Here is a 72089-nt window from a genome sequence, read left to right as displayed (position 1 = left end):
TATACTTTCTAAGCACCCGTGTATCAAGCACCATACACAACTAGAGTATCCAATAACTCCCTTCTCTTTAAATATTCAAGTGTGTCCTTTTGGGAAATGGTGGGAGGAGAGTTGTCAACTAGGATATTATGATAGTTTTGCACCATTAAAAATGATGGCTACTTTTAACAATACACATGCCATTATGCTTGGATGTCCAAATGGCCCACCACGTGAGATGAAGCATAATCCAAAATGTCAATTATTGTTGCTCAAATTTGTTCGAGCCTATTTCACCTCCTATAAGCTGTTGGGTACTTACAATTTAATGGAGAATAAGGAGTCGCTTGAGGCCCCGGTTGTGGCCGGAGACCCTCCGATGCCCAAGTCAGGCGTATAGACTCACAGTAGGCATAGTAGAATCATGATAGTTATGCGTACCTTTTCGTTGAAGAGAATGATGTATTTATAGGTGCTCTTAGGTGATTCCTGTATCTGAATGTGAATCTATAAGATACGCTGGAGGGTCCCGTGTTAGAATCAGAATTTGTTCTTGAATATTTCTCTGATTATGCCTTGATTGGTGTGATCTTCAACTGAGACTTCATTGGGAGTCCCTCCTATATACGGTGCAAGATTCTCTCTAGAGGTTTCTGTTCCGAGGTCGAGGTCAAGGTCGGTATTCAACCTTAAGGTCGGCATCAAAGGTCGAGGTCATCGTCTAAGGTCATGGTTGTCGTCTGAAGTCAAGATCGAGGTCGGTAGATCTATTGATGAGTCTTGTTTTCAAACTAGTCAAACTATTTTAACTTGGTAACTGAGCTTCCTTACTTGGCTTACCTTCCCCAGTGTTCTGATAGTCTTGTTGCTACTTGTCTCATAAATTAGTTAAGCTCGATTTTACCCATAATAGTTGCTCCCTACTTCTGAGTTTCGTGTTTATGAGCTTAGGAAGTAAGCAAATTAGAGCTAATGTATGAGCGGGAAGTTTTGATTTTCTAACTTGAGTAGGTTGCAGATGGGCATGTCACAGCTTGGCCAGGTTTGAATTTTTCGAGAACCATTCGACAACCTGGCCTGCCTTATTCTACAATGCAACTGGGCCTTGGACACTTTTTCTCTATTCATTTAAATCCAAGAAATTATCAAATACAGTCATTGTATCATAACTTACAATACATTCATCTTTTCCAACCTACATGTCACATGCGCAGAATATCCAATCCGTGAAGAAAGTGGGCACACCATGATGATCAAATGGTATGAAAATCAGGCCAATATACAGTTTGATTGGGGCAAAATGTCAAAATTAATGAATAAATGGCTTAGTGTACTCGTGTGGTCTACATAACAAGTAAAACATCCTGATTATTATTTGGAGTATTACTCATAGCGAGGCCCACCTTTTTTATGGATTGAATTTCCTACAAGTTCGACATTTTAACGGATAAGAAGTATCTGTATCATAACTTCTGATACAACTACTATATATGGGATAACTTCCCTTTAATTAAGAGAAAATACTTTAATACTCTGATAGAAAATGATGGATGATACACATTCCATTAGAAATCATGGAGCAGTTGTATGCTCCACCTGTATGTAATTTAAACGAAACAGTCCAAATTATATATACCATTTAAGACGTATTACGAAATAAAATTTACTTTTATATCTGGCTACTAGATTGCTGGGCATTTATTGGGGGGTAAAAAATGAAAAAAAAATCCAATGGTCTTATTTTAAAAAATAATCTTCCACAAATCAAAAGTTAGAATTGTTCAACCAATTTGGATTTCGAAGTGTAACTTAGAAACACGTGGTTCAACATTTTAGTCGGTTTAATTTAAGTTGATATATTCCATGTATACCCGTTCTAAGTGTCTGTGTATCAAGCATCATACACGACTAGAGCATCCAATAACTCCCTTCTCTTTAAATATTCAAGATGTCCTTCTTTTGGGAAATGGTGGGAGGAGAGTTGTCAACTAGGCTATTATGATATTTTATACCATTAAAAATGATTGCTACTTTTAATCGTACACATGTCATTACGCTTGGACCGTCCAAATGGCCCACCGCCTTAGATGAAGCATAATCCAAAATGTTAACTGTTGTCGCTCGAATCTGTTCAAGCCTATTTCACCACCTATGAGCAGCTGAGTACCTGCAATTTAATAGAGAATAAGGAGACACTAGGAGCCCCGGTTGCGGCCAGGGTCCTCCAATGCCTAAGTCAGGCATATAGACTCACAGTATGAGTATTAGAATCGAGATAATTGTGTGTGTCTTTCCCTTGAAGATGATGATGTATTTATAGGTGTTCTTAGGAGATTCCCGTATCTGAGTAGATTTGTAGGATACGTTGAAGGGGCCCTTATTGGAATCAGAATCTATTCTCAAATATTTCTTTGATTATGCCTTGATTGACATGATCTTCAACTGTGACTTCATTGGGAGTCCCGTGTATATACAGTGCAAGATTCTCTCTGGTTGTTTTCGTTTCGAGTTTAAGGTCGGCGTCCGACCTCAAGGTCAGTACCCGACCTTGAGGTTGGCATCGGAGGTCGAGGTCATCATCTAAGGTTGAGATCGTTATTTGAGGTCAAAGACGAGGTTAGTAGGTCTTTTGATGAGTCTTGTTTCTAAACTGGTTAAACTATTTTAGCTCGATAATTGAGCCTCCTTGCTTGGCTTACCTTCCCTAGTGTTCTGACAATCTTGTAGGTCACACATCGGCATGTCACAGCTCGGCCAGGTTTGAATTTTTCAAGAACCATCCGACAACTTGGCCTGCCATATTCTACGATGCAACTGAGCCTTAGACACTTTTTCTCTATTCATTTAAATCAAAGAAATTATCAAATACAGTCATTGTATCATAATTTACGATATATCCATCTTATCTAGCCTACATGTCACATGCACAGAATATCCAATCCGTGAAGAAAGTGGGCACACCGTGATGATAAGAAGGTATGAAAATCAGGCCAATATACAGTTTGATCGGGACAAAATGTCAAAATTAGTGAATAAATGGCTTGGTGTACTCGTGTGGTCCACATAACAAGTAAAATATCCTGATTATCATTTGGAGTTTTCCTCATAGTGAAGACCACCTTTTTTAAGGATTGAATTTCCTATAAGTTCGACATTTTGCCGGGAAAGAAGTATCTGTATCATAACTTCGGATACAACTACTATATATGGGATAACTTCCCTTTAAGAGAAAAATTCTTTCATACTCTGACAAAGAATGATGGATGATACGCAGTCCATTAGAAATCACAGAGGAACTGTATGCTCCGCATCTATGTAATTCAAATGAAATGGACCAGATTATATGTACCATTTTAAATGTATCAAGAACTAAAATTTACTTTTATATCTGGCTACTAGATTGCTGGGCATTTATTAAAGGATTAAAAATATGAAAAAAAAAAAAAAAATCCAGTTGTCTTATTTCAAAAAATAATCTTCTACATATTATAGGTTAGAATTGTTCAACCAATCTGGATTTCGAAGTGTAACTTAGAAACACGTAGTTCAACATTTTAGTTGGTTTAATTTAAGTTGATATATTCCACGTATACCCTTTCTAAGCACTTGTGTATCAAGCATCATACACAACTAGAGTATGCAATAACTCCATTCACATTAAATATTTAAGCGTGTCCTTCTTTTGGGAAATGGTGGGAGAAGAGCTGTCAACTAGGCTATTATGATAGTTTTGCACCATTAAAAGTGATGGCTACTTTTAACCGTACACATGTCATTATACTCGAATAGTCCAAATGGCCCACCACGTCAGATGAAGCATAATCCAAAATGTTAATAGTTGTTGCTAAAATCCGTTCGAGCCTATTTCACCTCCTGTGAGCCGCCGAGTGTAACGCCCCGAACATTTCAATACCCGAGTATTGAAAGTTCTCAAGCATTACCAAGAAGTAACTTAATATGTCCATGTGTACGATACCAATCAAACTATCCCAAGCGTACACCTATTCCCTAACATGAATCCAACCGTGGGGAATGATCTCCATTCAATAGATCAAGCCATCTGACCGTTGATTTGTAAGACAAGACCACCCATCATGTGGTTTGAAATATATACACTCCCTTAATTAATTTAGTGGATAGTTCTTCATCCATAATGAGTTAGACATAAGATCTTTTATAAGAATTACTTAGAAACGTGCCTACAACCATGTAGAATCATTAGATTTCACAAAACTCTTAAATCAGCAATAATTATGAAAATGCCACTAACCTAGACCTTGAATTCTAGATCACATGGTTCCCACTATCCAATTAATGTGAAATTTATACCATGCATATGTATCATAAATTAGGCATACATGTCAAATTTCAGCCCTTAGATCATTGAAAAAGTGACCTAATTGACAAATTATCCTATAACCGTTGATCTTGATGTCCATCAAGGGAAGCAACCTCGTAGGTAATCGTAGTTAAACAATCCCCTTCAGATGAATGGAGTAGATTCACTTGCGAACATCACAGTGGACCACACTTACAGCGCATATGCACCGCTCATGTTCACCAGTGGTGCACAGAACTAAGAGTTTTGTTTGACCCGACGAAATTTTAATAGGGAGGGAATCCTCCCGTGTTCATTTAAGAAACGAATAGCCGTCCATTTTCAATGCCCATGGTCCAAGATCATCATCTACAAGGATGATCTAAACCAACCAAAGTTTTCGGGTGGCGAATCTGACTAGAGTCCTATAAATTCCACCGTCAATCAAAACCCAAAAACAACTCCAGGAAGATCGAAAACGTTCCGCGCCAGAAGTTTAAATGGACAGCGTCCGTTTGGAGGCGCAATGGCCCACTTTGATGATCAGATGGATGATCAACACCATTCATCATAATCGGGGGGAAATCGACCAAACCCTGGCCCTTTTACGTCTAATTTAAAACAGGAAGAAAAACAAACCTCTCCTATAAGACCTATACCCCATATGTACCGTTTCATAGGCTTTCGCGGTCCTTCCGATCGAATTCTGGCAACCCTCGACCTGTATTCGATGTTTGCGCGCAATCCTGAGCCGAGTCCTGGATAACAAAGTCGGCTCGAACTAAAACTTATACCCTAGCGACCGCGCCGTCGTCACGGTTATAACGCCGCGACTCGTGCACCGATCCGATACGCGGGCTAGAAGAGGCGGGCCTGCATTCTTTCTAAAGAAATGCGGCATGTTGCGAATCTCGAGAGAATCTCTACAACGTGTCCCATAATCAATCAATCAACCAAGTCAAGTACACACCATATCCTAAGTACAAACATCCCATCCCTCTTTTTTCACAAGTCAACCCTCTCTCCTCTAACCATCCCTCTTTTTACAAAAATTCAAACTCACCCATGCCTCCCCATCCTCTCTCCTTACAACCACCATTCCACCCATCCCTTTATCCTTTATTTTCTTCTCTCTCTCTCATTCCATCTCCTCACACCCAATAACTAAAAATTTCATACGTCCAAGCCTCCCCATGCTCTCAAAATCAACAAGTGTAGCCCACCCTCTCATCTCTCATCCCCACCATCAAAACTCCATCAACCACCATCAAAAGTCGAGGCAAGGAGCGTAGGAATCCAAGGGAGCAAGAAGGAGACTAATAGGTGAGTGATCTACTGTTGTTTTCAATTTTAAGGGCCCACTTGTTGTGGGACCTACTTGATGTATGCATTGTACAAGGGAGGGCCCAATAGTGGCGGGGTCCCTCCCCTTCACGTTTCTCTCTCTCTTTCTCCACCCCTTTTATTAATGGCCCACCTTGGTGATGGAAGTACTCTATCCGCACCGTCCACCACGTGTGAACCCACCTAACGATCCATTTGGACGGGTTTGATTAAAGGAAAACTCATATATCAGCTTGATAAGTGGAATGACCCACTCGTGTGGACCCCACCATTTATACGTGCAGGAGTACCGTCCAAGCAACACACCACATCAAAAATTCTGGTGGGCCACACCATGTGGACCCTACCAGCGTCTAGACTCTCTAGACGTTGGGAGCTTCCAAGTTCTTAATATAATATTATACTATATTATATTATATTATATATATATATATAATATTATATAATATAATACATTATAGGATGCATTTGGGTGGGCCACGCCTATGTGGGACCCACCATGATGCTTATGTTGTTCCCACATCGTCCAGCGTCCAGGGACGCTAGGCATACATACAGTGAGGAGTGAACTGACGTGGGAGGTGGCTAATAGTGAAGTGGGGGCTGCTCATGTAGGCCCCACCTTGATATATGGCCTAAATCCACACCATTTATCACGTTCCCCAACCCATTTTAGGTGTTGAGTCGAAAAATGACACTAATCTGACTTTCTGGCGGGCCATAGCATAGAGAATAGTATTATTACCATTGAAATACATCCTGATGTTTCTGTACACCAAAACCCATCGAATATTGGGCTTGATGGGTTTGTGTCGAGCCATGGAAACCAATGGCTGGGTCGGATTCCCCTGATGCGGGCCCCACCTAGAAAAATCCTTGGAAAGTTTTTAAAAAAAAAAAGCAAACATACAGCGCCTGCTGCTACAGCGTCAGCAGTGCAGGACGCTATTGCCTGCTGATGACGGGTAAGAGAGGTAGGGACCCTGGGTCCCAGCTGTGAGCCCCACCATGCTGTGTGTGAACATCAGCACCGTGCATTTGATAAGTCCCTTAGGACAGTGGGCCCTTGCCAAAGACCAGCCATCGTGTGAGGCTCAAGTGGCCCACACGGCAGGAAATAGTGTGATTGAACGTCTGCCATTGAAACCCTTTTTGGGTAACAGGAGTTTTGGTTCATTATAAAAAAAATTTTCCTTTTCATCCGGTCTGTATGACCTTCTCAACAGATTGGGTGGAAAATCAACATTATGGTGGTTCCCACCTGGGACCCACTGATGTATGTTTTGTATCTACACCTTTTATCAATGTGGACCCCCACCTTGAGGTATATGCTTTATTTATGCTGTCTATCCCTATGGGACCCACCATGATGCATGTGCTACATCCAAACAGTCCAACCATTTTGAAAGCTCATTTTGAGACTTGAGATAAGAAAATGAGACAGATCCAGTTGTCAGGTGGACCACACTACAGAAACAGTGGAGTGAATGCCTACCATTGAAACCCCTTTTGGGTTACAAAAGCTTTGGATCAATATGATATTTGTTCCTCCCCATGTCTTTGTGACCATGGGAATAGTCTGGATGGAAATTAAATGTTGTGGTGGGTCCACTGGAATTTGAAAGAGGGAAATTAATATCACCACTGTTGGTTGTAGTATGGTCCAGATGATCTTTGGGTATGATTCATTTTATTTATTTATTTATTTATTTAATGCTCTATAATGATCTCTATTGATGGATGATTGGTGCGGCCCATATAATGTGGCCCATGTAACGTGGGCCACTTGCCTTATGAGGGCCCATTTGATGTATTTGTAGCCGTCCGTTGAGGCCCATCTTAATGTATTTATGGCCCGTTGTTGAGACCCACCTTAATTTAATGTATTGCATCCGCACCTCCAATCCGTGGACGGTGGATGCAGATTGGCTGGAGTACCTCACACCAACTTGATAGCTGAGATATTGACGTTAGCAAGTTTCGTGGGGCCCACTTGAATTATGTAGTGTATTCCACGCCACCCACCTGTTTTGCATCCATGACGACCATCTGCGAGACCTGCCGTGATGTATGTATCATATATCTATGTCATCCATCTAGTTTTCCAGATCATTTTAAGACGGGCTCACCTTGATTGCATGTATTCTATAGCCACATCATCTATCCATTTTGATGGACGTATGACCCACCTTAATACGTGTGTTTTAGCCACGTCGTCTTGTCCAGCTAGGACGTGGACCCCACCACTATGATGCATATGGTTTATATCTGTACCATCCGTCTATTTTGGCAGCATATGGGGCCCACCATGTTGTACATAATTTATCCATGCCGTCTACTTGTGCAGCCCACCTTGATGAGTGTATGCAAGCACACTGTCCATCTGTTGGGGCTCATTAGACATGTGTGCAAGGCCCACCTGTTATGTATATTAGACCCATGTGTAGGCCCCACGTATTGTGTATTTGAAGCCCATTATGATGTATTTCTGACCCATATGATGAGGCACATTATTATGTATTCGAGGCCCATATGATGAGGCCCATTGTGATGTATTTTTGGCCCATATAATGACGCCCATTGTGATGTATTCAAGGCTCATGGTTGAGGACCAATGTGATGTATGTATGAATTGTTACGTTGTATATAAATCCCTTGTATGGTCCACTTCTTGGGAGCAATGTTAGTTAAATGTCCACATTGATGGGCAATGATGGTTGAAAGTCCTGATTGTGACCTTCCCTTAGGCCCTTTGTTAAGCCGATTATTGATATTGACTGTCGATGTTGGTTACCGATACCGATTATGAGTATGTGACAGTATAACATCATGATACATGCCCATACACATCATCTGCATGTTTAATATGAGATGCGATTGACCATTGCATATATTATTGAGCAGGTTGTTATGAGACTCCTTGATAGACGGAGGTTATCTCACATGAGCATACAGTATGTGAAGGATTGATGCATGACTGGATTGTATGACTCATGCATCTTACATTATGATTACTATATGTCCTAGCGACATTAGGGCCATAGCCTCCACAGGCATATCGTGGATAGCCAGATGGGATACCAGAAATATGTTATTAGCATCAGGTTGTCATAGATGACCCTGGGTGAAAATTCCTAAATCCTCTTGGTACTAGTGGACACCCCAACGTCGAGACCGAGTGGATATGTATGAGCACATGAGGGCCGTATACTAGTAGGTCTCGTCTCCCACTGTGTCGTGGTCGGTTGGGAGGGGGTTTGGCCTTACCCGCCTGAGGGAGTAGGCATAGCTAGGCTGAGTTTGACCAACTCGTGAATGAATCCGCTATTGACATGCTGAGTAGATATTGGCTGACTACTAGCCAGGTAGATAGTGTGGTCTCTTCCACTTACCCAGTTGTACGTTGATGGGGCGGCAAGCTGGTGTAGAGTGTACTAGACCCCGGTGATGATTCCAAAGATGAACTACACTGATATGTGAACTTATTGAGCAGGAGTTGCATACTCATTCATTCATTCATTTACTATCCACTCGGGCTGGTGGTGTGCAACTATATGTTACATGTGCCTTCGTAATGGCTAGGATTTCAGTTGGGGCACGCGACTAACCTGAAATCAGGAGTTTACCACATTGAGTTTAACTATTCAAATTAAGTATGAGATTAATTTGGATAGAAGTCTCTTGTGATGGACCCCATAACCTGCGTTATTACGTACTATGAACCTGACTTCACACTCCAGCATGGTCATTCCATTCGCACCGCACTTTGCATTTCATTCGCGGCATATGACATTTTGGGTTACTGTGTTTCTACTTTTATACGATCTAGATACAGCTGACTTTATTCATGAATTCATCAAGAAATTATATATTGCATTGCATCTTCGGCATCTAATATTTTGGCTCTTTATGACTCCTCATTTGCATAGCGGATCTATATTGCATATTCTAATATTGATTGACTCATGGACTTGTCAGTATTTCCAATTACTTTGATATCATATGATTCATGATCTTACCAGTATTTATGATGCTGTATAATTATGGCATTGTATTGAATACTTGACACTTACCTTGTGCACACACTTACACCACCCTCTAAGCTTTCTATAAGCTTATGCACGATAGATGTGTGCAGATAATGTTGGTTGCAGCAGCGTGGAGTTTGGAGCATGTAGCTGACTTCTGGGGCTTTGATTTCAACATATGTATTTCCCTTTCAGCATTGTATTCAAATGTTTGTATTAGTGGATATGTGGTGATGATGTTGCCTTTGTAATTTGGGTAAACTTGTGGTTATGCTTCTTACGAGATAAATGAACCTTGAAAAATCCTCCTTGTAAGATCCTGAGATTGGAACCTAGTATATGGGCACTGGTAGCCGAGAATGGGGCACTACGAAGGCTGTCGGCACCGAATTCGGCATTCGGGATTCTTGTGAATCCGATTTTCGGGTTTGGGGCGTGACATCTTCTGACTTTCGTCTGCAAGTAATGGAAAGGAAATAACGATGGGATTTCATCTACTACATATGGGAACCCAAAGCAGAGTATCTAGATCGATCCCAACCTTCCAAAACCAAAGAGGATCACTTTTGATCACATCCAAGATTCCCAAAGGAAATAGAAATAAAACGGAAGGAGAGTTCCGCCAATTCTCACGCAAAAAACGTGTGCACACGGTTCTATTTTGCGAGCGGCCCACGTATCTGATCAGAATGCAATCAATTCAGAAACTTCGGTGGGGCCAAGGACATCCACTCAAAGAAACTATCGCTGAAGAAATCCCCAGCTGCCAAGATCATGTAAAAGAACGAGGGAGAGAACCATGACCCGATTCTTCTGGTTGCGCAGAAGTTGTTGCATAAGACTGTACACCGACTTCCTTACTGCGTAAACAAAAATACGCAAAAGGGGTTTTAGTTTAGACAATGTATAAAAAAGCTCTGCCATCTGCAAAAATGAAAATAAGAGAGGAAGAAAGAAATAAAGAAAGGAAAGAAAGAGAAGAAGGGAAGAGAGGGAGAGAGAGAGAGAGAGAGAGAGAGAGAAAGAGAGAGAGAGAGTCCCTCCATTCGAGTTGAGCAACTCGGTAAGTTAGGGTTTAAAGATTAGGGACCTAACCTTGCCACGCTCAAGAAGGAGTCACATTAGAGGTGAGGATTTTTCCTTTAGGCTTAAAATAATTTAGGATAGTATGAATTATTTTGTTCCCTCACATGCTTTGAATCCTTCCTATTGATTTAGGAGTGATGGTAATCATTCTTGGCCTTTCAGAATTTTATATGAGGGTTCTATCCTTTAAAGCTTACCTTAATTAAGTTGATGCATTTCATCTCGCATTTTACGTGCCATTTTCCATGCCTTTTACCTGTTCTCGAGTTACTATTATTTTCTCTTTGTTTTTGTTTAATTTGTCATCAACTATTATTGGCCCTTTTGGGATTATGGCATGATATCAATTACAAGTGTTCTGAATTTATGTGGAGCCATGGATAGAAGCCTTGCCTTTGCCTTATTAAATTTATTGAGTTAGCCCTGCCACTTGTCTCTTTATTTGAGCTGGTCATTGTCACTCTCCTTATTATTGAGTTGGCCATTGCCACTCTTCTATTTTTTGAGTTAGCCATTACTACCCTTCTTTTATTGAGTTGACCATTGTCACTCTCCACTTTGTTATGTTAGCCATTTTCACATTTATCTTTATTGAATTGACCATTGTTACTCTTCTCTTTATTATATTAGTCTTGTGTTATCTATCTTTAAGGCTTAGGTATGTGTCTTGATATTCCAGAACCTCCATGATTCAGATCATGTTCTTCATCAATGCAAGTATTTTGTTGAAGGTATCACAACTAGTGACTCAATAATTATCATGGACGTAATGCGTTACAAGTAGTAACCCTCTTGGTTAGCACGTAATTCTGTGGGTTAGTTGGCGTGGTGCACAAATCGATGTATGTAAATCACAAATGCAGTGTTACATCACTTTTTCGAGATTGAATGTCGTAGATAGTCGCTCCATGAACACATCGTGTTATGTAAATCCCCCAACCGCGTTGTTGTGTCACCTTGAGATGTTCGAATAAATCCATGTTAGTGTTCGCCATGTTGGCAAATATCTATACTTATGGGATGCGGGTCGAGTCGGGTTTTCTATGAATTAGAATCCACATTATAATGATCACTACGTATGATGAGCTGTAATCACTTTGTTAGGCATGTGTCTCATGTAGGTTGTTTGCGCATGCTAATACTTCTCGTATTAGTGGAGTACGGAACATATCAGAACCTTTACATTGCTTTTATGAATTTCTTAAATTATTGTTAATCTTAAAGGATAACCATCACTATAAGTGGGGCATTGACCCTCTCTAATTGTATATATTATACAGGTGACATATAGTTTGAAGACCTAGAGAACAATCTCCCTAAGGAAGATTATACTGAAAGAAGAAGACAGTTCTATGATTTAGTTTTATACTTCCGCTGCGAACTCTGATATTGTAATGAGCTCTCATGGGAGGGCACTTGATTATTTGTTGAATTTTTTTACTCTGATGAAATAATCAATATAGTTGATTTCATTCTTGAGAATATTACCTTCATGAATGTATTTGGATGTGATTAAAAATAATAACAAGGTGTAATTTTTAAAGCATCCAATTTATACATTATTAACACCCAGTTTTCTTGGGCATGAGTACAAACTCTGGCTGTCAAAATTCGGGATGTTACACCAGGTACTTACAATTTAAAGGAGAATAAGGAGACACTAGGGGGCCCGGTTGTGGACGGGGGTCATCTGATGCCTAAGTCAGGCGTATAGATTCACAGTAGGTGTAGTATAATCAGGATATTTGTGCATGCCTTTTCCTTGAAGAGGATGTATTTATAGGTGCTCTTAGGCGAGTCTCATATCTAAGTAGATCTGTAGGATACATTTGAGGGACTCGTATTGGAATCGAAATTTGTTTTCAAATATTACTTTGATTATGCCTTGATTGGCATGATCTTCAACTGAGACTTTGTTAGGAGTCCTGCGTATATACAGTGAAAAATTCTCTCTGGATGTTTTCGTTCCAAGCTCGAGGTTAGCATCTGAGGTCGAGGTCAGTACCCAACCTTAAGGTCGGCATCGGAGGTCGAGATCATAATCTAAGGTCGAGGTTGTCATCTAAAGTTAAGGCTGAGGTCGGTAGATCATTTGATGAGTCTTGTTTCCGAACTGGTCAAACTATTTCAACTTGATCACTGAGCCTCCTTGCTTGGCTTACCTTCCCTAGTGTTCTGATGGTCATATTACCACTTGTCTTACATTAGGTCAGCTCAATTTTACCCATAACAGTTCCCCCCTAATTTTGAGTTTCATGTTTATGAGCTCGGGAAGTAAGCAAATTAGAGCTAATGTATGAGTGGAAAGTATTAATTTTCTAACTTGAGGAGGTCGCGCATGGGCATGTCACAACTCAGCCAGGTTTAAATTTTTCAAGAACCATTCGGCAACTGATCCTGCCCTATTCTACAATGCAATTAGACCTTAGACACTTTTTCTCTGTTTGTTTAAATCCAAGAAATTATTAAATACACTCACTGTATCATAACTTACAATACATCCACCGTTTCCAGCCTACGTGTCACATGCGCAGAATATCTAAACTATAAAGAAAGTGGGCACACCATGATAATCAGATGGTATGAAAATCAGCCCAACATACAGTTTGATCAGGACAAGATGTTAAAATTAATGAACAAATGGCTTAATGTACTCGTGTGGTCCACATAACAAGTAAAACATCCTTATTATCATTTGGAGTATTACTCATAGTGAGGCCCACCTTTTTTATGGATTGAATTTCCTACAAGTCCGACATTTTTGGGGGAAAGAAGTATTTGTATCAGAACTTCTAATGTAGCTACTGTATATGGGATAGTCTAGAGAAAAATACTTTCATACTTTGATGGAGAATGATGTATGATACGCAGTCCATTAGAAATCACAAAACAGTTGTATGCTGCACATGTATGTAATTCAAACAGAATAGTCTAGATTATATATACCGTTTTAGATGTATCAAGAACTAAAATTTCCTTTTATGTCTGGCTACTAGATTGCTGGGCATTGATTGGAGGATTAAAAATGAAAATATCCAATGGTCTTATTTCAAAAAATAATCTTCCATAATTCATAGGTTAGAATTGTTCAACCAATCTAGATTTCGAAGTGTAACTTAAAAACATGTGGTTAAACATTTTAGTCGATTTAATTTAAGTTGATATATTCCATGTATATCTTTTTTAAGAGTGTGTATCAAGCATCATACACAACTAGAGTATCCAAGAACTCCCTTCTCTTTAAATATTCAAGCATGTCCTTCTTTTGGGAAATGGTGGGAAGAGAGCTATCAACTAGACTATTATGATAGTTTAGATTACGAGTAGAGTACAAGTCTAGAGGTACTCGACTCGTACTTGACTCGTACCCGTGTATATAAGTCCGCCCAAAAAAAAAAAAAACCCTACCCCACCCGTCATTTTCCAGCAGCGCTCAAACCCTACCCCCACAGCCCCACCCGTCCTTTTCAAGCAGCGCTCAAACCCTTCCCTCCCAGCGAGCGTTCGAAAAAAACTCTCTCTCTCTCTCTCAGCACCCGTCCGGCCGTCCCTCTTCTTCCCTCTCTCTCTCTCACTCACTCCTGTCCCCTGTCCGGCAGTGCTAAACCCTGTCGCTCGTCCCTGCGGCCTGTCCGGTGACGGAGCTCATCCCTGCCACTCGTCCCTGCTAGGTTGCCACTTGTCCCATCGTCCGTCATTGCCCTGTCCTGCACGCAGCTGTCAGTCGTCCCTCTTCTGCTCGCCTAGTAAGGTGTGGGGTTAATTTTTTTATTTTTTATTACTAATATATGTTAGAAATTGTTAATATAGTTTGAGATTAACTTGATATTTGTGTTTTCTCTTGATATCATGGTGAATTGCTAAGTTCAGTTTCCATTTACACATGAAAGGTAAATATTCTATAGCTAGGATTTTTCAACCAAGTTATATTAGTTGGATTACTAAACCTGCAGTGTACAAAGTGAAAATCAATTAAACAAGTTATACAACCTTTTGGCTGAATCATCTTATTGTATACTGCTAACAGCCTAGGCACATCTTCTGGATGTAAAAATCGTGATATCCGTCCACAACCATCAATGAAGAACTACTTAAGGCTTATTTGGAAGCATGGAATCCAATGTATTTTTTCGGCCGGATATACTGTTTTTTGGTCATTTAGAAATAAAGAATTGGAGGAATTTGTGATCCAAATCCTTCAAAAGGTCATGATTTCAAATGGGCTCAATTCGACACAAACCATAAGATCCACCCCCATTTTGCATGATTTCAAATCCACACTGACAAAAGAGCCATTAAACAAAGAAAATGACCAAACACTCTTAGGGATTTTTGTGCATGGACCATCCATTGTAAGTCCCACCATATTAACATTTTAGATCACCAAACCATGACTCCTAATGGTAGATTAGGCCCTTGAAATGCTTGTAAGTGATTGAAGATCATCCTACAAGGGTGAGTTAGAAATTACATTTATGGAACACTGATCCTAAGAAACATTGTATGAACATATCTAATTAATGAGATTTTTATTTATGTACTAACTTTATTTAGTTGTTCTAAATGGGGGGTTTGGGTCATCACATGTTGTCGAAAGAAAAGTAAGCATTTGGGTGAGCCTGACAGACCTAATGTTTATATCATTTGTCAGGTGGGGTGAGAGATTTCACATGGCTGTAGTAAATAAGTCCCATGTGACACTTGCAAAGTAGCCAACTAACATGAACCCAATCAAAGGTGATGGGAGTTAAAGATCTAGATGGATCTTGATGACTTCAGGCTAGCTAGCCATCAAAATTCCTAGCCTGCCCTTGGTCTCAAATTGGCCATGTGGGCCCAGGTCAAAATATTCAATTTGATCCTCTATGGTCAAAATATAGTTTTGGGATTAACCTGATATGTTAATATAGAAATTGTTTAATATATATTAGAAATTGTTAATATAGAAATTGTTTAATCAAGGGTGAACATCTCACTCCCAATTGTTTACTTTAGTGTGGCCCACCTGAATTACGAGTTATCATTTTGTTTGTTTGTTTGTTTCTAAGCCTATCGTGGGTCTTCAATTAATATCATGGTGGGCCTATCAAAGTCAAGTGGCTTTTGTTTATAAAGATCTTTAAATGTGATCCACTTAATAAGTGGATAAGGCTGAGTTTTTCACAAAGTGTTTCCCATCATGGGTTATTAAACTAATTATGTATTAAATATTCATATCTCTAATGCGTGATTACTATTAAATAAAATGAGATAGATTCATTTTTAGTCATCTATTAAGCTGGGTCTTAGGTTTTTTAAGGAATAAGAGGGCAATTACTATTTGTATTTTCTCTTGATACCGTGCCTTAAAATAGTTATGTTTTCCATGTTTCTTAAATGACAGTTTACTTGTTACTTTGTTAGTGTTGAATGCTACCACTTTAAGATGTCTTTAGTTTTTCATTTGACATTTTGTTATTAGTTAGCTAGATGATAAATGTCAATTTTAGCATGCTCCTTTATTTGCATAGATATGAATTATTTTATTGTTCTAGTTGTAGACTTGTAGTATAAGATAATCAGTTGCCCATTTGAGGATTTCTATGTTGTTAGGCATAGATTTAGTGTGTTCTTAGATGCATAGAAATTCTCAAATTGTCCATTTTTGGACAGTTCAAGGTTAGATAAATTGTAATGTCTTCCTTTATTCCAATTTAAATGCATATGCCTGTTTTGGTTTCGGCTTTTCTTTTCTCTCTGGATATATTTCATGTATTTATTTCTGTCGTCAAATGTCCACACTTTATGTTGATGATTGACATGGGAATCAAATACAAGATTAATATATTCTTGAGAGATAAGGAGAGATGCTGCCGAAATTTCGGCGTAGCATTTAAATTGGAAAATGAAGCATTACAATCTATCTAACTTTGAATGGGTGACTGATTTAGACAGTTAAGTAATTATGCCCGTCTAGCGGTCTAGCCATCTAGGACCCTAGGTATAGCCGTATAACATATAGAAAACTTTATTTTATAGATGGTTAGTCAAGACGAAAGCCCAAATACCCCTAGAATAGGTGCATCGGCCACATCTCCTCTAATAGTAGAGGGAGACACAGACACGTCAACCGCATGCAAAGAGAAGAAGAAGAGATTAGCAGTATGGGATGATTTCGAAGATGTGACAGTTAACAGTGTACATAAGATAAAGTGTAATCACTGCAAAGGGTTATTCAGCAAGATTCCAAGAGGATCTACGACATATCTAATTAGACATTTGAAGACATGTCCTAAGAAATCAAGACTCCCTTCTCCCGGCCAACAAACGTTGTCATTTATGAAGTCAGAAGGGGACGACTCACAAGGCGTAGTGTCCACTTATAAGTTTGACAAGGAGAAACTAAATGAGTGGTTTGCTAGATTAGTGATTTTGGAAGAAAAACCTTTCAGAATGATTGAAAGTAAAGGGTTTAGGGCTTTTTGTCAATTCCTTAACCCTCGGGTCAAGAATATCTCCCGCATCACAATACAGAGAAAAAGCATGAAAATGTACGTAAAGGAGAAGATGAAACTGAAAGAAGTTTTGGCTTTAATGACCAAAATAGCTTTGACTTCTGATTTATGGACGGCGTCTAATCAAAGAAAATGATACATTTCATTAACCACTCACTATGTTGATAAAGATTGAAAACTATACAAAGAATTTTGAACTTCAAACACCTTCCTCCTCCACATACTTGTTTACTTATTTCAGATTGCATCTACAGTTGTCTAGAAGGCTAGGGTATTGAGAAGTAAATTTCAACAATAACTTTAGACAATCTTCAGCAAATGACAGTGTCATTTCATGCTTACGTAACTAGTTCAGAGCTATAGAAAATTTATTTTTTGAAGGAAAATATTCTGGGTCAGATGTTGTGCCCATATTGTAAATTTGATTGTACAAGAAGGGCTGAAAGTAATTGACAACACTATAAAGAATATAAGAGAAAGTGTGAAATATATAAGGGGGTTGCCATCGAGACTGAGTGTATGGAATGACATCATCCAACGTTTGAATGTGTCATCTAAAAAAATGTTGAAGTTGGATGTCTGTACACGTTGGAACTCGACCTATGAAATCTTAGATGCAGCAATGCAATTACAGCTTGCATTTTCTGAATACGCGGCACATGACAGAACGTATTCTTGGTTACCGAGCAAAGATGATTAGGCCAAAGCACAACAAGTTCACACATTTCTCAAAGTTTTCTATGATTGCACGAAGATTTTTTATAGGAATCAGTATCCAACCATGAATCTGTTTCTTCTGTCTCTTTGGAAGATTAAGAATGCTCTACAGAAAAATGCCAGTGCGAGTCCAGATTTCATACGCCAGATGACAGTTGGTATGAAGACAAAGTTCGATAAATACTGGGATGAATGTCATCTGTTGATGTCCTTGGTAGTTGTTCTTGATCCTCACTGTAATATGGGGTTGGTTCGCTTTATTTTCATGAATTTTTATCCTACTGAAAGAGCGGCAGCAGAGACGTCTAAGGTTCGTCAAGCCCTTAAAGATTTGTACAAATCGTATGTTAATACTTTACCTGCAGCAGGTGTTGAAGAAAGTAGAGATGCGGATATTTCTGTACCAAGTAATTCGAATGTGCTAAATGAATACATATCATACTTGGCACAAGCACGAATGGGAGTTGATACTAAAGAATCGGAGCTAGAAATGTACCTCAATGAGTCAATCGTAGTGCGATCCGAATTTGATATGTTGAAATGGTGGAAGATTAAGGTTAGTGAATCAAAATACCCTCCATTATCTGTGATGGCACGGGACATATTATCAATACCAATTTCAACAGTGGCATCAGAATCCACATTCAGCATAGGGAGCAGGGTTGTGAGCAAGTATTGAAGCTCACTTTCGCCAAATACAGTTGAAGCGTTGATTTGTACGCAAGATTGGTTGCACCCAATATGAGAAGGAGATATGAATGATGATGACGATGAAGAAGAGGAGATTGAGATTCGTGACGAGTCTCTACCTACAGATCAGTAATTATTTTCAGTTTTTTAATTTTTTTTGGTTGAATGTTGAATGATTTGTAATATTATTTCACTGCAACTGCAAACACGAAAGTGTTAGTCCTTTTGGAATGTGGTTTGGAAAATTTTTAATCTTTGATATTTATTTACATATGCCTATTCATTTGCTTTTATTTTTGACTTTTGATACATTTATATTGCTTTCTTTTGTTCTTATATCAAGTTCAATTTATTTATCAATATTCTGATTTTTTATTAAAAATTGAATGTAGATATGTCGTCATCTGAGCTATCGACAAACATTTGGGACTATGCTTCCCTAGTTAAATCGCCACCAAGGTCTGGAAAAATAAAGATTAAGTGTGGTTTTTGTGGTGCAAAGTTTGTAAACAAAACTAATCGCTTTCGCTTACACTTATCATGTCGAGGTGGTGATGCAAAACCATGCCCCAATGCCCCTAAGGATGTCCAAATTTTTTTTCAAGCTCTGTTAGATTCGAATAGAAAATCTTCCACTCCATCCAAACCTTCTACTTCTAGATCTAGTACACAAATGACATGCACAGAAGATGCAGAGGAGGAAGCCAGATTAAAAGCTTTGCAAGAAGAACAATTCCAACTCGCCTTAAAACGCAGTATGGAAGATGTTTCTAGACTTCAGTGATATTCAAGTCAAAGGCAACACGTTATTGAAGCAGGGTCGAGTTACTCAAGTACGACAAATAAGAAGAAGAAAAAGAGTAACAAATTCAAATTCCTAACTTGTCTCGGTGAATTTTATAGGGCATTGGGTACTACATACAATTCTTTACATAAAATAAGTTTGAAAAATCTAGTTCAAAGTATAGAAGAGCACGAAGGAAAAATCTCTTCACCTTCTGACTCAAAAGAAGTAAACCAATTTGTATATGAAAAAATAGATAGCAGTTCCAATGGATTAGATGACAATACAAGAAGACACTCCTCTTATGGAGGTTATTAGTTATAAATTGTCATTTTGAAGTAAACAATATAATGTAAATATGCTAATGTAATTATTGAAGTTTTTTAATCATAAATTATGTACATTTTATATATTTTATTGTTTAGTTTAACTTCGAATTCCAATTGACTCGAACTCGCCTCGAAAACTCGCACTCTACTCGACTCGATTTCTGCTCGTACTCGAACTCGCCTCGAAAACTCGAACTCGACTCGACTCGTTTACTACTCGTACTCGGGCAAGTAGAGTACGAGCAGGGAGTCCATGCTCGTTGGCTGAGTAGCGCCGAGTACGAGCAACACTCGGGCGTTAAGAGCTGAGTACGAGTAGGGCGATACTCGACTTGATTCGACTCGACTCGTGTACAGCTCTAGTCATTATGCTCGAATAGTCCAAATGGCCCACCACGTTAGATGAAGCATAATCCAAAATGTTAACAGTTGTTGCTAAAATTCACTTGAGCCTATTTCACCTCCTGTGAGCCGTCGGTTACCTGCAATTTAAAGGAGAATAAGGTGACACTGGGGGCCCTGGTTGTGGCCAGGGGCCCTCCGATGTCTAAATCAGGCGTATCAATTCACAAGAGGTGCAGTAAAATCAGGATATTAGTGCATGCTTTTTCCTTGAAGAGGATAATGTATTTATAGCTGCTCTCAGGCGAGTCACGTATCTTAGTAGATCTATAGGATGCGCTGGAGGGGCCTGTATTGGAATCAGAATCTATTCTTGAATATTTATCTGATTATGCCTTGATTGGTGTGATCTTCAACTGAGACTTCATTAAGAGTCCCGCGTATATACAGTGGAAGATTCTCTCTGGATGTTTTCATTCTGAGCTCGAGGTCGACATCCGAAGTCGAGGTTAGTACCCAACCTTGAAGTCAATATCCGAGTTCGAAGTCGTCATCTAAGGTCGAGGTTGTCATCTGAAGTCAAGGTCAAGGTTGGTAGGTCTATTGATGAGTCTTGTTTCTGAACTGGTCAAACTATTTCATCTCGGTCACTGAGCCTCCTTTCTTGCCTTACCTTCCCCAGTGTTCTTCTGATGGTCTTGTGGCCACTTGCCTCATACATTAGGTCAGCTTGATTTTACTCATAGCAGTTGCCCCCCACTTCCGAGTTTCATGTTTATGAGCTCAGGAAGTAAACAAAATTGAGCTGATGTGTGAGTGGAAAGTTTTGATATTCTAACTTGAGGAGGTCGGCTCGTTCCATGAGTATTCCTCAATTTTGTCGCATGGTAGTTAATGCGGGAATTGGAAAGAGACAGCGCATGCTACTATGATCGAGGAGGATATTATGACAGTGGTTTCGTACAAGGAGACGTGCACAAAGTGGCAAGCATCGTTTCGCCTCTGAGCAACTCATACGCGGACACCTGTCCCTGCTTCATTAATGTGTGCTGAGAGCGAACCATGAGCTGCCATGTGGAGGAGATCATGCATTGAAACTTCTCCCGTCTCAGCAATTAATGCGGGCAATAAATGACTTTCTTCCCGGATTCTTATAAATAGAGGTTTTCCCTCATTCTTTTCTCTCACTGGTTCCGCAGAGTCCAAGTTGTGCCAACCTCTTCTCTCTTTCTGTTCTTCTCCTTTGCTGAGTGAGTTGTTCGGTCACTTAAGCTTTTTTCAGTACATTTCCTATTGTGCTATCTTCCTTCCTTCATTTTCTTTCTTTTTATCCTTCACTGAGATGTCGTTGGAGGATTCCAAGGGAATTTCTGTGTCGGGAGCCTTCCACAGGGAGTCTATTCATGATAACATGGATTCCTAGCTAAATGCATCATCAAGCGAACCATCTCCGACAATGGTAGTTCAAGATGAGGAAGTTTTACTGCCCCACACGGAGGTAGCTTGTTCATCTTCTCATGGACCGGCTTCGTTATCAGTTCCCTTCAGTTCAAAGCTCTAGTCGGGGGATTTAGTTACCCTTCGATCAGAGTTTCCCATCCCTGACTCGGTGGGACTACAGTTGCCCGAGGTTGAAGAACCTTCGGGCTATCCTCCCGAGGGGGAAGTAGCCCTTTACCTTATTTTATTTTCTTGCGGTTTATGGCCGCCTCTTCACCCAATCATGAGGGGGGTAGTACATTGCCTAGGGCTTGCCCCATAACAGCTTAACTGTAACACCCCGTACTTTTGCGTACTCGGGTGTTACTATTGTAAAATAGATTAGCATGTTTGTGTGATAATACAAATAACCTGCGTTATTCACCATTCACCATCATTTGATAAGTCACAGCCCACCACTACATTTCAATAGTTAGAATATCAAAATTCCATATCCAACCGTTGATTTAAATAGATTGATAACCGAACGTTAAGAGCCATGTATTGTGGACCACTTACAAATTAAAATAATCTAATCTTTTTTATCAAAGCCCTATAGAGGGTTGACCGAATGAATAAATGGCGTTAATCAAGATGCAACCCATTTAAAAAACTTAGAGAAAAAAATAATAATGATATTAAAAACATTGTAAAAAGGATATTTAATATTATAAATGTATATTAGGCCATCTGACCCATAATCTAGCCGTTGATTTCTAGTTAAGTAGTCCCTTGGACCCTTTTTACCATTGATGTTCAATTTCGGAATAATTCGACCATCATACCAGCAGAAATCTACAGTTAGAGCTAAAAGTATGGCTCACCGGGGTTTTGGATCTACCTGACCTTGGGTCATAGGACCTGATTGGGGCCGTTAAAGGGAATGGATGAAGTAGATCTGTCAAATACATCTCTGTGGACCTCACTTGGGGCGTGCGTGTGCACATCCCATGCATAGCCGTGGTACACTGGACAGCAACCCGAGTCAAATGGGTGCTGACCGAAAAACTTCCAAAAATGGGAGTTTCCTTTCCCTCTGTTTCCCGCATGTGACGGCCTACATCCGATTAATTAAAATCAGGCCCACCGATTGGGTCCCAATCAAATACCTAGACTATCTATTGTCCGCTCGAGCTCATGCACACATGCGTGCGCATGACAGCGAGTGCAAATGGAGTATACGCTAGGGTGGTTTCCAAAATTGAGATTTTTCTGTTTTTAATCCAATGAGCTAGAAAATCTGGGGGAAAGCCTCTCTCAATCCTAAACCTCTGTTTTAGGGCATGCATAGCTTTTCCCTCCGTAAGTGGGAATTGCGGCAGAAATCTTTAGTTGCAAGGTTGGCATAATTTGGAACGCACGTGACCTTCTAGAAGCCTTCCTAAAGGATCATGTACGCTTGTTTTAGGGGGTTCAAAAACCTTCTCAACTTTGATTACAAGGTCCCACTGGAAATATCACAAATGTAAGAAATATCAACCTCAACTCAAATCTCACGAATCTCGAACCATCGAGATTTAGATCAGGTTCATCCAGAATATGGGTCCCTCAAGTCTTAAGGAACAAATCCACACAATCCATAATTAATAGATCAAAGAATGAACTGTTATATTCAAAATTTCCGTGTCAACCTCGTCATCTTCTTCGACTGGCTGAAAAACCCAACACCATTAAGTGGATCCCGTTTTGTAAGCCAAGACATCCATAAGGTGGGTCCCTTGCCTAGAAACCTATCCCCATATGTGGATCAACTTCATGCGAAGGATCTGAACGAAAACCATCAACGAGTATTGAATCAAGATCAAGTTAAAGTCTAACTAATACAGGATTGGTTGCCTCCAAGCCTTCTAGAATAGGGTTAGTAACACGTATAAAGCACTACCTTTTTAGGGTAATCACTTGCCAAAAATAGAAAGTGAGAGAGAAAGAGAGAGAGTTGGTGTAGTCAACACACACTCACCATTTTCCATTGGTCTTTTTCATTAATACAACGTTCGCCAACCACTCTGGTTAGTAGATCTCCTCAATGAACCCAGCCTCAAAGAGTTTGTTGACCTCTTCACTAATGGCTGTATACCTTTTAAGGTCAAACACGCGTCTCTTTTGTCTTACTATCTTATGGTCAGGGTCGACGTTTAGTCAGTGGACCATTACTTCTAGGTCTATGCCAGGCGTGTCTTAGTGAGACTAAGCGAAGACGTCAGCATATTGCCTAAACAGATCGACGATCTCGACCTGGTATCTTGGTTTAAGTAACAATCCGACCTGGACCATGTGGGTCGGGTTGCCTTTGCAAAGTGGTATTTTTACAAGGTCTTCCACTGGTGTCCCCCTTTTAGTACACTCTTCTCAGGGATCCAGGGAGGTGATGTGCATCGTTTGTTGTCGTTGCGCTTTTCCTCAAAATGCTGTCAAGTAGCATTGTCGGGCCTCATGTTGATCGCCCCTAACTTGGCCAGCACCGTGCTTGGTCAAAATTTTCACTACAAGGTGATAAGTGGATATCACAACTTCATGGTGTTTAGAGACTATCTGCCCAGATCATGTTGTAAACTGAAGGACAATCCACTACGAGGAAGTCGATCATGGTCATGGTTTGGTTAACACCTTCACCAGCAGTCACAGAATGTATTATGCTTTCTTCAAAGGTCACCTTCTCTTCTACAAATCCAAGCAGGGGATTCTGGACAGGTCACAATCTAGATCTCCCAACCCCCATCTTATCGAAAGCAGTGGTAAATAAAATATCAGTCAAGCTACCGGTGTCGACCAGTATCATGTGTACCTTGTGGTTGACCACAATTATGCTAACCACTAGGGAAGCATCATGCAGTTGTGGTGAAGCCCTCAGATGTTTTCCTCTATGAAGGTCAGGCTACATGAGCTCAGCCTTTGTTCCTTTATAGTCATGCCAGTAAGGTAGATGTGGTGGTCCTTCTGACTATTACTCGTGCTTCAAGCATGTGCTCGGCATGCCTTGTTCGAGTCTTCACCCCCATTCAATCCTCCAAATATGGTGCATATCTCACATGTCACTTCGTTATTATTTTGGTCGTTGAGTTGCTCTTCATGCCTAGTTGGTCGATTATCCATTTCTCTGATGACGAACTCTCGTAGATGTCCCTTTCTGATGAGGGACTCAATTTCTTCTTTCAGGTCAAAACACACCGTCATATTATGACCATGATCTCGATGGAAATGGAAATATTTTCTCTTGTCTCTTTTCTTAGCATCAGCCTTCATCTTGATTGGCCATTTCAGGATTATCTTATCACACACTTCCATGAGCACTTGCTTTGGCATAGTGTGCAAGGGAGTGTAGGAGCGAAAGCGGCTTTCCGGTCAACGTCTGATGATTTAGCTTTTATTTTGGTCGTCCTCCTTTTTTCTTTTGGTGTTAGTGGCAGAAGGCTCCCCCTCTTCCTTTTGCTTTCTATCCTTAGCCAAGTTGTTTCCACCTCAAGTAGCTCTTCGTGAATTGAAGAGCTCATCTGCGTTTGAATATTTTTCAATGTGGTTAAGTAGGTCGGCGAGAGTAGTGGGGGGGTTCTTACCAATTGAGAAGGGAAACTTTCCCTGTTTAAGGCCAGTTACCATGGCGGCAAGAGTTATCTGGTAGGAGTAAATATCAACCTAAACTACTTTAGCATTAAAGCGATTGATGTAATTTCTTAGCAGCTCGTCCTCCCTCTGAGTAACTGTAAGAAAGTGAGTTGACGGCTTTCTCTTGTCTTTCCCGCTAATGAACTGAGTGATGAAGACCTTACTAAGCTTGGTGAAGGAGCTAATGGACTTTGGCTTCAAGTGTATGTACCATTTTCGCGCAGCTCTTGAGAAGGTCAGGGAGAATGCTCTGCACATCACGGGTCCAGAAGCACCATGAAGTTTTATCCAAGCTCTGAAGGACTCTAAGTGTTCAACTGGATCTCCCGACCCCATGTAGGGGTTATCTAGGGCATCTGAAACCTAGATGGTAGCTGGGATCTCATGATATCGTCCATGAACAAGGGCTCGGCTTCCTCAAGCATAGCGTCGATGAAGGCAGGGGCTTTCGCCTGACACGCCTACTGGATGTCTCTGAGCTGATTTTGGGATTTCCTTCAGCTCTGCCTCCCACAGAACTTCACTTTCTATTGTCACTTTGGGAGCTTTCCCATGCTTTTTCCTTTTCAAAGTGTAACGTAGGTAGGGTCATCGAGCTCAGTCATTCCTATGGTTTGCGTGGGGACATACCTGTTTCATGCTAGTCGATCCTTTATCACATATGAGTCGTGAGGTGCTTGCAAATGTCGAGATTGTGTTGAGTGTCAAATATTGCATATTTTTTCCTATTTATATCTTGATTTTCTTAATGGTATATTTTATACATATTTGTGTTGCAAGGTAAATCTGAGAACTTAGATTGAAAAGAATGTTAAAAGCAAGGATTTAATGCTCAAGAATTACCAAGGAAAAATATGGATCTTAGGAAACCAAGAATGAAGAATTCACATGCCAAAGATCCAAGGAAACCAAGTACAACGATGAAGAAAGGACTTGAAAGAATGCAAAATCTGCAACAGAAAACAGGACATTTTGGTCGACCTGAGCCAACTTCGATTCAACCGAAATCGTAGAAAAGAGTCTAGCAAGAAAACAGGATAACTTAGTCCAATCGAAGCTTTGATTTGAGATTTTGGTTGGAGTCTATTTGACAAATTTTCTGCACAAGATTTTTCTGCATCAACTTCGGTCCGACCGAAGTCAACTTCAGTCCGACCGAAATCGCGCAGAATTGTCCAATGAGAAAGTGTGATTTTTAACCTTAATTTGATCCAACCGAAGCGTAACACGGGACTTAAGCGGAGTGCATAAATTCAAGACGGTTTCCTAAAATTTCAAGGAGTTGCATAAAATAGGGCTTCACAACTATAAATAGAAGTCCCTGGGACATTCCTAGGTATTTTCTATAGTTTAAGGAGTGAAGCAAAAGGGTGGAGAGCCGCTACCAAGAGTTTTTCTTCTTCTTCCTAAGTTGTTTTTATGCTTTCTTTAAGAGATTTTGGTTCAATCATGTCTATGGTTAATTAAACCTTTTAGGTAGGGTTAAGAGGTGAAACTTATAGCGTGTTTAGATGTTTATCTTGCTTTGATTCTTGTTTATATTGAACTTCATTGAATATATTCTTTTCCATTTAAGATTGTGGGATTTGTAGATCCTATTGTTCACCATTATCCCATGGGCATGGTAGGGTGATGGAATCCCTTCCAATCTTCACAATTCTCCTCCCTTGAGGCTAGATCAATGAGAAGTTCAAATAATTGATCATGTCTTCTTCCAACTGGATAAAATAGGACTCTGAATCAAGTAAGGTAGCATCTCAATTACTACAAGTGGATCCTTGGCACCCTAGTTCCCACCTTTAAATTCACAAGTTTTAATTACATCATTCACAATTACTTTCTATAATATTTCAAATTTAGATTTAGATCTTCTTCTAGTTCTGATTCTAGTTAAATTCAGAAACGTACAAGATTAGTCCCTGTGAATTCGACCTTCATCTCACCGAGATTATTACTACACCGCGACCCTACACTTGGGGTTGTGAATAGATTGCTCAATTCCTACCCCCAATTTCACACCTTGGTTGGGGAAGGAATGTTGTCTCTCTAATTTCCACATAATTCGATCAACATTACTAGCAAAAGCTTCGAATTGATTCTCTAAAGAGAGGAACCGAACCCCCCTTGTTTTGAGATCTTTATGTGATTTTCGGGGAAGGGAGGTCAGGTTGAGGATCTGATCGCGGTGCTTGAGGGCTTTTAGATTGTTCTTCTAGCATTGGGATTGGCTCAATAATGGCAGTCAAAGCCCTTTCTTTTCCCTTAGCCATCACAGGGTAAAGGGAAAAAGCGGATAGATTTTCTTAACATAAAGGGAACTTCTGAATGGCTTCGTAGTTGTTCCTGCAATGGTGCCAAACTATTGTTGCTCAAATCTGGTCGATCATGTTTCACCTCCTATGAGACTCCGGGTACCTGCAATTTAATAGAGAATAAGGAGACACTGAGGTGTCGGTTGTAGCCGGGGACCCTCTGATGCCTAAGTTAGGCGTATAGACTCACAGTAGGCGTAGTAGAAATGGGATAGTTGTGCCTACCTTTTTCTTGAAGAGAATGATGTATTTATAGGTGCTCTTAGGCAATTCGCGTATCCGAGTAGATCTGTAGGATACGTTGGAGGGGTCCAGTATTGAAATTGGAAGCTATTCTCAAATATTTCTTTGATTATGCCTTGATTAGCATGATATTCAGCTGAGACTCCACTAGGAGTCTCACCCATACACGGTACAAGATTCTCTCTGGATGTTTCCGTTCTAAGCTCGAGGTCGGCATCGTAGGTCAAGGTCAGTACCTGACCTTGAAGTCGGCATTGGACGTTAAGGTCGTCATCTATGGTCAAGATTATCATCTAAAGTCAAGGTCGGTGTCCGTAAGCCTATTGATGAGTGTTGTTTTTGAATTGGTCAAACCATTTCAGCTTGGTTACTTTCTTGGCTTACATTCCTAGTGTTCTAAGGGGTCGTTTGGCACCTTGGATTGGAGGGGATTGGAGAGGATTAGAGGGGGTTTCAAATCCCCATGGTTGTTTGGCAGCATAAAGCAACTGGGGATTGCCAATCCAGGGGGTTTCCAATCCCCTATTTGAGGGGGTTTGTAATCCAAGGTGAGAGCTTGGATTACACCTAAAATCATTTGAATAGTTGCATGTATAAATGTATGTCACTGTACACTATCATTCTACTGGGCACATGGCCCACTAACGATGATCAGCACCGTCCAAACATTGTTCATGTAGATCAGCACCGTCCAAATATTGTCCAGCACCGTCCAAACATTGTCCATATCAATCAACGATTAAAAATCGTTGGTTAGTCACTCAGACATGATCTTGTGCTTGCGGTCCATTTAAGACTTGGAATTTCATCACTTTTAGACAAAACATATATTTTAGCGGGCTTATCACAACCATAGTGTCAAAAATTATATATCTCACTAATTGGGGATATTAAAGTTGATTTAATAATTAAATTCAAACCCCCATGAATATACCATGTATAGGTATTTTTGAATTAAAGTTGATTCACACTCAAGGGTACCAAACACACCCAGAGGATTGCCAATCCAGGGGGTTTCCAATCCTGGGGGTTGCGAATCCAGGGGGTTCCAAATCCACGCTCCCAAACAAGCCCTAATGGTCTTGTTGCCACTTGTATCAAGCATATAGTACACAACTAAAGTATAAATAAGTTTCTTCTCTTTAAATATTCAAGTGTGACCTTCTTTTAGAAAATGGTGCGAGGAGAGTTGTCAACTAGGTTATCACGATAGTACTGCACCATTTAAAAATGATGGCTACTTTTTACCGTACATATGCCATTATGTTCGGACTGTCCAAATGGCCCACCTCGTCACATAAAGCATAATCCAAAATGTTAACCATACTATGTTTCATACCAATTTGGATCACTAACTATTTTACTTTTAACTGTCTATTTGATAACGCCCTTATCCATACCTCAGGTGGTAGACTGAGTGAAAGATGCCTCGCTGTATCGATTCCCTAGTGGGGGTGGCTAACATTGAAGCCTGAACTGACAGTGGAATGTACTAACAAGCTAATAAATAAATAAATAAATAAATAAAAACTGTCTATTTAATATCTATTAATTGGATGGATGATGTACCTGCCATTTAAATGGTCCGGACAGCCGTGCATCAGCTTAAACTATGAGGACAATGAGTCCCCACCATTTTTAAATGATAAAGAATCCGGAGAATTTAAAACTATATATATGGATGTCATCCATGACTCAATAATGAAAGTCTGTCAGAGTATGGGCGACCAAGGCCGGCTGCTTTCATCTCCCTCAGATGGGGACTTAGATCCGGTAGTAACCTCTCCATTACTCAGCTCGGCACTGGAAAAAGCTCTATGGAACCCACCATGATATATGTGTTTACCAATGCCGTCCATCCATTTTTCCAAATAAATTCAGAATATAAGTACACAAAATGAGGCAAATCCAAATCTCATGTGAATCGCATCATAAGAGACATTGGTGATTGAACCCATACCATTAAAACTTCTCAGGGGCATAAGAGTGTTGAATGAAGCTGATATTTGTGTTTTTCTTTCATCCATCCAAGTTCGTGCAATCTAATTAACAGGTTGAATCGAAAATAAACATGGAAGTTTTTTAATAGTGCCCGTTCAATCACTACTGTTTCCCGTATTGTGGTTTACCTGCGATTTGGATCTACTCTATTTTTGGGCCATATTCTAAGAGCTAGAAAAATCACCACGGCGTGGATAAGACACATACACCGTAACGGGCACCTAGCTTTTCCAGCACCGACCAGCATGGAGCCCGATGCCCTCTTTTTAATTTTTTATTTTTTTAAAAAAAAGGAATGTTCACGTACATCTCAATGTACCGCTAAATTACCATCCACTAAGTTACATCCAACACACGTGTCAAGCGTGCACGATATCTGAGTCAGCCCAAAAGGTTAAGTCCACCTTCAAGATCATTGGTATTGAAATCAGAATAATCCATTTATCAGGTGGGCCACCGTCCAATCTTTTCTACGTTTTATCTGCAGGTGTACCTCACTTGGTGAAGGGATAGACCTGATTTTTGTGGCCAACGATCTTTAAGCTGGGGCTAATCTTTTGAAGGCTCAGATGCTCTCTACGTGTGACAAGTTAGCTGAATCAACCTCAGTCCAACTCTACGTATAGAAAGCTTCTGGACCATTGACATGGGCGTGGGCTTTTCTAAATTAGAAAACTATACTAAACATACCACGCAACCCATAATAAAAAAATCTCTCCCAATATTCGCCGAGATCTTGACTTTAAAGGGTAATGCATTGGATTTCACGATTACATTAGTAGCTACTTAAGCTGGAATCTTAAGTTTTGTTTGGTACCTTGTAATTGAAATGTCTTCAAATATAAAATTTGTGTGTTTAAATGTCTATAATAGAATTGCATTAAAAAAAATTAAAATGCAAATATAAGAAGGTGAATTTGATTAACAAACTAAGTCTTAATATTCAAACTTAGTATACATATGTTATTTAATAGAATGATTCTAACAACCCATTGATATGTATACTTTCATAAAAAATGAGAAAATTTTAAACCTCCAGTGACACTATTAATGACCGTTTTGCCAATATTTTTTAACCAGTCATTTAGATTACCAATGTTTGGCCATTTATAATTTATTTTATTTTTTTTGTGTAATTTTAGTGGTGTAATCGATAATTAGATTGTTTCAATGTATTATTAATATACTAAGTATACAGCAAATTAGTAGTCTAATGTCACCTTTGTTATTCGTGCGACCCTCGTATGTTTAAAGGAAAAGTAAAAAGTTATTTCACACCAATTATCTCTCGTTCACAGCAAAATAAAAGAATTTTAGAACACATTAAAAATTACGTTTTCATTTACCTCCACTCTGTAACCCCAAACGTATTGTTTTAGTGCATTTACCTTTGATTACACCCAATTCTAAAGTGCCAAATGGGGAGAAAAATAGTTAGCTTCTTTCTTGAAAGTATTTAAGCTATTTTAATAATGTAAAATGTAATTATTTCTATAAAACAACCATGAAACTATATAGCGTTTAAATAATAATAATAAAAAATAAAAAATAAAAAATTTCTTAGAATGTATGATGAATATGCACATGTAAAGATCTTTGTTTTTTAAATTCATGGAAAAATTATACAATTGAATCACAAGAGAGAGATATCAATAAATAATAGTTGAAATATTTTAAGAACCGACCGATCTAACCATTCAATCAATTATGGAGTTGGATGTGATGTATTATGAGAGACCTGCCTTTTGTATTGATTCCTAAATGCTGTATGGAGAGAGCTTTCAACTCCAGGTATGGGGGATGCGTCAGTGCTCCTTGTTGCATAGGTTAACTTGGATGCTCCAATCGATCAATCTAAACCATCCATTAAGTCCAAACAGATTTCATAGGTCACCGTGAAAAATCCCACTGGTTGGATCATCCAATCCATTTCCTGATTTGGCCTTATTTTCTATAGCCATTCTTTTTCGATTCTTTACAATTATAATCAATCCACGATGGTCCTTACCAAACATCTTTATCTAATTATTGATTGGAAGTACTTTTATGTAAACAACTTTAGCCATCCATATTAAAGGACATTGATCAAATGGTTAATATTTACCAGATGGGTGTGATATTTGCATGGTAGCTCATGAAATGTGCATTGGACCTAATGAACAGTCCAGATCAATGGATTGGACACACAAAGTATCCTATTGCAACTAGCAGCACTATAACTTATAAGTGCTCTTAGAGCATTGTAGTATTTCTCATAGGCATGAATTTAAAAAATAAATCATTATTGCTGCTATTTCCTTATCACGATGAGAGTGAATTTTTTTATTGAGGGAGGCACTTTATATCTGTTGTATAATATTTGAAAATCTATCATAGTCTAATGGATTGGTTGAGTGTGATAACCTCTAGAAAATCCTAACGACTTGTGAGATTGAAGCTGGGCACACCCAGATCAATAGCTCAACTGGCAGACTGAGGGGAGATACCTCGTTTCAACACTTGAGGGCTTGGTATCAATTCCTAGCGGGGGTGGCTAACATGGAGTGTGTGTACTGACATGGGTGTGTACTAACAAGCTAACCCAAAAGAAAAAAAAAAAAAAAGATTGAAGCTGGGCAAAGTTGATAAGTGTTGTATTATCTTTAACAGACACATTAAAAATAGAGTTTGAGAAAAGGAGTGGAACTAGAATTGGAATTATAAACGAGGATATTCTTATGAACCTAGCCTTAAATTGGATCTGGCTCCATGGCATAGTGGTAAACAGACTCTGTTTCAATACTTAGATGATGGGATCGAGAGTCATGTGATGTGAGTGGATGTGTGTGAATGTCTATTTAAATAAGTAAATAAATAAAACTGGCATGAAATTAATTAAGGTGAGTGAAGTATGAGAAAATATTCATAGTAAGAAACCCTAACCAGTAACATTTAGCCTTTCTTTTTTACATGCACACTCACACCCACACACATGGGTACTCAAACCCATGACCTCATTTTTGAAACAGATCGTGTCTACCACTGAGCCATGAGTAGGGACCCATGGCTCAATTTATTTCGGACCTCATTCTGCCAAATAAGAGTGGAACAAAATTTTGGTTCTCAGCTTTTGGAGGGATGAATGGGGCAAAGAAATTATGGGCACCACCTATCCATTTATGGAGAAAGGATCACATGATATTGGCTAAGGGTCCGGCTAAAAAATTTTCTACTACATGTGCAGTTAGGAATGCAGCCAGTTAGTTTGATCACACACTCAGTTCCCATGGAAGGATGCTCGGAAGATTCCATGTGCCCCTAAAATCAAAATGTTTGTGTGGAAGTTGTTGGATTTATATGTGCCCTTTAGAGCCAATTTGACTCATTTCGATTGAAGTGATGATTGAAACTTGGTCATCACCTATCGGTTTTGGTGAATGGAACAGGGTCCATTGGGGGGTGTTTGGATCCTAAGTTACTTTAGATAAGTAACTTGGGATAAGCTACTTATACCAAGTAATTTATCTTGGTTTCTACTTCCTCAGTGGATGAGTATATTTGGTAAACAACTTATTAGCCAAAAAGTAGAAAAGCTTATTTAATTTCCAACATCACAAGAATTTATCCCTTAAGTCCGTTTGGCCCCCCTCACATCCATCATCCATCATATGGGGCCAACCTTTGATGTGGACCAATAATTATGTGGGCCCCACCTTTGATGTGGGCGTCCATCATACAGGGCACATCTTGGATGTGGGCCATTCATCATTAGGAGCTGATCTTCCATGTGCACCATCCATTATGTAGGGTCCACCTTTGATGTTGGTCATCATCATGTAGGGCACACAATCAATGTTATTGTCCATCATGTGGAGCCCACTATCAACGTTATTGTCCATCATGTGAGGCCCACCTTCAATATCTACAACCCATCATGTGGAGCCCACCTTTGATGCGGACCGTCAATCATGTGGGCCCCACCTTCGATGTGGACGGTCCCTTTGAGGCCCACCTTGGATATGGGCTAATCATCATTAAGGTCGACCTTTGATGTGGATCGCCCATCATGTGGGGGGACACATTGAAGTGGATCATTCATCATGTGGGGCCCACTATTACTAATTACCCATCATGAGGAGCCCACCTGTGATGTGGATTGTCCATCATGTGGCCATGCCTTCAATGTAAGTTGCCCATCATGTGACGCTCGCCTTGGATGTGGGTCATTCATCATTAGGGGCCAACCTTTGATGTAGATTGTCCATCATGTGGGGTCACCTTGATGTGGCCAATCCAACATGTGGGCCAGTTTCAATGTCGATTTCCCATCATGTGGAGCTCACCTTTGATGTGAATTGTCCATCGTATGGCCCCACCTTTGAAGTGGGTCATTCATCATAACATCCCATTTTGGATGTAGACTATTTATCATTAGGGGCTAACCTTTGATATGGACATACTATAATATAGGTGATCCATCATATGGGGTCCACCTTTGATGTGGACGGTCCATCGTGTAGGCCTCACCTTTGATGTAGACAATCCATCGTGTGGGGGTCGCCTTTGATGTAGAGAGAGAGAGAGAGAGAAGTGAAATGTTTAAAAAAAAAAAAAAAAAACTTATGGGGATTAGTGGTTTAAGCACATAAGTTACTTTTGCAATCATGTTTACCAAACTAAAGTGAAAAAAGTAGCTTAATGGCTTGACATAAGTTGAAAAGTAATTTATATGGTGGTATCCAAACAAGCCCTTAATGACTCACCTTTTTGTACTTTATTAATTAATTATGATTGGAAACTTGGATATACTAATTAGTTATTAGTATTTCTTTTTAAAATTCTTTTTTATCTTTGAGGAAAGAATTTAATCGACATAACGGCCTAAATGGGCTAGTGAAGAGTTGATGTTTCATATTCTTAATACCTGAAATTCTTAAGTACACACAATTTTTTTAATATACTTAATATAGATTAAGTGTAATTGATTTATCAGTAAGTTAGTGTAAGTGTATAACTTATATTAATGTATTAGATATATATTAATGGATATTTATTATTATTATTATTATATTTAAAAAAATTAATTAAATGATGGTAATTATTAATTCTAGCATTTTATTTTTCTCTATTACAACCATACGAGTATAAAATCAGTGGGAAAGGGAGGTAGTTAAACAATGGTTGGCAATATATGGATTTCACTTCTTGATAATTGATTCAAGTCCAAATACATATATTACAGAAAGGTGTCGACGAGTGTTGAGGTGTCCCATTTAAAGGAACACTTAGTAAGCATGCATCAAGAAAATATTAGTTTCCATAATATTTCAAAGGAAGTGAAGGCGTTGATGAAACATCGAAAAAATAGGTGAAGGTGAGGCAAGAGCGGGTTGAGCATGAGATGGGGTATAGGGATCGAGAGTTAGTGCATCCTCTATAAGGTTTAGGTAGAGGAGTATGATGATCATGAGTACTGATAAGGGGTTCAGGTGTCTTTGGCTTCAAGCGCGAGAAGAACTGGAAGAAGTAATGGCAGTCGAGTAGGCCTACTTTTCAGTGTTCTATGCGAGAGGTTGGTGGGAGTAATAGAGTAGGGAAAGTAATAATGAGTGAGGTTAAGAGTGATAGTGGGAGGTAAGGGTAACAGTGGTATTAGGAAAACAGGGAGACAAAGTCAATTGAATAACATGTTACCTAAAGCGGATTTGATAAAGCGGATAGACAAATATATATTATTTATAACTACATGCCTCCTCATAATGTTGAGAGCCCATACTCTAAGAACATAATTGTTGCGATATAATGTATGGGATCATGTATGGAATGGCAGAGATAAGGCAGTATATTAATACATTTAGGCCATCTTAGGAGTAGTATAGGGTCACACTTATTTGTAGTAGCAAATAGAAAATTCCAACTCGAATGTCTGTTTTAAATTTTATGATTTACTATAGGGAGATGACCATATTCCTCAAGTCTATTGATGCATCAATAAGATATATAGACGAGTTAAATAAAGATGTGACATGGGTAGTGGAGAAAAATAATATTCTCCAAATTATTGTGAACAATGAAAGCACATCTGTGAAGGCCGACAATGAGTTGATGAAGTATAATGTGTATTAGAGTCTGTGTTGCCTATTGTATATACTTGATGTTGGAACCAATATGAGAAGAGCTGGCTATTAGAAGTGTTATTGTCGATGGGAGAGCAATCACAAACTTTATTTACAGTTATACCTGGCTTCTTGCCGAGATGCGAAAAAAGTGTAATGGCAATACAGTGCAGTACAGAGTGATACGATTTGTTACACTTCATTGCCTTAAGACGCCTCTAAACAGATAAGCAGTGACTGAGATGCCTATTCTCCTCCACTTGATGGGGTGAATGGGATATAAGTGATACTCTTATAGGGAAGAGGGCTTTGGATATTGTCTTATGTAACGCATTTTGGGATCGCATGAATGATGTATTGGGGTTTCTAAAGCCTATTTACATGATGCTGAGAACGGTAGACAATAAGACATGTTCGTTGATGGGTTCTATATATAAGTTGACGTAGTTCATGAAATATATATTTAAATTAAAAAAAGCCTCTACCTTGTGTAAATGGGTATAAACGATCATCGATGATCGGTGGTAAAGGATTTTCTCTCACTTTCTTCCTACAGCCGTTGGTAAGTAATTGGATTTAATTTAATTTAATATTTTCTACATGTTACTTTCATTACAATAATTCATTGATAGTAATTATCGAATGAGACTCATTATATTTTCTAAACCCCAAGTACCACTATAGTAGGAGGTTGGGTGACGACAATGACTTAAAAATGACAATACATAACATGTATGAATAGTTATTCTCAAAACGTGTAGGAAAAATAAACTTTACAAATGAGGTATAGACTGTTGTACTCATTTGTTAAAGTTCTGTAATTTTATAGCATATAAATACTTAACAAACTATGATAATTTTATTGGATAGATTTCTATGATGAAAGTGGCCAATTTCAAAAAGAATTTCTAATCAGGTTGAAGTTGACGATGATTTCATATGAATTTTAGCATCGTGTAATTATTTTTTCTATTTCTCGATTATATAATGAATATACGATTTATAAAACTAACGGACAATCAAAATCAATTTGCAGGAAAATGGTGGTCTTTTTGCAAGAGTGAAGCAGTACTTAGTGGCCCACATACTTGTACAAATAATGTCATCATTATTGTGCAAACAGAACTGGAGTATGTTTTTACTTACTTACACAAATAAGGAAAATAAGTTAGGGGTACAAGAGACTTTAAAAATCTTATTTTATGTCACTAAAATATGAAGCTGCGAGAGAAACAACTACTAGCAAATAAAGATGTAGTTACAGATAAGGACCTGCTTAACTTAATGATGCTTACCAACTACGTATATCTTTAGGAGGGGAAAAACCTACTTATGAATAAGTCAAGTCAATTAAGTTATATAATGACAATGGACGTCATAATTCAAAGATAGCTAGCAAGCGAGCATCATGTAGCGCATCGGTATAAATGCTATCTTAAAAGGATAATCATCGCTTCAAAATAGTGATTCTTTTCATCCATTAACATAAGCTGATAGTCAAGCAATATGATCATATGGTATGCATGGTGGGATCACTCTTAGCAACATAGACCCATCTGAAGATGGTGGCGATTGTGCCAATGATGATAGCTACATAGGTGGAGGAGATAACATTGACGGTTGTGACAGCGGCGGTGGCGATGGTGATGGTTCGAGCTAGAGCTCTTTACCTCATTCATTGGGAAAAGAGTTTGATTATACACTTAGGATAAATGGCATGGTTCTTATCTTATCCCAATATAGGCTTCTTAGCTAAAGAAGATGTACCATCATTGCAGCAAGAAGCTAAGTCATGATGAGGAGTCATTAACATATAAGTGCAAGGTCCATGTACATTTGTGGTGGGTAGGACAACTCTTAACTCTATGCCACAATATGGATGTGAAAATGGATCCAACAAATATGGTTATCCTCCTCATAGATATTAGAAGAGCAACTCCAACAACTATGACAAACAATTGCAATCACCAATAAAGAAAATGAGCAGGAGTATGCCTACAAATACAAATAACAAGGGAAGCAATATTTAGGACATGACTATAGCCAGATAAATGGTTCCATGAGTGACATACATACCTAGCCTATTTCAAGCTCTAGATCAATATCAACCACATATAAACTTATTTTGGATATAATTCCATTTTTACCAAACAAAAAACAATTTAGGACCCTATACGAAGGAAACTTCTTATGCATAATGTTTTAAGTGTGTAATCATATATGTTTTAAGGAGCGTTTAAATTGTAAGTCAATTAAGATAAGCTACTTATACCGTAAGTAGCTTATCTTGGTTTCTACTTAATTAGAAAATAAGTTTGGTAAACAATATACTAATCATTTAAATAAATAAATAAATAAAAAGAAGTAGAAAAGCATATTTGTTTTCCAACATCATAAGTAATTATTCCGAAAGTCTCTTTGGTCCCCCTCACATCCACCGTCCATCACGTGGGGCCACCCATTGATGTGGATCGTTCATTGTGTGGGCCCCACCTTTGATGTGGATCGTCCATCAAGCAGGGCCAACATTGATTGTAGACTATTTATCATTAGGGGTCAATCTTTAATGTGCACAATTCATTAAGTAAAGCCCACCTTTGATGTTTATCATCCATCATGTGGGGCCACCATCAATATTATTGTCCATCATGTGGCGCCCGTATTCAATATCCACTGCCCTTCAGGTGGAGCCCACCTTTGACGTGGATTGTCCATCATGTGTACCCACCTCCGATGTGAGTTGCCCATTATGTGGGACCCGCCTTGGATATGGGCCACTCATCATTAGGCTGATCTTTTATGTGGAGTATCCATCATGTGGGGCCCACCTTGATGTGGATCATCCATCATGTGGGGCCCACCATTATTAATTGCCCATCATTTGGAACCCACCTTTGATGTGGATTGCCCATCATGCGAACTCCACCTTCAATGTAGCTTGCCCATCATGTGGTGCTCACCTTCGATGTGAGCCATTCACTATTAGGGGTGGACCTTTAATGTGAATCATCCATCATGTGGAGCCCACTAGATCATCTTCCCATTCATTGGATGATTTTTCAATCTCATGAACTTGGAAGTGATTCTAATAGGTCATACAAGCCTATCATTTTCATTCCATTATGCAATAACAAACCAAACAATAAAAACAACTATCCACTCCTCCGTAATCACATAACATGCCACCTTACCCTCCACAATCACACACATTAAATAAAAAACAATCAGATAACAAACCATCAGCTCCTCCTCGATCACACACATAAACAACAATCACATAACCGGCCATCTGCACCTCCACAATCATACGTTCAAACAAATAACAATCACAAACTGGGCCACCCACCCTCCACAATCACACACACAAACAACAATTATTTAACAGTCCACCTGCCTATCCATAGTCACACACCACACAAACATAGGGCCCCACAGTCCAATTGTAGCTCATCCACTATATATATGGCTACATGCAGGCACTAATTCGGGCCATTCAAATCATGTCCATAACATAGATGTGGCATTGCCCAAATATTGAATTGATTAGACAATTTTAACAGTCTCTGGCCCAACCATATCTTATGACAGTTAAAGACTGAAGAAATACAAGTGAATCACTCAATCCAAAATGGGCCTACCCCATTGAATGGGTTTGATTGTATGTGCAAGCATGATGATTTCCCATACAAAGCGCACCTATTCAAAGTTGTGCCAGAGCTTGGATGTGTCCAACACATTCATACCATGAAAACGGTCGGCCCACAATGTTAAGACAGACTGCCCATGTATCCATCGGTCAGCCCACAATGTTAGGACAGACTGCCTGGGTATCCATCGATCGGCCACAATGTTAAGACAGACTGCCCCGGTATCCGTCTGTTCACAATGGTTTGGCCACATTGACCAAACCAGCCTGATTATCATGTCAAGTGGTCCTTATGGGACAGCCAACCATTTGCATGGCCTGGACCATGGTGTGGATGTCTTAGTGAGTATACTGGCCTCAATCCAAGGTTTTGCACAGGTTTACGGTTCCAACAAGTGGGTCCCATGCTTCCATAATCCATACAATTAATCTGGCAGGGCCTCACCATTGACTGGCTACACCTAAAAAGTCTCTTGTACAGACAATCCAACCTATCAATGGCACAGCCAACCTTACAAAAGGGGCATCAGAGCTATAGGTTAATGTAATTGAATGTGTTATCTTAGGCTTTCTAAGTTCTGATTTTCTCCTGTATCTAGGTTTGAATAATAATGGATAGATTTCTAGGCTAGATATGTAGTCCAAAACCAATTTGAAGGAAGGAATTCATGCGTGTGTCCAAAAACAATATGAGGAAGGTCACAAGTGAATCCATTTTCCATACCATAACAAATGTTTTCGGTCACAGTGCCATCTTTCAAATAAATGCAGTCCCCATCAATTTTTTTGTGGGTGCTTAATGCAGAAGTAATGGATTGAATTGCACCATCCATCAGGATGGGACACCCAAAGGCTAGTCTCAACAGTTGCTAGTACACACATGTGAAGATGGCAGGACACCTACATGCCCCCATTTATACAAACATGGCACAAAGATACAAGATCGAATCCATCAATCAGGGGTCCCACACCCAGTCCTTGACCAAGAACCAGGATGCACTCTAATCAGGTGGACCATAGTTCATGGAAGAAACTTGGCTATGTTTTTTAGGCCATCATCAATATCATGTCCCTTCCACATGATGAGTCTACTAGCATGATCCTTGGGAAAGAACTACAACGTCGGACCTACCAGCTGGACATCTTGGATATTTTCCACCTGTCAGCTTGGCAGACAATCCCAAGAACCATAGGACCAGCCAAGAAATGGCAAAGGAAAAAAGATAGCTGTGCAAATTCAAAGGAAAATCTAATGTCTATGTAAAGCAAAAAACATTTCTCACTGAGAATCATAACGACCCAGACCAAAACCCCTCTAAAATGAAAAAGATGGGGTTGAATGAAGCTGACGTTTCTCCCTGCATTCATTGTATCCTTCATGTTTTTGCATTAGCGGTTAATGGGGGTGTGCATCCGCTCAACAATCCGGTTGACAGCGTCACGTGACATCACTAGAGTATCATGTTGGAGGATGCTGTAGACGTTTAGTCCCTGCACAACAGACGTACATCATCAACAACAGCATTCAAACAACCTGTCATGATCAAAACATCATCACCCTCTGACATTGCCTTCTAATTATACAACCCCCGCACACTAATCCAAGCAACAGAAAATGAAAAGGAACATGGAATCAATTTTCTTGATTTAATGCATATTTTTCTGGATTTTTTTTAGCCAAAAAAAAAAAAAAAAAGGGCCGATACAGGGGGTTGTATCAGCCGTTACGCCGATACAGCGTAATAGTAATGGTGGTCACCGTTACACCCACCGTTACCGCAACAGAACACCTTGATTGGTCGGTTCAATATTCCTAATGAAGCAATTGACCACTCTAACATGCAAATTCACGAATTGCAAAAAACTCGTGAATTAATCATAATCCGATGTCGGGGAGCTCGCTGGTGAGAACATCAGGTTCAGCGAGGGCTTGTTTCATCTTCTTTTTTTTCTTCACTTTCATTTATTTATTCATTTATTTTGCAATTGCAAATTTTATGATCTTGGTTGGTGATGAATTAGATGCTTGGACTTTGGTTGTGGTTGATGTCGCAAGAAATCCGAGAGCATGATGATTTTCTGTCCTAGCTCGTATCAGCCACATTTTAGGGCTGATATCAAACGTTTTGGATATTGATTTGGGGTGAAAACAGGTAAAACAAATAGGAACTCGCTTAATTTGATCCCGAAGATCCTTTCTGCCTGGTAGTGATGCCCCAACCGGTCTCAAGCCACGGAAAGGTGGGCTGAAGTCAGGTAGGCAGCCAATAATTGAACTTGTTCCAAGCAATTATGAAAAGTCATGTTTTGAATTGACAACCAACCCCAAAGAGCTGGAACAAGGCTACATTGATGGTTATTCAATAATTCAAAATTAGTTGGGAAATGTTCCTTTTAATGACAAGTTCACCAATAATGGATGACTTTTTTGTAAGGACCGTGAATTTTCTAACAAGCCTGGAACATAAATAATAACTTACAATTGAAGGCAGCACATTGACATAGTGTAGGTTCTGTGTCGCCAACTTGAGCTTTTCATTTATTGGACCACCATCCACCAGCAATAACTTCTTGGTGTTCTCCATTTGTGCAACATAATTCACAATGTTCTTCGTCTTGTGGGTAGGGACCTCCAAATCCTCAAATATCAGAAGCTGTTCCACCAATGTATTTTTCCATCCATTAGTTTTGAAATGGGCCAAATAAAATAGACTGAAACAGTTCACAACAGTCATCATTCTATTCTAGCTAGGGAAGCCATAGTATTAGATAGGAGCCAAGGAAGATGGAACTAATAAAATGAATAAAGAGATTAAAAACTTGAAGATATGTAATAAAATTATGAAAAATATGATGCTGATGAGGATGACCATGATGACGATGACAATGATATGATGATGATGATGAAAACGACAATGCCAATGATACGATGATGATGATGATGACAACGAAAATGATGATGCCATTGCATTGCATCACACACCCACCTCAACATGCATGCATGACACATGAGGTATGCCTTGGGCCTAAAACAACTTGCTATAACTAAATGCAACAGACATGTGAGTTTACAATAAATAAAACCTTTGTAATTTTTCAATCTATACAGTAGAGAGTCTAGAGACAAAAAAGATAAGCATCTTTGTCAAAGTTTCACCCAAACAAAATTTGCCTAACAGTATGCAGTGTTTTCAATATCTTGTGATATAACCAATATATCCCACGATATATCCGTTATCCCAGCTGGGAGATATGATACCCAGCTTTAGTATCCCTTTTTTAATAGTATCGTGTCGCACAATATCATGATATTGCACGATATATCCACACTCCCCCTTTGTAAATTCTTAATGTATCATGCAATATATTGATACCAAGTGCGATATCGAAAGGGATAAAAGGAACCAGCATTGTTTTGTATGGAAAATCCTTTAAAAATCACAAAGATCATTTTTTTATTTTTGGCAAAAAAACTTCTTCCCAGTACATTGTAAGGTGATTTCGACAGGTCCACTCTAGTTTGTTGGCAGAAAATCTTTGAAATTTCACTGAAATTGTGATCGGAAACTTTTTGGGATCGAATTCTAAAATGTGTAGTTTTTAGTTATGATTCGTTTTTATATGTTGGAAATAGTGTTGAATGGTAGGAAATCCACAACTCTTCATGTTTTACATGAAAATTTATGGATTTGGAGCTTCAATTTTGAGATTTGGGGGTAGACGGACCGAGTTGCGGAAATTTTGGGAAAAATCAAAATTTCCCCAAATTGTTCCAAATTGGTTGCAATCTTAGTATTCTAAATTGGTTGCAATCTTAGTATCCAAACATGAAATCAAACATGCATATAACCTTATCTACACATTTTTTGCAATTTGGGGATTTTTCAAAAGAAAATAAATTTTTAACTAAAAGTAATTAAAAAATGTTAAAAATAATAATTTTCTTGAAATCAACAGGTATATTTCTAGTTTTCTGCTTCTACTTCTGCTTTTGAATGCAATGCTTGTGTTTCCATATATGTCTTCTTACATGTATAAATTTTATGAATTAACTTTGAATATATTTGCGTCAATTCAGTCAGATGGTGCGTAGATTAGGACTTTATACAAAAGAAACCTATTATGTGCACTTGTTTTTTGTATTTTTTATTTTTAAGTGTGTATTGGTGTCTTTTTTTAACAATCCCTAGAGTTTCATTGAAAATTTTGACCAATTTCCTAACATTTCCCAACAACAGCGATACCCAATATGTATCCGTATCCCAAAGGTGTGATACATTATGCGATAACGATACGGAAAACATTGACAGTAAGTAGCTTACTTTAACTAGCCGATTTTTCCCCCTTTTATCAGCATACTTTGAGTAAGCTCTTTTAAATCAGAATATAAGCACCCAAGTAGACGAATGTCTAGAAAATTGTGTTGCCAGCTCTACACGGCATTCTTTTATGGCCAGTCCCCTCTAAACGCTGCCTCTTTCAATTAGTCTCTTTGTACAAGGCCAATCCCTTACTTTTTTATGGTGTATTGGTCATATGGTGAGTTGATAAGTCTATGATGCATATAGCAGGGCTGGGAGGTATATCTTTCAAATTTTCAAGAGCTCATTAACTTACAACCCATGCAATGTGATAACAATTTTATAACATGAGGTTCAACATGTTTTCCCCTCACTTCTATGGCAGGACATAAGTCCAGGATGGGAATTTCTGCAGTTCATATTTTTACCTTTTTCTGTACAAGACATGGCATGTATAGCTGGTGACAACTCTTCTCATCAATTATCATGTCTCGGCAATTTCTTCTTCCTACACCACTACCTCTAGTAGACAGCTAGAAAAGAACCTAATTTGTAGACAGATTCGTTGACCAAAGAGGAAGTTACAAGACCGTGTTTGTCATCAGGGTCCCCTTTTTGTTGGCACAACAATGTGAAGTTTGTAACTATTCCACTTTTTCTTTTACTTTCTTTTTTTTTAAAAGAAATGTTCAGCTTTTTATTTTGTTCTTAAAACTGTAAGAATGAAAGATTCTGTGTACGTGTTGTATAAGAGTAGGAACTCTGCCTGGATCTGACAGGCCAGCCAGTTCCTTACCCGGATAATAGATTGTTGATGACATGTGGGCAGCTAGCCATCGAAATCCACCAAGTAATCCTGATCCTGATCGGCAAAATTGGATTCATAAAGCCCCAAAACAGCTGCGACAAGGTTATTATGATGATGATGAATAAATCATCACATATTGAAAGGAAAAGTAAATATACTATACCAATCAAGAAATAAATAAATGAAACACCCAATTAGGGAGATGTCAAACATGATTGTTTTCAATACTTGCATTCAATCTACATAGACCCACCCACCTGCGCGTGCCCACACCCACAGAGAGAGAGAGAGAGAGAACTTGCCTTTCCTTCGGCTGTACGGGCTGACAAAGCAATTTTCAATCCTAGACGCCGGACCTTCTTTTGCAGCTTAATTGCATGACTTCGTGGCTTAGGGCCATGCATGGTAGCACCGTGTCTAAACTGTTCATACATACTTGTATTACTTCAAGCTCAAGAACATGAAACGCTAGTAACATATGGTGGTTTCCTTTACGCCATCTTAGAGCCAAAGACTAACATAGAAGCAAAGACAGAAAACTTTCTGATGATCAAAGAAAAATCCTACGATTTACCTGTGGCCCACGTAGTGTTCCATGTCTTGCTCGTCCAGTGCCCTTTTGTGGATATGGCTTTCTACCGGTCCCACTAACTTCACTAATCGTTTTCGTTGAATGCGTCCCCTGTATGCCACCCATGCTAAAAGTTATACAAACACATGCTTCGCAAGTACAAAAATATCCAGGGCCAAATAAAGCAAACAACCAACAGAGAGGTTACCAGTTCCAAATGTTAACTACTAAGGAAAGAAGAATTCAATATGACTACAGTCATCTGGATTTAAACTTCATTTCATCCTATTTAGAAAAACTACATCATGGCAAATATAACTAACATGTGATTGTTGAACTGATTGCCTGCATCAACTTCTGATTATTTTAACCAACACTGTAAATAGCATTGATCTTATAACAAGCACAACCCAAGGTATGAATGGAAAGCATGGTCAAGTGCTAAGAAAAAGAAAGCAAAAACCGATATTTCATACAACAAAAGTCTGGCATTTATGTAGTTGGTAAAGAGTCAAGGTACACAGAACCACAACATTTCCAGGCAAACCCAGACATGTTTTCTGGACATTAACTAGCCCTACCTCTAAGGACTAATGCCAATTCCCCTCACTCAGACCAATTGATTGCTGGCATCAAATGATAATGATGACTCTTGCAACATAAGTAACAAAATGTAGTAGTGTTTCTACTCGAAGACTTTTATTCAGGTCATACGAGCCCATATATTTTTCCTTTCATGGATGGATACAGGAACATAACAATGATTTATCTTGCTTAAAGCCATTTGTGGCTTGAAATAGGACCCCAGTGCCTCACTCACTTTAGCACATTCCTCCTATAATGTGACTTTTGTGCAGTCACGCTGATTCATCTACCTACTCTCAGTGTTTGCAATATCGATATATCGACTGATATTATCAGTGTCAAAATGGCCAAAACGATGGGATCTCTTCTAAAGTCATATACTCCTTTTAATTCCCTTATTTCCTCCACCAATCTCAACAATCTCTAAGGATAGCCTTCCTTGAAAGTGGCCCGACTGATACCATTGGTGGAACTGCCTTCACTAATTGACTGACGGGCATGTACTCAGGCAAGTTCTTCCAAATCCCACCAAAGAGCTTGCAACTCTGCCTCATTGGCATCTGGAATCTAAGCAGACCCATAGACCCGACAGGCAAGGTATCCCATATCGGTATCGGTTGCCCTCCGATACTGATACGGATACGGGGGTGTAACGGCGATACGGGAGCGTAACGGCCTGTAACGGTGCAATTTTTATTTTTATTTTACCAAAAAAATATGAAAAAATATGGATTAAATCTGGAATATTCTAAACATTCCAAATATGCATTCATTTACAACTTGGAACATGTTTATGGTGGTGTAACGGTCCACTCTTCGGTGAGAAGTTGTATCAGACTGTCTGATGAATTTATGAACCAGATAACTTGAATTTGATTACAAAATTCATATATTTAATTTTATAAATATCTAATTTATATGCTTATATCATTTCTCCCAATAGTTCTTTAAAAAAATGAAATTAAATTCAGGTAGATGGCGTTGCCAATTTGGGGCTGACTTGGAGGACCAATCTGTGCCCCAAATCAGCCTTAAATTCATGCAATTTATTGGCATTATCCCACTTATGAATTGGTGGACATTTATTGGATAGTGAATCATGAAAAAAAAAAAAAAACCAAAAGGCCATATTTTAAAAAAGAAGTGTCCACAAATTAACAATTAAAACTATTCAAACAATTTGATTTTGGCATTGTGAGTTAGCAATTACAGTCCATGATTTAATTGGTAAATTTTAAGTTAATACATGTCTAGTGTACAATTTTTTAAGGGCTCGAATTAAGTGGGACCCGAATTGTGAAGTATAGCACACGTGTCAAAGTTTTTTGAGCCCCACCCATGATGAATGTATTATATCCACACCGTCCATCCATTTTGCCAAATAATTTTAGGGCATGAGCCCAAAAATGAGGCAGATTCAAAGCTCGGGTGGACTGCAACATAAGAAACAACAAAATTAAACATCCACCATTAAAAATTTATTGGGGGCTACAAAAGTTTTAAATCAAGCTGACATGTGTGTTTTCCCTTCATCCACGTCAATGTGACCCAATTAACAGGTTAGATGAAAAGTAAACATTACAGTGGACCCTAAGAAAATTTTAATGGTGAGCATTCTATAACCACTGTTTCCTATGGTGTGGTCCACTTGAGATTTGGATCTTACTAATTTTTTGGATGATGACATAAAATGATGTGGCAAAATGGATGGACGACATGGATAAAATATATACATCATGGTGGGGCCACGCAACACGTGTACAAAAGCTCCTGCACATTTATTTGGAAGCGGATTGGGTGTTGTACCTCACTGACGTACATGTATTGACGTTAGCAAGTCCTAAGTCCTGTGGGTCTGATCATGAGTTGTGTTATATCTAAACCGTCCATTCATTTGACGAGCTCGTCTTAAGGCTTGACACGAAAAATAATACAGATCTAATTATCAAGTGGACCACGAAAGCAGCGGGGGATTGAACGTCTACCATTGAAACCCTTTTTTGGATCAATATGAAATTTGTTTTTCCTCTTCATTCAGGTCTTTTTGACCTTATGAACAGATTGGATGGAAAATAAACGTTATGGTGGGCCTACGAATTGTTTAACGGTGAAAATCATTATCTCCGCTATTATTTTTGGTGTGGTCCAGACGATCTTTGGATATGATTAATTTTTTGGGTAATGCTCTAAAATAATATCTAAAAATAGATGAACGGTGTAGATATAACAAATACATCACTGTGGAGCCCATGTAACTTTGATCTCCTTTGAACCGTTCGTACAACTCAGAGCTCGAGGAGTGTCAGCGCTCGTTTTGGCATGACACGTACCTACAGCAGCTATATAGCCGGTGTGTGGTACACCAGTCAATCGGAAAAGGAGGGAAAGAAGAGTGAGGGAGGGAGGGAGGAGGAGGAGGAGGTGGCCCGCAGCAGGGCCGCAGCCGCAGCAAGGCGAGAAGACGAAGAAAAGGAAGAAGGAGAAGGAGAAGGAGAAGAAGAAGAAAAAAAGAACGAAAAAAAGAAAGAAAAAAAAAAAAAAAAAAGGTATGCTTTTTTTTCCCTATTTTTTCTCCTATTTTCGGCCCGTAATAGCCGTTACGGGTCCATAACGGTCGTTATGGCCCGTAACTGCCGTTACAGTCACAGAATCGGGGGGGTGCCTGTTTCGACCCCGTATCGTGTAACGGTGTCCACCGTTACCGTTACGTATCGGCCGATACGGCCGTATCATAACGGATACGGGACACCTTGCCGACAGGTCCTCCCCTCATCATCCTTCATGATCCACCCATTCCCAGCTTGATCTGGATTTCCCCTAAAACTTCCATCGAAATTAAGTTTCCACTTAAACAACCAGCCTCAAGGCTTTTCCCTAAACAGATTTGCTACCCTGCACTTCCTCATTTCTACTCGCCAAAATATGCTCCACCTTGTGAGATACTTTCAAAGTTTTCCACATAGGTAAAATTGTTAACGTATAGAACCAATAATATATAACTTACCACCATAAATAGAAAACCATCCATACCAGTAAGGACGGAAAGTAAATGGCATCCATATCTTTTTTCCTTCTTTGTTTTAAGTTAATGTTTTTTTTTAAAAGACAGGGTGTCCCTGCCCCCTTTTTAGGCGAAACTATTCCCTGCAGATACACCATACATGCAATCACCCACAACCACATGTATCAGGTAATGCCGAGGAGGGGAGTCAAACCCACACCTGTAGGGAGCAAACCCACGGTGATGGCCGCTCACCCAAACTTTGTTGGGTTCTCACCCAAACTTCGTTGGGTTTAATTAAATGGCATCCATATCTTTTTTCCTTCTCTTTTTTTTTTCCTTCTTTGTTTAATTTAATGTTTTTTTTTCAAGAAAAGTAAAAACTAAATTCATCATCATGACCACTGCCATCTTTTTAGCCTTTCTCCCAACAATTTGGTGTTGCTTTTAAATGGTAGATTGGCAAAAGTTCAACAATTGGGTGCCCACTGGACATCAACAGTCAACCCTCCTCTTTTACTCGGCGCCATAGAACCAAACATGTATGAGGTTCATGCTTCTTCTTTTTTCAAAAGGCCAAAAACAAATTAATTCTTCAAATACATGGATATAGTTGCCATCAAATATGCATCCAGGTTATGATACCTAACAGACAGACTACCATGCAAGTGTCATATGCTTTTGATGAGGAAAATAATGTACATAGTTGTCTCACCTGTTGCCGTTTTGCAAGCTGCCACCGTACAACACGATGAACAATATCTTTCCTAATGGGTACATCAAACACATCACCAGCCAAAACCGTGAAGCCCTTATCCTCATTATGAAAATTTGTCACTCTTGTTACCAAGTCCTCATATTGTCCTACAATATCAAAAAAATAAATTAATTAAGCACTAAAGGAAAACAATAGTATTATAATATACTCTTCAGAGCAACGTTTTAAATATCGAAGATATCAGCCGATATATCCCACGACAATGTTTTAAATATTGACGATATCGGCCGATATATCCAACGATATATCTTGTATCCCACTTATGCGATATGAAACGGATAGGTAGTGCCGATATATCCCACATGTTCGATCCAATGAGTATTTTCAATTTCTGATCCCTTCTTATTGTTGAAATTATGTTAAATCAGTGTCAAATGCTTAAAAATCCATTGGTTCTTCATTGTTTCCATGAAAAATCATGGAGTTAGAGCTTTGATTTTGATATCCATTGGTTCTTCATGTTCCCAGTGTTTTTTTATTGAAATTTTCCTTTAGCTAGCTATCAATTAAGACTAATTTCGAAATATTTAGGAGTATTTGATGAAATGATAATCACATACACTCTAATTTTGAAATTTGAGTGTAGATGGTATGATTTGGAGAAATTTGGGGAAATTTTGAAATTTTCCCAAATTGCTTGCAATGTTGCACTCCAAACATGAAATCAAACATGTATGAGGATTGATCTACTGATTTGTTACGTCCTAATAAATATTTAGAAAATAAAAATTACTAAAATATATTTTTTTTCGAAATTTCCCATCAACCAGCTATCAATTGAGACTAATTTCAAAGTATTTAGGAGTGTTTGATGAAATAATCATCACATACAGTCTAAATGTTATGCATTCAATATGAATATAGTTGCATTAATTCAGTCAAACAGCGCATAGCTTAGGACCCTAAACAAAGGAAACCGATTATGTGCACTTCCTTTTGGAGATGTTATGATTTAAAAGTGTGTATTAAGGACTTTTTTAACAATTCCTGAAGTTTCATTGAAAAATTCAACCATTTTCCCAATGTTTCCCAAAAAGTGTGATAAATTATCCATACAAACGATATATCCCATGCAATGACCGAAATGTATCCGTATCCCTAGCATGCGATACGTAACGCGATACTAATATTTCGAACATTGCCCCCACCATGATATATCTTGTATCCCACCTGTGTGATATGAAACGGACAAGTAGTTCCAATATATCCCACATGTTCGATCCGATGAGCATTTTCAATTTTCGATCCCTTTTTTTATTGAAATTATGTTAAATCAGTTCAAATGGTTACAAATCCATTAGTTCTTCATGTTTTGCATGAAAAATCATGGAGTTGTAGCTTTGATTTCGATATTCATTGGTTCTGTGTTCTCTATTTTTTTTTCCCAATTTTTTCCTTCGACTAGTTATCAATTGAGACTAATTTCGAAGTATTTAGGAGTATTTGATGAAATGATCATCGCAAACACTCTAATTTTGAAATTAGAGTTTAGGTGGTATGATTTGGAGAAAATTGGGAAATTTTCAAAATTTTCCCAATATCTCCCAAATTACTTGCAATGTTGCACTCCAAACATGAAATCAAGCATGTATGAGGGATGATCTACTGATTTTGTTAAATCCTTGTCAATTTTTGGAAAATAAAAATCATTTTTAATTAAAAATTAATAAAATATAATTAAAATGTTAATTGTATTTCGAAATTTCCCTTCAACCAACTGTCAATTGAAAGTAATTTCGAAGTATTAAGGAGTGTTTGATAAAATGATCATCACATACACTCTAAATGTTATGCATTCAATTTGAATATAATTGCATTAGTTCAATCAGACAACGTATAGCTTAGGACCCGATACAAAGGAAACCTATTATGTGCACTTCTTTTTTGAGATGTTATAATTTAAAAGTGTATTAAGGTCTTTTTTAACAATCCCTGAAGTCTCATTGAAAAATTCAACCATTTTCCCTATGTTTCCCAAAAAGTGCGATAAATTACTCGATACAAATGATATATCCAGTGCGATAACTGATATGTGTATGTATCCCAAGGATGCGATATATAATGCGGTGCTGATATTTCGAACACTGTGTTAGGGTACCATGATAGATTTAAAGACTACATTTAGGAAAAAGTTATGTCATCACCATTCCATTGAGAATGAATAAAATATATATACAAGAGCTGGGAAATCTTGGGAAACCCAACAGATATCATGTATGCATCCATATCCATCCATACACCTACCAATAGTATGTACAACTGTACGTATGTACAGCCTACAACATATACTAATCAACCAATATTCACTTTTGCAAGGTGCCATCATCCATCATAATGATAACATACTACACAAAACACTGATGACCAAATGACTAAAAGTCTAAAACATTAATCAGAAAATGATAAAATTAAATGGACAAAAAAAAATCAGAATAGAAATATTTATTGTTAGAGAAAGATCAAAAGCCTGAAGATGGTAACATGATGTAATAAAAGAAAACCATACCCAATGAGAGATAGAAAGAGAACTACTGGTAGCAAGGTGTTTGCAAGGTCTTGGCACCATGATAGCTATGTGACAATAGATCCAGGAACCTTAAGGTTCTAGTTATAGAAGTACATGTAAAGTTGTAAACTAACAACCACATCAATATGTCACTGGTAGAAGAAAAAGGAAACCATTATAATCCAATTATAGGGTGATTTGCATAGCCAATTAGTCAAATGAATATTCATCAGCAAGTTTGGCTTCTCCTGTTTGTAGGTAATAATGAAATGATAAATCTAAGTCTCGTTTACTGCTCCCAATGAGAATTTCTTAGGAGATTTTCAAAAATTTTGGATTTCGAGATATCATTGAGGAAATCTCACAATAAAGTAACTCAAGAAAGTTGGGAGAGAAGTTGATAAATAAGTGTCATAAAAATAAAATTAGTTAAAATATATAATTGAGAACTTTTGAAAACAACAAGAGAATATCATCATTGGATTCCAATGGTTATGCTTAATACAAATTAAACATATCATGTCTTATCCAGATACTCTTATTTCCTTTTAAATGGCACAAAAGTATCACAATATTTAAATATCTTTGATATTTGACTATGAACTGTATCCATTATATTCAAATATACTTTCTCCATACAGATCTTCCTTTCCGATTTTTTGACACTGTAATGAGGTCCAACTGTAGGGGTCTTTCTTCGCTAGCTATCAACTAGGCTTTGGCCAGTCTTTGGCCAGTTCTTTGAGTATCCAATAGAATCATTGAGTTTATCAATCCATTCATCCAAATCAAGCATCATCATCTCCTTCTTCCACTTGTCGCCTGTTTGCTCCTTAATCCCTCATAGGACTTTTACTATGATCTCAGAATAACTGCGTATTGAGGTGGACTATCGTAGACTCATAGTAATAAGTGGAATATGGATAGGGACTGTCATAATGATCATTGGAAAATGGATAAAGACTGGCATGAAAAGCTTAAGGAGATCGGTAAAGATTGCTGTAGTATGCATAGGAATATGGATAAGGACTGCTGGAAGAAGCGTAGCAATGAAACCACTTATTATTGACATCTCACATGCACAGATTGAAATTTAGGGGTTGATTTTTAGTTTGGGTTATAGCCTGGTAATAGGCTAGAAATGGACGGATTTAAAACAGAACGAGGGAGCAGTTTGGAACAGAAAATAGTGCTCAATTGGACAGGTTTAAATAATTGTATGATTTTCGTACAAACCGTATCAAATCATACGAATCGTATGATAATTGTAAAGTTACATAAATGGGCCTAAAAGTACATAAATAAATAAATAAATAAAACTTCTTCTTCTTCTTCTTTTTTGTTTTTACTCATTTTTTCTTCTTTCCTTTTATCCTTTTGCAAAACATGGAAAACACCCCTCTACACTTATTCTTTTTTCCTTCTTTCTTTTTACCCATTTTTTCTTCTTCTTTTTTCTTTTACTCCTTTTTATCATTTTACAAATGATATCTACTGTATGCATGTTCTCAATTGATAATATCATGATTTGTGATTACTTTCCATGGTGTACATTGATGGGAAATGGATTATTGATGAGTTTTAAATTTTTCTCTGATTTATTTGTATTTTCCAGATGTTTTCAATTTTTATACATGCATACATACATACATACATACATTATGATTAACGATACGATTTGCAATTCGATATGATTCAATTCCTATTACGATGCGATCCAATAATGAGTTTTGCTAACCCATATACAAGCCCTCCACACGTAGCAACACATGCAAATTTCACACATATGTAGGACATCCAAGCTGTGTATCAGGTGGACCCACTACATAGGTGAGCTGGCCAAAAACTCAGGTTGTTCAACAATCAAGTAGCTCACACATGCATGAAAATAATGGGCCTAAAAAACTAGCAGGTTTACTAAATTGTCTATGGCTTTCATACGTGTGTGCCCAACCTGATAGTTGAACAGTATGAGTTTTTGGACAATCTAAATTGTTGGTAGCACCTGATACATGGAAGAAATGTCCTACGGAAGTGGCAGCTTGGCACTTGTGGCTCTGTGTGGACATACATGTGGAGGGTACAAACCTCCTATTAATTATCATTTTCTGTTGGCATCTGTATATATGGCACCTCCAACTTTTTGCATCTTTGACCTATAGTCATTTTTTTATCTTCATATATGATATAACATCTGCTCTCAATTCTCATACTCTATCTCGAAGCATCATCAAGATAAATGAACTTGCAGATATGCATTACCAATAAAGAATACAAAAGATGCATATATAGAGCCATGTCATCACCATCATTGTCTATATCAATGCTCTAGGAATAAATCCAACAATTTAAAGATATCTTTTTTTAGAGAGAAAACAACAAATTTTATTAAGAAACTCGCCAAAAGATGAGAAAAGAATACAACCTGACACAACTTGACCTGAAAAGATGAGAAAAGAATACAACCTGACACAAATTGACCTGAAAAGATAAGCAGCCAAAGCTGCTTTTACAAACTGCCCATCACAAACAAAACCTTTAATTTTCCTATGAACTCCTCCACAGACACACTCTCATTCTGGAAGCATCTAGCTTTACGGGCTCCCCAAACAATCCAAAGTAAGGCTATGATGATCAGCCTCCACATGGCTTTTCCAGCTTGTCCTACTACTCCCCCATGCCAAGCCCACAAGAGGCCCTCCACTGTCTTCACCATTACCCAATGAGTGTTACAAAGATGGAAAATACTCCCAAACCTTGCAAACAAAAGGACAATGAATGAAAAGATGACTCCGCGTTCTCCATACACATAAGGCGGACATTAGGCCTCCAATTTTTCGCAAGTTCTTTCGGGTGCAAGATAGGAGAGTTTCCTTCGACATATTTTCATAAGACCTCCATATACACTTATAGCTTTTCCTTCGATACACATATTAAGCCTCCCAATGCACAAAGGCATCCCTAAATATGTCGAACGAAACTCTCCCATCTTGCACGCAAAAGTACTAGCGAAAAATTGGAGGTCTTCACTACCGACGTGAACTTCCAACATTTCAGAGTAGGCCACATTTATCTTTAAACTTGACACTACCTCAAAGTGAACAATGATTTTCCAAAGATTGTCCACTGAGGCCACATCCACATCACAGAATAAGTGTGTATCATCCGCATACTAAAGATGACTAATAGGCCTGATTTGCCAAAGATTGTCCACCGAAGCCACATCCACATCACAGAACAGGAGCATATCATCCGCATGCTGAAGATGACTAATAGGCCTTCCATCATTTGAAACCTGGAAGCCACTAATTAAGCCATTCTCCTCTCCTTTGATAAGCATCCAGCTAAGCGTCTTTCCAATAACAACAAATAAATAAGGGGATAACAAGTCCCCTAGGCTAAGACCCCTCAACGCTTTAAAGTAACTTCAAGAGATCTATTAACCAAGATAGAAAAAGAAGCAAATTGCACACACGATTGAATCCACCCTCTCCACTTCTGACCACACCCCATTTTATCAAGCATATAGTCTAAAAACCCCCAATCCGCGTGGTCCTAAGCTTTCTCAATATCTAGCTTACAAGCAATCCTACTTCCCCTCTCCCTATTCCTGGAATCAATGCATTCATAAGTAATAAGAGCATTATCCAGAATCTACCTTCCCGCAACAAAAGTTTCCTGATCTCAGAGATGACCTTGTAAAGTACTTCCATAAATTTTAAAGCAAGAACCTTGGCCAAAATTTTGAACAAACCCCCTATCAAACTAATTGGTCTAAAATCTTTCAACTACTCCGCCCCCTCTACTTTGGGAATAAGAGCAATGAAAGTAGCTCCCTAGCTCATTTGAAAGGCGACTTCGCTCACAAAATTCAAAAATAAATTCCATCAAGTCCTTTTTTACTAAGTGCCAAAATTATTGGAAAAAAAAAAAAAAAAGAACAGAGGAAATCGGTCAAGGCCTGAAGCCTTATACCCACACAACGAGCTTAGGGCAGCTTTGACATCTTCTTTCGATATTAGCACTTCAAGCTACAAGGCATCCTCACTTAGCAATTTTTGGAACTCTTTAAGTTATCCAATCACGACCTCTCCCACAGGTCTGGATAACAATTTTCTATAGAAATAAACTATTGCATTGCATATTTGTTTCTCATTTTAAGTCCGCATACCGTCCACAACCAAATGGGAGATTCTATTCCCACGGGCCCGAGCACTAGCAATGCTATGAAAAAAGCGAGTATTTTTGTCCCCTTCTTTGAGCCACATTACTCTAGATCTCTAATGTCATCCAATCTCATCTTCTTTAGACCGATTCAAATAGCTAAGCTACCCTCTTACCTCTATCTTCCGCGGTAAAGTGTTGCCCTCCTCTAATAAATCTAAATCATGGATATCTTTAGACATTCTATCAAAATTTGCCTCTCGAGATCCAAGCACTTGTTTCTTTCAAAAATTGATCGTCTTTTAGGAGCTTGAGTTTCCTGGTAATCTTGAAGCTAGCAAAACCATCTATTGAAAATGAGTTCCACCAATAAAAAACGAGTTCTCAAAGTCATCTATTTCCAGCCACGCAATCTCAAACCCAAATGGTCTTGGACCCCCAATCCTCTATGGCCACCTCAAGAACAATGGAGCAATGATCTGAAGTAATCATTGGCATACCACGTTGATTAATCAAAGGAAACTTTTTTAGCCACTCCGCTGAAATCAAGAATCTGTCCAATCGAGACAAGATGGCATTATCTTGGCCTTTAGACCACATGAATTTTACCCCCCGCATGAGAAGAGCAACCAGATTGTGTCAGGCCACCCAATCTACAAAATTCGACATAATTCAAATGATATGGCCTCCCCTAGATTTCTCATAGCTAAATTGAACAACATTATAATCGCCGCCAACACACCAAGGCTCGTCCCTCCAACATTATAATCAGCTTTGACCAAAACTAATCTCACGCGCTGTAAGAGCAAGGGCCATAGACCGTTGTCAAGACCCATTGGAATCCAGAAGATATCTCCTGCAACATGACTAACAAAGAATTCAGCATTCCTATATCCCTTTTTGGAGCTTATATTCATGCAAGGTGGTGATGTCCACCTTCGACTTTCTACAAACTTTCCTTATCTAGGCCCTTTTAAACATGCAACCCAGCCCTCTGATGTTCCAAAATAGAATAATCATTGAACACCTACTTCACCCGTTCTTGCCCTCTTTACTCCACTTGCTTTGCTTGCCAAATCATAATTGATAGAGCACTCCAGACTGAGCTCCTCCCTCCTGCCCTTCTGGAGTTCCTGCTAACATTGAGCTGCTCCACCTTGAACAAATTGGAATAAGTCACAGACATCCTTGTCCTGAGCTCCAAATGATAGTCCCACAAAGCTACCCACCCTTTGCAAAACATCATTTGCCTCGTGAAATTGTTCTTCTGTTTTTTTTTTTTTGAAGACACGGGGTGACCTCAATGTGTCTAACTCCTTCTACTACTACTTTCGACCAACCTTAGCTAGGTATTGGATAGAAAAACACATTATATTATAGATTTTTTTGAATAATCAAAGCTCGTGGGCCATTTTTCAGAAATTCGTCAAAAATAGGTATTTATACTTTTTTAATATATTTTGCTGTTTTAATCATGTCATATGATGTGTTAATCATAGTAGAACATGTTAATGTGCATTTTACAGATTTGGGGTGCCATTTAATAATTTTTTAATATTTTTTTCTATTTACGCATGAATTTTGGCCCCTTTTTTTAAAATTCGAAAAATCAGTTTTTAATGGTTGTTTTGCTGTTTTAATCATGCCATTTGATGTATTAATCATAGTAGAACATGTTAATGTGCATTTTACAGATTTGGGGTGCCATTTTATATTTTTTTAATATTTTTTTCTATTTACGCATTTATTTTGGCCCTTTTTTTGAAAATTCGAAAAACCATTTTTAAATGATTCTTTTGCCATTTTAATGATGTCATATGATGTGTTAATCATAGTAGAACATGTTAATGTGCATTTTACAGATTTGGGGTTCCATTTTATATATTTTTTATATTTTTTTCTATTTACGCATTTATTTTGGCCCTTTTTTTGAAAATTCGAAAAATCATTTTTTAATGATTCTTTTGCTGTTTTAATGATGCCATATGATGTGTTAATCATAGTAGAACATGTTAATATGCATTTTACAGATTTGGGGTGCCATTTTATATTTTTTTCTATTTACGCATTTATTTCGGCCCTTTTTTTGAAAATTCGAAAAATCATTTTTTAATGATTCTTTTGCTGTTTTAATGATGCCATATGATGTGTTAATCATAGTAGAACATGTTAATGTGCATTTTACATATTTGGGGTGCCATTTTATTTTTTATTTTTATTTTTTCTATTTACGCATTTATTTCGGCCCTTTTTTTGAAAATTCGAAAAATCATTTTTTAATGATTCTTTTGCTGTTTTAATGATGCCATATGATGTGTTAATCATAGTAGAACATGTTAATGTGCATTTTACATATTTGGGGTGCCATTTTATATTTTTTTCTATTTACGCATGAATTTTGGCCCTCAAAAATAATTGCAAACACCTAAATGTAAGATATTTTCATATTACATTCATTCTAATATATCTATCATTGATAGTAAATAGTTAGAAAATTAAATATATGAATTTTGTAGTCAAATTCAGGTTATCTGGTTCATAAATTCATCAGACAGTCCGATACAACTTCTCACTAAAGAGTAGACCGTTACACCACCATAAACATGTTCCAATTTATAAATAAATGCATATTTGGAATCCTTAGAATATTCCGGATTTAATCTATATTTTTTCATATTTTTTTGGCAAAAAAATGCTCCTCCCTCCTGCCCTTTTGGAGTTCCTGCTAACATTGAGCTGCTCCACCTTGAACAAATTGGAATAAGTCACAGACATCCTTGTCCTGAGCTCCAAATGATAGTCCCACAAAGCTACCCACCCTTTGCAAAACATCATTTGCCTCGTGAAATTGTTCTTCTGTTTTTTTTTGTTTTTTTTTTTTTGAAGACACGGGGTGACCCTGCCTCTTTTTAAAGTGAGACTAATTCATGCGGATACACACAATCAACCACAACCACGTGTATCGGGTAAAGCCAAGGAGGGGAATTGAACCCTCACCTGTAGGGAGCAAACCTACGGTGAAGACCATTCGCCCAAACCTCGTTGGGTTATGACAATCTTATCTAAGCCAACTGAGCAAATAAAGATTGTCATTCCTCTCTCATTTTCTCTACACAGAAAGGAGTGAGTAACTAACAGAGCTTCCTTCATCTAAGTCTTCTGCTAACTAAAATTCACCCGTAGAAAGACCCCTATTGCAACTCTCTGTAATGGCCCATTTATCCCTAGCCACCTTCTCTGATCCGCCAGCATTGAACCAGTCAACGCTTTCTCACCAAATGTTAAACCACCTTCCTTCTAATAAGCATTGAAATCCACACAGTGCATCTCGCCCGGCTCCTCAGCGTAGACACCTTCCTTTAAAATGCAAGAACATACATGTCTACAAAGAATAAAAGTGGTGTTGGCCTCCCATGTGCGACCCTTAAGTAATCATGCCGAAGAGAAATTATGGTGGCACACACAAGCGAAAGAACTAAAGCAACATGAGTACAGCCCATTTTCCACATGTGCCATTGATACCATACATTCATCTAAAGCTTCTTGATAGTCAGATACCACGTGTCAGCCCAAGGAGCGATCCCACCAACCACATTTAATACATGTCTAGAGATAACCGTCTTCAATAGCTTCACGGACCTTTCTGCCTAGCACGTGTCTCAAACCTGACTCCAAGTCACTTTAGGGCTGTCGGCTACCTCACGCGAACTAGGTTCGGGGCCTGAACTTCCAACCATCAACAGGCTTGGGAGAGAGGATGAAGACTCCAGTGCTCGTGCTTCGCACCAAACAGCACATGTCGCAACGAGAGTTAATATCTCCTCACCTACCCCTTCTCTTCTAATCCCAGCCTCGCAAGCATTCCCTTTTCCAACTAGAGCAATGACGAAGCACTAAAACCGTGCATTGTCATCCTTTGCAGATCAACCGCCATGGCTACCCAAAGACTTACCAACCTCTCACCTCCTCCAAAGATCCCCCTAGAGAACTGGCATACCCCAATTTTCCTCCCTTTGCACCCTGATCTCAACCGCTCCTCTCCCACCACAACTGAGACTACATCAAGTTCCCCCAGAGCTTTCTTCCTCTTCACGCAGATCTGTGCCACCCTTACTTCCCATCATCTCTCGCTAGGTCAATGACTACAACCTCGCCTAAACAAGAACCAACCACAACAAAGAAATCCCGAAATAGTTCTAACGGGATACCCCATATTAAAAACCATATCTCCTCTTTGCCAAAGTGAGAAAAATCCACTCACTTCCTTATCCTCCTAATTGGACCATCTCTGTGAATGGCTCCAGCCATCAATACTTCATCCAGATTCATCTTCGTGCGCAAACAAATCCATGCCTTATTTTCACTTATCGGTTTGAGTGTGTAATCCTCCTTAGAAATCGTACAACGATCAGCAATCCAGTTTCTGATCTCAGACAAGGAGGCGTTATGCACAGTTTCAACAACTAAAGACCGGGGCAATGTTTCCTAAGTCTTTCCGGGCGCCTCCGGCCTTACAAGGACCTTTTAATTTTTGCCAACTCTCTCTATCAATACCCATCTTCCTTCCTTTGCTCGCACCTCCTCCATTGATGTTTGCCCCCGAATTTGCCCCAACCACTAAATCTATAAAAGATGGCGGGTTCCCTTTCCTGCTTTTTTATAACTCCCCCCTTAACTCATCGACTCTCGCCATGCTCCTATTCCACCTTCTCTACGAGATCTTCTTTTATCCCCCACCATCTTAGCTTTCCCCTCCCAGTTTTTTAGCTTTGGCCCAAAACATGCCCTTTGAGTCAAAAGATTTTTTCCGTCAAAGCTTTCGGCATGAAGAAGCTTCACTCAAGCTAGCTCCTCCGAGCTCATTTGCACAATGGCAAATCCCCAATACACCATAGTGAATCGATCATGGGAATGCGCTACCTCCATAACTGCCCCCGCCTGGCCGAAAACCCTCAAGAAGTTTATCGGGAGCTACCCCTCCAAGAAACCGGAAATGTAGAGGGTCAGTAACTTAGATAGATCTTTCACTTTACCTTCTCCAGCACAAACTTTCTCCAACCCACTGTCGACCAACCTCCCATCTCTCCTTGTTTGCATCTTCTTCCCCTCCTTCACTATCTTCCACAACTCCCTTTCCCCTTACCCATTTCAGTTGAAACCTCCCCTAGTGATATTCCCCGAAGGATTACCGCTTCCCGACACCCTAGCGCCACCTCCTTTTCTCCTCCACTCTCTTACCATTCCTTGATTGGCACTTAAAACTTTGGATCAAAGAAATATTGGGGGGGAAATTTTTTGTTGTTTTTCTTCTACCTCTCCAAAAAAAAAAGAAAATTCTTTTCTTTTCTTTTATTGGAAGTAATTTTATCCAAATATGGTAATTTAAAGATATCACAGTCAACTACCCCATTCTTAGCCTACGTTTCTCAAAAGCTTTCAACTCTTGGCATCCTCATTTAAACATTTTCCCTACTAGAAAAGTCAGGACTTTTTTGCAACATTTCATGTTGCCCATTGTGTCTTTCCCGCAGGAAGAATGTATAAGATAGTTCTTTAACTTTTATCATTTTATAAACAACCCCATGCATCATCCCTTTGTTCAGGGATTTTCAATTTCTAATCTCATCTTCAGTTCTTTGTAGTGTAAGAAAAAGGGAACGATTCTAAGAGTATACGTCTTCCGCTGGTATGCCAATTGCTTCACACAATAGGCTGGACCTTGTGAAGCACAAGCTTAACTCCTTTGAACTAAAATCTTCCAAAATGATCCTGGGGTCTCTTCCAAATCACTCTCCAAAAGCACGCAATATTTATATACGAACTCACTCAACTCAAAGCTCAACTGGGTCAAATCGTCAAGTTTTCAAGTACCACATAGATGTTGTAAACCTCAATAAGAATGACACAAACCTGGGTTCCCTTGATGCAGAATGGCAAGACAACCAGGACAAGTGAAAGTCTACTTTTGGATACCATGGAAAGAAAAATGTTGCAGCAAATTATGGAGAAAGAAGCATCAAAAGATTAACTGGAACACATGAAAATGAGCAACAACTGGAGTACAAAACACAAAGATGAGATGATAAAGATAAAAGATAATGAGTGAGCTTCATACCTATAGTACGGTCTGGGGTTAACACTGCCTTCTTTGATAACAACTCTGAAGGAATGGCACCCTCATGGGGGGTCAAGATGGAAGTGGAGAGTCTTCTATGGGTGAAAAAGTATAAATTACACTGCAGATACAAACAATAGTTGGATTATAACATAGATGAGCAGAATAGACATTAAAAATGTTGGGTTGCAAAGGAAAAAATTTTAAATAAGCCAAACGAATCATAATTTTTTACACCATTCTATCTCTCTATGATTACATTGTAACAATACAACTGTGAATTAGCAAAGAGAGAGAGAGAGAGAGTGTTGCAGAATTCTTGAGTGCAGTCAACATAAAACAGACACTGAGTCATCATCAATTCGAGCATTTGAACTTTGAAGCTTGGAACAGTATACCATTGCAGTAATAAATGTTCGAACATTCTTGCAATAGGCAATAAAGACTTCACCCAACAAAAAAGGCATATTTTGACTTTTCTTTTTTCCTTTTCGTCTGCATTATTTTCTCTTAGAAAATCAGTTTGCTCCGAGGACATGAACCTAGAAAGGCTCAAATATGTTATACAGAATCATCAAAATATGATAAATTTTCTTTACCAAATAACAGGAGATTAAAGTGTGTAAAATTTTGATGCATACGCAGCATCAAAACTGCATGCTCCAATCTAACATTTGAGTTGTAGCATAGTTGTGGAGGCATGTATCAAACGTGTCTCGGGTGTGTGTGTAAAATAAAAAAAAATAAAAAAAAAAGGCATGCATCAAACACAAAACATTAGTGAAAGCAATTCATAGTATTAGCAGCTTCCCATAATGTGAATATAGATTCAAGCTTCAACTATCATGAACTAGTAATTGCATTCATTCTACTCGTTGATGGGTACCTGATGAAATTTGATCTCTACATTTTGATGAACAATTTTTCTTTTTTTCTTTTTAATAAAAGGCATGAGGAATTCTATCAAGAAAGGGTTGGTGACTGATGCACATCTGGTGCCACTTAGAAAATGATACCAACCCTAAAAACCACCGATTAGTGCATATGTGATGGGTATGGAGCATCCAATTTCAAAGCCACCTCCAGGATGAAAAGGTCCAAAGTTTACACAGATTGGGAGTCCATACTATTCAACCCATCGAAGTTTTAGACAATATAGAGAAGTTCAGAGCAATGATTGAGGAAATAAAATGCATTTAGGTCGAATGGTTAAACACTAGAACTAATACAACCATCAATCGCTCGCCCATCCACAAGGTAGCTATCAATTGGTCAGTTTGGATTGAACAGTATCAATCTTATGTGACATAGGGGCAGATAGCTCACTAAAAGTTACCCAACATGCATTGGATCCTTCATAGGCTATAAATGGGGAGAACATCTTTATGAAATGTTAATATCAACCTCAATCCACAACTCATTTAGAAAGGAATGCACATGTACCTAGAGTTGTCTTCGGCCAAAATGATCCAGCCTCTCCACACATGTCCTGACATTCTGTCCTGGAAAATATGGAAGAGATCCAAGACCTGCATCAGGTGGGTGCGGGTCCCACGTGGTAGATGGTCCAGCCAAAAATCATTTCATCAGGTGGGCTCATATGGTATGTTGGATATGGACATTTGTCAATTTCTTTTAAACCGTCCAAGTCCATTGTATACAATGTTTATAGTATGGTCCGAAAAGGGTACATAACACGATACATGCCTGTATCATCCACAAAAGATAGGCTGTATTGGCCCAACAGTGACAAATACAGGGTGATGCAATACAGCCCCATATTAGTGGTGAACGATACAATATGCCAAAACTGATTTTTAATCCTTGATTGTAAAAGCATATGTGAAAGCTTAATGTATGGGTAGGTCATCACCTGGTGTGTCCCACTGATGCACGGGATGGATGTTATCCTCCACGTGTCAGGTAGGCAAATGTGGCCGCGTGGAGAGGACTGTGCCCTCTCTATCCTAGTTACTATAATAGACAGACTAGGGACTCCAGAGATAGTTCTCCACCACCTTAAAACAGCGGCAACTCATCCACCTTGCACGTGCAAATAAGCAAACATGTAGGTAGCATAGCCCGAGTATCGTGCTGATCAGACAATCTTAACTATCTGATTACAGCTGCTGAATCATGTAGATATAACCATCCACTGCACAGCAACAAATTGGATCGTTGGGATCATACGATCAGATGGTGGCCCATTCAAATGGCTGGAAGTCAGGATTGAAAGGGCCAGATGAACAGTAGATAAGTCACCACCATCTAATGAGAATACACAAGTTGATGATGAGGCGAAGAAAGAAATGCAGCAGCGCTAGCTAGGGCATAGTAATGGAAGGGAAGAGATAATATCCCAGCACTACACTAGGAAAATGGCATAATGATAGTTCGGATTTCTTCATGTAAAAATGTAGGAATTAGAGGGAGATGAGGAAAGTACCTTGCTGCTGTTGCATGCATCTGCCAACGCCTGAGCGCTGCGGCTCAACAGCCGATGGGCTTGTCCAAACATATGTATGCTTCGTTGATTAGCCCTCTCTCTCTCTCTCTCTCTCTCTCTCTCTCTCTCTCTCTCTCTCTAAAACGCGGGGAAGATAAGGGGCCGTTTGGATGCCTGTAATTTGTGTAAATTGTAAGAAAGTAACAGGTGACTTTCTTACAGATTGTGTTTGGGGGAGAAATGTTACAGGTAACAAAGTCTTAACCTGTAACTTTCTATCAGGAAAGATTGCAAGAAATGTAACAGAGGAATTAGGTGTTTTTCAAGTCACAGGTTACTTTGTTACAGGCAACGGCTATCCATTTCGAATTTGGGAGAGGGTGGTGGAACGCAGCTGCATTGAAAGTGCACCTACCTGCTCTGACCCAACGTCTCCTTCTCCCTCTCTCTCTCTCTCTCAGCGTCTCCTTCCCTCTCTGCTCTGGCAAGGGAAGCCCTAACCCGTACTGTTTTTCTTTTGTATTTTTTCCACTCTTTGTTTTTTTTCCTTTTGCGTGAGTGCGGAACGGGCTGTTTGGCAGGGCGGTTTCGGATGCCTAACTGTGGGGCCCACAGTGATGTACTTTCCTTACATCCACACCGTCCATCCGTATTGAAAGCTCATTTTAGTTTATGCTAAAATAAATGAAGGTGATCCAGATGTCAAGTAGGCCACACCACGAGAAACAATCTTAACTAAATTCCTACTACTAAAAACATCACGGATCTACTAAAATATTTATTTTCCATCCAACGCAAGCGGTTTGCCCAGCGGGTAACTTACCATGCTAGTAAACTATATGAAAGCCACCATAATTCATGTATTGTATCTGCTCCATCCATCCATTTTCCCAGATAATTTTAGGGCTTTAGCCCAAAAATGAAGCATATGTAATTTTCAAATGGACCACACCATAGGAAACAGTTGACTTGAACTAAAATTTCTTAGGGCCACAGGAGTTTTGGATCAAGCTTATATTTTTGTTTTCCATTCATCCATGTCTGTATAATCTTATAAACAGGTTGGATGACAAATAAACATTACTGTGGGGCCTAGAAAGGTTTCACAGGTGGAAATCATTATCCTACCTGTCCTTTGGTATGATCCACTTCATCCTTGTATATGCTTCAATTTTGGGCTCAACCCCTTAAATTAGATGGAAAAATGGATGGACAGCACGGATAGACCACATATGTTCAAGGTGGGCCTGACTGAGTTTGCTCAGTATGATAAGAGTACTCAGTACGCAATGTGATTTCCCATCCAACCTATTGACAAGGAAATTAGATCTTTTATCACGCAGAGTAAACACAGTTGGACCCACGGTCAATGTATGTGATTTATCCATGCCGTCCATCCATTTTTCCAACTTATTTAAGCGGTTAAGAACAAAATTGAAGAAAATCCAAAGCTCAAGTGGATCATACCACATGAAATGGTGGGAATAATGATTTCCACCATTGAAACCTTGTTAGGCCCCACAGTTATGTTTATTTGTCATCTAACATGTTCATAAGATCATACAAACATGGATGAAGGGGAAAAGCAAATATAAGCTTGATCCAAAACTTCTATGGCCCCCAAGAATTTTTCAATGGTAGAAGTTAAATTCATATTGTTGCCTGTGGTGTGGTTCATTTGATATTTTGATATTCTTCATTTTTTGGGTCAAGATTTAAAATTATATGGTAAAATGGATGGACGGATTAGATATAGTACATAAATCATGGTGAGCCTTAAAGAGTTTACTCAGCACGCAATCTGCTTCTGTTAATAAGGTAACAAAGACCTGGACAAAGATACCAAACAGATATCATCTTGATCCAAAAACTTTTGTGCCCACAATAAGTTTTTAATGATCAATTAGTATTGTTCCCTATGCTATGGTCCACATAAGATTAAAGTCTTCTTATTTTTTGTATCATGTTCTGAAATAAGCTTTCAACATGGATGAACGATGTGGATATGAGAAAAACACATCACAATGGGCTCCATAATTTGGGATCCCGCACACCTCGATGGATCCACTCAAGTTTGACTAACGACGTTAGCCAATAACTATATCAGTACTAGTTGGTGCTTTGTGGGCCTCACCATGTTGCATGTATTTTATCGATGTTATTCGTTAAATTTTTTCATATACATACACACACACATATACCCGCTTGCGAGGAAACTCAAATCCTCTAGGTATAGCATGAAACACCTAAATATATAAGACTCAACATGTACAAAAGCTTTTATTCAGACTTATATTTTATAATAAAAATAATGTTTCTCATATAATAATTAGTTTAGCTTTAGAATCAGTCCAACTAGTCATATAAATGGGCTCAATAAAATTACATACTTTTATCCAAACTTTTTATGTGACGATTTGATTTTTTAACAATTTTATACTCTAAACTCCGGTTTGTGTGAATATAAAACATCTTACCTGTAATTAACTTACATGTTATCCAAACACAAAAACTAAGTTACCTATAAGTTAGTTGCAACTTACACTCAAACAGGATTACCTGTAACTTTCTTTCAAGTGTAAGTAAGTTACCTATAACTTACTTACAACTTAAAAAACTTACAAGCATCCAAACACAGCCGAAAACCCTCTCTATAGTCTCTTCCTCTGTGACACCACCAAGTGGAATAGCAGCAGAGTCATGTGCGGGGGATACGTGTGCATAAAAAATGCATGTCAGAGATCCGGATACTGGCCGTTCTTCAGGTGGGCTACACCATGCACATGGCCAGGATTATAATTTTGGTACGCTAAGTCAATTGCAATAAAATGGGAGCTTATCGGTAAAAGAAAAAAAAGAGTCTAGCATTGCATATGTGGCTCGCTAAATGTGAATTTTTAGAGGGGACAGAGATCGACTCTTTTATTTTTTCTAGTTGTCTTACTTGAGGGCTTTTATTAAGGGCTAAGAGAGTGTTATATTTGACCAAAGTCTTCATTAACCAATTATTACGATTCTACAGTCAGTTAAATCCTATAGAAACGCTTAAAATCGAGGATTCGAATATCCTTAACTATCAAATGACTCATGAGTTTACGTTCCAAATATTCGGAATAATGGATCACGGTTACAGAGAGGAAATGTGTTAGGCACCCACTCTATCCATACAAATGTACGGCATTTACTTCACAAGATCTGACTAATTTCTGAAGAATAAGGTTGGTTCTCGTGTACAGAAAAATGTAATGTGATGCTATGGCAATAGTGATTGATCGATACGAATTTCTAATGGACAGGATCTAATTATATCGGCAAGCTGCAGAGCATACGTCCAAAGCGATCAAGTGTAGGGTGCAAAGTATGTATATAATACTTGGTGTTGTATGGATGCTTATGATAAAATGATAGTCAATCTGCTAAGGTTTTTAGTGGACTCGCTGCGATTGTATCAACGGGTCTCAGAGCATATGCCTGCTAATCAAATACAAGAAAATGATAGAATGCAACGTGTATGCTAAACGGCTGCTAAACTGGCTAAGGTTTCTGATGGGCAATATCCGATTATATCGGCAAGCCTTAAAGCATAGGTCCTCCAATCAGATGCGTGGTAACGATAAAAATGCAATATGATGTTGATGTATATGAGAAGCAAGGGGTTGAGAAAGAGTATGAATGTTGCACGATGCTAATGCATTGATTTGATGGAACTAATAGAAGATTGAATGGTTGAATGAAAGGTAGTGTCGCAAGGCTAGATTGAGTGGCTCGGATTTGAACTTGGGTAGCTCGAGAGGCTTGGACTCTAGCTAGACTAGGCTAGACCAGGGTTGGGCTCTCACTTTCACTCACACTATCCTTGGTAGAGGAATGGCTAAGGCTAAAGCTAAAGGATTTATGGAAATGGGAGTGAGTTAAAATTATAGTGAATTATTGAAATGAGAACGAGAGGGTGCTATTTATAGTCTCTCAACCCGATTTTTTCTAGTAATTCATAGTGATCCCAGGGGCAAAAGGTAGTTAAAAGGCTGGGATTGGATATTGCCACATGGCATCATTTCATGAGTTGGATAAGAAAATGAAAGGGTAATTTTAGGTAAGGAGATGGGCATCGGAGTAAATGCACCTCAACCACACACTTAAGGTTTGAAAAATGAGAGTTCTACATACTTGAGAGACGCTGCTCTAAAGAGGAGTTCCACGTGGTCGACAATAGCCTGGCTGCCCCAGTCCCCACTTGGACTCCTTACTTTGGTAGGCAACATCCTCTAAGCGTGTGAAGGCTTTACTGTGAGGGTTGTTGCTTTAAGGTTTCAACTATTTCTCCAATTAAGCTTGCTTTTGGGCTTGGGTTCAAGATTGGTCTTGGACTTAATTGAGTTGACTGGGTTGTTGGATTGGGTAGGTTGATTAGGTAAGTTGATTGAGTGAGTTGACTCACCGAGTTGACTTAAGGCTCTAGGGTTTTAGGTTCCTAGGGTTCGGGTTTAGGCTGGCTGGATTGAATGGGCTGAGTTTAGGGTTTAGGAATGAGGTTCCTATGGTTTAGGTTTCTAGGGTTAGGGTTTAGGATTGAGGTTTGGTTGTCCATTCATCCATTCAAACTCAATCAACTTATTAGCCCGAGGTAGAGTGTCTGCAGATGCCCTTCTTTGGTAGAGGTTGTGTACAAATGAATGTCAAAGCAAATAGATACCCCACCTTTGCTAGTTAGTCATGAATTGCGATCTAGATTTGTTGCCCGCCTTTGTGTCTGCGTCAGCTAGTTGCCTGGAAATAGATAACTCACACATATCGCGAGGGTTTGAGGAAAATGTTGTGATTGTCCCTACATGGGTTGCCAATCGCAACATTTTAAGTCCTAATCAATACTAACATCGAAAAGGTACAGTGGAGCCCTTGCGCTTTTTATGGCCTTACGAGAAAACTGACCCAGTACTGGATCGTATGTTGCTTCTCTAATCACCCTAGGAGTACTTGTTTTGTTTGATCGTCAAAGTGGTTAGCTGTCATGCGCTTTCTGCAGCCTTACCAAGAACTCATTATGCCAACTTGGACTCGAACAACTTCCGCAAGCATCCACACCTAGGTATATGTGGGTAACCTTTTTCCATGTAATCTTCTAGTTTTGACACTTACAATTTTATCTTTTTCGATGTTTGGAAGATTCCTTCTGACCAGCCTTGGCTTATGGTCTTTTAAGAGCATTAGCATTTGATACAATGGAGCTGACACTAGAGTTCAGTCTAATCATAGTTTGATGTGCATTTGGATGTGATAGTCTATGGGGAAACCGCGAGATATCAGATCTTATTTGATTTTTCGCTTACTCCCACCTAGAGATATGGAAGATCTCTTAGTGCCTCAAAAGTCTAACACTTTTATTTTGAAATTTTTTTTTGTGATTTTGGAAGTCACTCCACTCTGGGGAGTGATACTCTGTAGGGGTTTTGATTGTAATATGATTTTGAAATGTGTCCAGCTATTAGTCATCTCTACTAGGGATGCCTACGGGACTTCAAGTAGTTGGTTTTTATTGAAAATATGCGAAGGGTTAGTATGCATGCTGGTTGTGATGAGGATTGACTTAGCTGGGGATTTTATGGATTTTGAAGATGTATTTTATTACTTGGATTTTGGTTGTCACAATCAAGACTGAGATATGTTGGGGATGGTTCATTTGATGCAAGTTCAATTAGTGGTTGTGATTAAGAATCCAATTAGAGATGGTTAATCGGATTTATTCTCTCACAGGGTAATCAAACTTATTTTTTCTTTTGCTAATATGGATCGTTGGTTATGCTTTTATTATGAATGAAACAGATCTGTCCATGGATGACAGTCAGGATCTCAATTTGTGACCAATTGATTTTGTCGTCCCACGGGTTTGTGGTCAAGGTCAATTCATGATTAATTGGACATGCCGTCCCACATGTTTTATGGTTAAGATTTTGGTTTATGATCGATCGGATACGTCGTCCCATTAATTTGTGATCAAGATTTTGATCTATGATCAATCGGATCTGTCATCCAACTAATTTGTTGTCAAGATTACGATTTATGATTGATCGGATCTGCTGTCCTACTGATTTGTGGTTAATATTCCGATCTCTGATCAATCGGATTCGTCATTCCACTGATTCGTAATCAAGATTCTAATCTATGATTGATTGGATCCGTCATCCCACTGATTTGTGGTTAATATTTCGATTTATGATCGATCAGATTCATCGTTACATTGATTTGTGGTCAAGATTCCGATTTATGATCGATCGGATTTGTCGTTCCACTATTTGTGGTCAAGATTCTGATCTATAATCGATCAGATCCATCATCCCACTCTTTTTGTAATCAAGATTCCGATTTATGATCGATCAGATTCCTCGTTCCATGAGTTTTGTGATTCTTTGGGGAAATATTTTTGTGTTTTTGAAATATGATTTAGTCTATTGGATCGTGAGTTGACAGTCGCGTTCGATGCTGATTTTTATTGGAAGATCTAGTCCATCAAATTGCAAGTTGATGATCACGATCGATGCTGGTATTTTTGGATTTTGAAAAGGATCAAGTCCATCGGATCACAAATCGATGGTCGCGATCAATGATGGTTTTTATTAGAAGAATCTAGTCCATCAGATCGCAAGTTGACGGTTAAGATTGATGTTGATATTTTGGGGATTAAAAAAAAAAGATCTAGTCCATCGAATCACGAATCGACGGTTGCGATCGATACTAGTTTTTTGGATTAAAAGGGATCCAGTCCATCGGATCGCTGATCGATGGTCACGATCGATGCTGTTGTTTTTTAGAATCGACGATTGCGATCAATTATGGTTTTTATTAGGAGAATCTAGTCCATCGGATCACTAGTTGACGGTCACAATTGGTGCTAGTTTTATTAGAAGATCCAGTCCACCAGATCGCGAGTTAACCGTCGTGATTGATGCTAGTATTTTTTAGATTTTTGAAAAATATTTAGTCCATCGGATCGCGATCGATGCTAGTTTTTATTGGGATTTTAAAATGAGATCCAGTCCATCAGATTGTGAATCGACGGTCGCGATCGATGTTGATTTTTTAGATTAAAAGGGATCTAGTCCATTGGATCGCGAATCGACAATCGCAATCAATGCTGGTATTTTTGAGATTTTTGAAAAATATCCACTTCATCATATCGTGAATTGATGATCACGATCGATGTTAGTTTTTATTAAGATAATCCAGTCCATTGGATCGCGAGTTGACAGTCGCAATTGATGTTGGTATTTTGGTTTTTGAAAAAGGATCTAGTCCATCGGATCACAAATCGATGTTGTGATCGATGCTG

The 72089-nt window shown here is 38.7% G+C and overlaps 1 protein-coding gene across 2 annotated transcripts; it reads right to left on the bottom strand.

The window, feature by feature from the left end:
- Positions 1-40514: 40514 nt before the first annotated feature.
- Positions 40515-64923, bottom strand: LOC131243382 (uncharacterized). 2 transcript variants are annotated; one of them, XM_058242711.1, is made up of 7 exons: positions 64766-64923; positions 62320-62440; positions 49472-49620; positions 45174-45281; positions 44902-45021; positions 41971-42144; positions 40515-40981 (listed from the first exon to the last, which is right to left on the bottom strand). In XM_058242711.1, the coding sequence occupies exons 1-7, from the start codon at positions 64835-64837 to the stop codon at positions 40880-40882; spliced, it is 846 nt and encodes a 281-aa protein (XP_058098694.1). In that variant the 5' UTR covers positions 64838-64923; the 3' UTR covers positions 40515-40879. The 2 variants fall into 2 exon arrangements, with proteins under 2 accessions (XP_058098694.1, XP_058098695.1); XM_058242712.1 differs by lacking the exon at positions 44902-45021.
- Positions 64924-72089: the final 7166 nt, after the last annotated feature.

This window comes from Magnolia sinica, chromosome 4, assembly GCF_029962835.1.
Source record: "Magnolia sinica isolate HGM2019 chromosome 4, MsV1, whole genome shotgun sequence".
Taxonomy (NCBI): domain Eukaryota; kingdom Viridiplantae; phylum Streptophyta; class Magnoliopsida; order Magnoliales; family Magnoliaceae; genus Magnolia; species Magnolia sinica.
Note: the sequence above shows the minus strand (reverse complement) of the source record. Positions and strands in the feature narration are given on the sequence as shown.

Excerpts from the sequence above, each read along its gene's own strand:
- LOC131243382 (XM_058242711.1), bottom strand. The coding sequence starts at position 64,837 with ATGTTTGGACAAGCCCATCGGCTGTTGAGCCGCAGCGCTCAGGCGTTG. Across the intron at positions 49,621-62,319 it reads AACCCCAGACCGTACTATAG|GACAATATGAGGACTTGGTA; the intron begins GTATGAAGCTCA and ends TTGATATTGTAG. Across the intron at positions 40,982-41,970 it reads TCAATGTGCTGCCTTCAATT|GGACTAAACGTCTACAGCAT; the intron begins GTAAGTTATTAT and ends TCTGTTGTGCAG.